This window comes from Phaenicophaeus curvirostris, chromosome 1 (genome assembly GCF_032191515.1).
Source record: "Phaenicophaeus curvirostris isolate KB17595 chromosome 1, BPBGC_Pcur_1.0, whole genome shotgun sequence".
NCBI classification, from domain to species: Eukaryota; Metazoa; Chordata; class Aves; order Cuculiformes; family Cuculidae; genus Phaenicophaeus; species Phaenicophaeus curvirostris.
The window spans coordinates 117065163-117126110 of NC_091392.1; the positions used below are offsets into that span (position 1 = coordinate 117065163).

At 39.3% G+C, this 60948-nt stretch overlaps 1 protein-coding gene across 3 annotated transcripts; it reads left to right on the forward strand.

Annotated features, from left to right (window-relative positions):
• The first annotated feature begins 9849 nt into the window (after nucleotides 1–9849).
• PKNOX1 (PBX/knotted 1 homeobox 1) lies at nucleotides 9850–60032 on the forward strand. Of its 3 annotated transcripts, XM_069872561.1 has the most exons (13): nucleotides 9913–9971; nucleotides 15428–15462; nucleotides 22343–22425; nucleotides 26871–26972; nucleotides 29612–29739; nucleotides 30973–31144; nucleotides 43184–43354; nucleotides 44810–44909; nucleotides 45911–46008; nucleotides 48403–48531; nucleotides 49541–49617; nucleotides 51205–51377; nucleotides 52335–60032. In XM_069872561.1, exons 4-13 carry the CDS (start codon nucleotides 26922–26924, stop codon nucleotides 52544–52546), a joined length of 1311 nt encoding a protein of 436 aa, XP_069728662.1. In that variant the 5' UTR covers nucleotides 9913–9971; nucleotides 15428–15462; nucleotides 22343–22425; nucleotides 26871–26921; the 3' UTR covers nucleotides 52547–60032. The 3 variants fall into 3 exon arrangements, with proteins under 3 accessions (XP_069728647.1, XP_069728662.1, XP_069728652.1); XM_069872546.1 differs by lacking the exon at nucleotides 15428–15462 and having other exon boundaries at nucleotides 9850–9971; XM_069872551.1 differs by lacking the exon at nucleotides 9913–9971 and having other exon boundaries at nucleotides 15206–15462.
• The last annotated feature ends 916 nt before the right edge of the window (nucleotides 60033–60948 follow it).

The following is a 60948-nucleotide window of genomic DNA, read 5'->3' on the forward strand; positions in this document are numbered from 1 at the left end:
TCACACAAACAGTGCAGCATGGGAGCTCAGCTACTTGCTGCCTTTGGAGACGGTACAGTCAGGAGTATGCTTACTTAGCAGTCAAAGAAATGCCATCGTCCTATGGATGCATACAGTACTCTGACAACTGTACTGAGGAAGAAAAAAAAATATCCCCTGCATGTTTTCCGATTGTTTTCCTTGGTCTGATTGAAGTACAGAAAATAAAGAAGATTGACATCCAAAATAGGCCCACATTTTATACGTGGGATGTCATACTGAGATAAACATGCTGGGTTTGATACAGCTTTTTGATTCCTGGAAAAGCAGAAACAAGACCATTTTTAGAAAAGAATTGGAAAAGGCAGCGCAGCACAAAAGCACAGTTTTGACAGGGTTCGGTGACAATGCTCGGCAGGATTGAAGGAAGCAAGCCCTAGAGATAGCTGAACTGTAAGTCTTTGAAATGGTGAGGAAACATAACAAGAGTCAACTCTCGATGAAGAGTGATTTTCATTGCTGTCTTTTCTGACACTTATGGAGTGTATGAGTTAGTTATGAAATGGACTGCAATGCTGTCCAGTTGGACTTGTGCTTTCTATGAGTTGTTGCAGAGCAATAAGCAGTATTGTCACTAGCTTTGAAAGGCCTCTGCTCATTCCACTGTGTTCTTTCTGACCCTGTTCAATGCCATATTTATGACACTAAAGCTACTAAAATATACAGATTATTAGAAAACAGATGCAATCTACATCAACTCCACTTAGTACCTTAGTACCTTGATTCTATTTAGGAAAAAGTTTTTCATGGAAAGGGTCATCGGGCACTGGAACAGGCTGCCCAGGGAGGTGGTTGAGTCACCTTCCCTGGAGGTGTTTAAGGGACGGGTGGATGAGGTGCTGAGGGGCATGGTTTAGTGATTGATAGGAATGGTTGGACTTGATGATCCTGTGGGTCTTTTCCAACCTGGTGATTCTATGATTGTATGATTCTATGAAAAAACAAACCTTCCAACTCTTACTAATGTGACTTATGCCTGACATGAGGAAAAAGGAATAAGTTGTTACAGCTCTCTTCTATGAGGCTCAAAATTCCCTGGACAAGAGAAAAATAAGCTAGCCTGCACAACTGTATTGGCTGTGAGCTGGGACCTAGGTCTCGCCTCTCCCTGGTAAGTGTGCTGCTCACTAGACCAGGGTTACTCGCTCAGTATGGACAAGTCTTAGCCAGCAGATCAGGGTCTGCTGAAGAATTTTGCTAAGGTCTCAGCAGCAGCAGGCAGCGTATGACATCAGCAGGTTGTTGGGCACAGCAAGCAATTCACCCTCGGTCAGGGGCTGCACTTCATCTCCTTCCTAAGAGCACAATGTGAAGTATAGGGCTTTCTGATGGATGCAGGATGCAACTTGGTTTGGACACAGAGCATGAGAACAATTTCTGGTCTGGTTCTGGATCAGATATGGTTAAATAATCCCACAGATCTTCATTCCATCATTGTCTGTGCTAGTCAATAATTATTGCGTGCAATGAGGAGGAATCTCAGTAATGGATGGTTGCAGCTCCTGTCCCAGGAGGCCCTATAGCAATGGTATGAAGCATATAGTCGGCAGATCTGTGGGATTCAGGCACTCCTTCTATGGGAGGAGGCTTAAGTCTCACCCTGGGAATCCACACTCTCTCTGGGAAATAAACAGGATGTTGCAAACTGAAAAGAGCTGAAAAGTCCCTGCTCTGCAGCTTCCAGGTTACATAGTCCATGGGGGAGGAGGGTCTGTAACCTCAGGCATTGCAAAGCTACGGGAGCATGCCCTGCAGGGTGTGCCAGTGTGGCACAGTGCACCTCTGCGCTGCTGATCCCCAATCCAGGTCGAATGGGCCAGTCTTTTTTGGAGGAAGGAGCAGAGACTGGCAGGGACACATGCTTGGATCCCAGAAGCAATATTGCCTTGCTTGCAAGTCTCAAGGTAATTTGCTTTGCCTCTCAGCCCACCAACTAACCTGGGCACAGCAAGAGACTGGTATTGCTTCTGCTGCTTCCAGATCCAAAGCTATTTTGCCCAGAGACACGGCAGGGATCTCTGTACCTTACTGCTCTGCAAGCTGTTGACATCTCCTTTCTTTGCTAGAATGTTTTCTCACTAAAAAATCTCAGGAAAAAATATCCAGAAGGTGTCCTGTATCTTTCTTTCTTTTGAGGAAAGGCTGACTTAGGTAGTCTTAACTCCAGGAGATACTCACTGGCTGGCAAAAGGACATTATAGAATTGCAATCTGTAAATGGGTTCAAAAAAGGGAATAGAGGAATTAATAGAGGAGAAATCTGCCAGTAGCTATTCAATATTGTGGTCTAACTGCAACTACTAATTCAGAAAAGTGCTAAATTATCAAGCCCAGGAGGTCTTAAGATACCAGAGAAAGGCTGACCCCATTGTTTTCACATTTCTTACACTCTTGCGATAATTACTTACTATTGGCTACTGTTGGACTCAAGGTAGTTTGACCCACATGGACATGTGGAAGGAAGGCTTGCCCTGCAATTAAGAATTGGGTGTCAGCTAGGTCCATCCAGCCTGTCAAGCATGAACATATTAGCCTCATACTCAAATGATAACAGCCCTTTTTGTTGAGGAAGAGCCTGGAAGCATTCATGGCGATGCTGCCCCCATTAGCCACTGGCTGATCCAGAGCCTGGTCCAGATGTGTGGCTGCTCCAAAGAGGAAGGGCTTTCAGCTAGATGTGGTGGTAGGAAAGTGTGCCACATCTGGAATGACAGCGTAGATGTGGGCCTGGAAGATATGGTGTAAATACTGCAGTGTAGACCATCAGACAAGCCTGTGGGTGGGTGTGCAGGGCACTTTCCACAAATCCCAACTTGGTGGAGACAAGAAGGGGAATTGTTTGTGGAACGCTTCTGTCTTTGGCATTTCCTATTTGCTTTTAACTCACTGCAGACATCTGTGTGGAGCTCAGCTTTTCTTTTGCTTTGTACTAGGAGCTCAGGTGCCTGGCTAGACAGTTGCATTAGGCAGCAAAGCACCTAATCCTTGCTGAAGGCTACCTAATCCTCTCAGCTTAATGGCCTTCTACTCCTTCACATACTACCTTCTTTATTTTTTTTTTTCCTATTTTTGATTCAGCAATTGAATTCTCTCCTCTCCCATTTGCCAAACAGTGCTGGAAGCAGGCTGGCTGGCCGGCCATTCTCATTCCCTGTTACCAACGCCTTTTGGTTCTTCTAGGCTCCGGAATGCAGAAACCCATAAAAGCAGCTGGAAGTAAATGAGTAATGGAGAGGAAAGACAGGTCTCTATGGACTGAAGAAAGTGCTCTATAGACCAGCATTTGCGAACTTCTCATTAATGCTTCCTAGTTGGTTTTTGTGTGTTTCACTTTGCTAAATCCAAATCCTACTCAGGCCAGTGGGAATTGTTCCACTGATTTCTATAAGAGTTGGATCTGGCCCCTGGTCTGGAAGGTAAAACTAGTCTCACTGGTTTTCTTTTATTTCAGTTGGTTTCACATTCTGCTTCTGAACTCCCAGAATAATGTGAACGCATTCATAGTTCTCCATGGTGAGATTCATAAAAAATACTCTCTTTTTATGTTTTTTTTGTAAAATAGAAGGCAAGATGTGTATTACTAATTCCACCTCTGTCCTTCTGTTTCTGCTTTTCTGCCCCTCTGGCCTGTTTTTTGCCTCCCCCACCCCCTTTCACAATGAGGTAAATGAAAATGTCTTTTTAAGAATTAACAAATACTCTCAACTTTTGGCCTCATTAGAAATAGACAGTTTGCCCTTAGAAAACAATCTCTTTACAGTATCTGAAGCGGAAAAAAAGATACGCTGGGTTGTGAAAGATGTTTGTTCCATCACCATGGAACTCTCTGTGCAGTTCTCAGGGCATTGCACATGGGGAGGTGACAAAGGATTTCTACATCACAGCTCAGTCTTCTGCTTCTAAGTGGAAGCTGTAGTTTTATGACAAGCTCTTTTTTCTAAAATAGCAGTTTGTTCAAATTGACATCTCTGATAGCGGAAAGCAAGCAATGTAGATTGTGGTACTAGGGAAGATATAGAAGAGAACATTCTCTTATACAGCTCTGGGGTTTTATCCTCCAGATCGCCTAAAATTCCTTCCAAGCAACGTGTTAAGATACTGGTAATGCAGTGACTCAACCATATAAACAGATGGAGTGAGTAGTATGCAGCCAGTGATTCAGCTAATGTACAGCTCTGGAAATTCAAAATTGATTTAACAAGAGGAAAAATATTGAATAGACATTTATAATTTTTCCTTTTCTGAAAGAGGACTTTTTTTTTCCTACTGAACAGAGAGGGTGGAAAAACACAGATGACAACAATAGCTTATCAAAAGGATAGCATCTTGATTGCCACACAGAAACTCCTTGTAGTAGTACTGCACTGCGGTGCCAGTTCTTGGTCCGAGCCCAAGTCCTGCTGTGGGACATGAGTTCTTAATGTCTCCAGCGGGAGTGTTCCCAGCTGAGTTACACAGATCTCCATGATCTAGTTCAAGCAAAGCCTGACATTTATTTAGACTGAGTTAACTCATTAATTTCACCTTTAAAAACTTAAAAGCCATATCCCTTATAAAATAAGTCAAGTATTTTTCCCAGGCTCCTCCTATACCATGCAGAGTTGTGGCTGCAGATGTGAATGTGCTGTGCATGCAAACAAGGCACACAGAGGTTGCTTTTTGGAATGCTTTCCAAACAGCCAGAGGACATCTAAGCCATTGGCATGTCTTATTACATACTTTTTTCCCTTGGAGTGATGAAAGAAGAAACTGGTTTGCTGCTGAGGCCTCCCATTGTTAAGAGATCAGGACTCTAAAACTCACCTGATTTTTATGGAAAACTGGGGAAACCCCTGCTCTATTTAGATTAGTCCAGTCTTATTACTGCAATTACAGTACTTATTCAGTAAGTTATGAGTACAGATTACTGCCACCTGCATGGAAGCCCATCCCTTCAACTCTATGTAAATGTTTCCTTTGAAAGCTTAATTATGGAAGAGTTGCAAAGTACAAAATCTAGACCCTTGAGAAGTCTCGTTCTTCTGAATAGGTTAAATGTGTATGAATGTTGGATTATGCAAACAGCTGTAATATTTAGAACTTGGAAATTAATAAAGGAAGCCAGAGTAAGCCTAATTCATCTAGCAACTGTATGTAGGACCCAGTTTTGCCCTACAATACATTTATGCAATCTTAATATCACTAAATTGCAACTAAAAGTACAATTCAGAAAATAGATCTGGAAGAGCGCTTTGCTCATTTGGTGAGAAGGGATCTTCATAGCTTAGTGTTTGCAAGTATTAGGACCAGCTGTGAGGAATGCTCTTATATATCTGGGGCTATTCCAATAACCAAGAAGGGTCCTGAATCTACAAACATATCTGTGCATGCTTTAAGTAATGACCTGTATTTAACGAGCGTATTAAAGATGTGCAATGTTTGAGACTCTGAGTATTCTGTTATTTGCAGTTGTAAGCCTACATATTATAGAACCTCATTTTTACTTCTTGTAGTTTGCAATTACAAAATATTAAAATGGCATTTCGTTTGCCCTAGCATGTAGCTTTTGCTTTACTAGGGGAAAAAAAAAAAAAAGCAGCACTCTCACCATTGGATTTAAGTAAGTACACCCATACCAATGGAAGTTCATAGCATAAAGTGACATCAGTTGTGTAATAATCATTATCAAATGTGTAGTATGGAGAATTTCCTCATGATTGCTGTCTTTCGTCTTACATATTGGACCCTTGTTGGTTTTTGGAACAGATGAGGGACAACTCAGTTTATCTGGCCAATAAGACAGACAGACAGACAAACAGAAAGAAACAAAGAAAGAAAGAGGAAGGAAGGAAGGAAGGAAGGAAGGAAGGAAGGAAGGAAGGAAGGAAGGAAGGAAGGAAGGAAGGAAGGAAGGAAGGAAGGAAGGAAGGAAGGAAGGAAGGAAGGAAGGAAGGAAGGAAGGAAGGAAGGAAGGAAGGAAGGAAGGAAGGAAGGAAGGAAGGAAGGAAGGAAGGACCTCTTTTCCCTTTTTTTTTTGTTTTGGTTTGTTGTTTTTGGTTTTTTGTTTGCCTTTGAATCACTTGTCTAAGTTACTTCTTCATTCTTTTCCCCTGCTGCTCCTCCCCACCCAGTTCCTTCCGTTTTCTAAATGTTGCAGCATTCCCTCAAAAGCTGTGTAATTTGTAATGCTTTTCTTAAATCTTCATCTCCTGGAGTCACTTCAGCTGCGATATTTTAACAAGTAAGCTTAGCTTTCAAGACTGCAAAGGCTGTAACAGAGAGAACTGAAAAAGCAGAGACCTCTCAACCATAGCTGAGAACTGTGCATTTAGTGAGTTTAGAGATGGGCACCTGGAAGGCACAAGTTAAATCAAGGGTAATTTTTGGGTTACTTTCTTATGGGAACGAGGTTTATGTAGTCATATCATGTAGGTACAGGTTTATTTAGGGGTGTATCCATGTCATTTAATAACATTTGAATGTTTTTACTTACTCCAGTACCATAGGAGATAGGATTAAAGCTGTCAGAATAATTTAATGTGTGTAACTGTCATAAAAATAAGTTGTGGAGCAAGGAAGATGTATCTTGTCTTCTCTGAATTATGGAAATTCCGTAGTGGGAGTTTTCAAGCAACAGCATCCATTGACTGAAGAGAGACCTTATGTACACCACAACTCTGGAAGAGATTTCAGTCAAAGCACAAATGTGTGGAGAATGAGGCTTTCTTAATTCAGGTGTTTGGGGAGCCCTGTGCTTTAAGAACAACGGAGCTGGACCATTTGTGGATGTTATGAGAAGTATAAGAGGCTGAGGAAAGTAAAGGTTGGAGTAACCTTGATTACAAAGGAGAACAATAGATGGGATTACTGGGGTGAGGGGAAAAATGCAGACAAGGAATTTCTATACATATTGTTTGTGAGGGGGGAGCTGGGGAAGAGCAAGTGGCAGTCAGGAAAGGAAAGAAAAGGGAAGCAGGAGAAGAAAGGAAGATTTGAGTTGGGAAAGGCACCAAGAAAGGCTTTGAAGATCACTGGGAGAAGGGTTTATACAGAAACCTAATTAGTTTGAATTTAATCTGCACTTTCTCAGAAGAAATTGGTGAGCTCCTATCCAAAGAAGTGCAGGCAAGGCAGAGAGAGAACAAGGGTTTTGCAGGGAGAATCAAATTTGAAGAAGAGGCAGGTCTGGGCATGGGAAGCAGTTAATTCGAAGCACTGTTTAGTGAATGTGTCACTAATGAATGTGTCAGGTATAATGAGAAAAGAAACCTGAGGTAGAAGAAGTCAGCCTGGGCACATTAGAGGTGTTACACAGTGCAAGAGGAGAAATAAAGAAAGAGGCTCTTGTGAGTAAGACAAACTAAGAGATGTATTTTTTAAAAAAATCTTGTTTCTATAAGGCATTTATATGAACTTTGAGACCCGATTCATACATCTGAGCACTGTGGATTAGTATAGTTCATTTTCTTTCCCACACTCTCTGCTAGGTGTACAAGTTCTTTCTGTATTCACAAGCCTGACATCCATGTGGTTCTGAGCGTACAGTGTAGAATGGTTCGAAAACGAACTCTTGTAAAGGCTCCAAGCGGTCTAGCAAAGGGATGAAATGATGGTTTTATTAGTGGACAAATGGTGGTACTGTGCACAGGGTGACTAGATTCCTGAAGAACGACAGCAACTGTGTTGGCTGGGCAAGGTCTTGACAAAGCCGTTACAGTCCGAGGACTGAAGGCAGACCTGCCTTGCAGGAACGTTTAAGTGGCTGTTCCTATTACCAGTATATTAGCCATGTCTTCTTTAAGTGACCTGCCCCAGGGAAGTGTTCTAGAAAGCAAACTAGGCAGCTTGCTAGTGTTAAACCAACAGGAAGAGTGACATGGACCCTGAAAAAATGTAGGGCATTTACAGGGTTACAGAATAATCGAGTGAATTCCCAGCTGCTATTTTGCAGAGGGTCTACAAAACCTGAAACTAAACCTTCTTTGGTGCCGAGCTGAACTTCCTAAGATGAGACTTGCTCACTATACATCAGCTTCTTACCCTCCCTCGATAACTTTTGCCCTCAAAGAGGGAGGTGTTATTAAGAGGGTTTTTCAGGCAGTGTGAGAATGAGGAGCAGGGTAGAGATGTGAGATCACCTCAGTGAGCTGATCGAAAGGTGTACACTCAAAGCCCTTTTGCACAATAGAGAATCTACAGGGGAGAAACCTTTCAAATATTCCAACAGCAAAGTGATGATCCCACAAGGCACACATCTGTCAGAAACCACATCCCCCTGATTCTCCTGCTCCTTATTTAAGAACACTTCAGGAAAACAAGGCATGTTTAATAGTGGAAAAACAGGAGGGAAGAGCTGTAATAGTACTGTTTTCTTCCAAGTGAAGAAAGGAAGTAAAGTTTCAGTAAAAGAAAGACGTGCACCCAGCTCCTTTATTTCAGACCACAGCAGGACCTCAGAGCGGTACACTGAGGTCCTGGGAACACGTTTTTGCGATGCAGGATCCCCTTCACTCAAGGACTGGAGAAAAGCCTTACGACAGGAGTGTCTGAGGGAACTGGGGTTGTTAGGCTGGAGAAAAGGAAGCTGAGGGGAGACCCTATTGCTCTCTACAACCTCTTAGGGAGGTTATTCTGTCCCTGTACTTGGCACTGGTGAGACCACACCTTGAATACTGTGTTCAGTTCTGGGCCCCTCACCACAAGAAGAATGTTGAGGCTCTGGATCATGTCCAGAGAAGAGCAATGAAACTGGTGAAGGGGCTGGAGAACAAGTCTTACGGGGAGCAGCTGAGAGAGCTGAGGTTGTTTAGCCTGGAGAAGAGGAGGCTGAGGGGAGACCTCATTGCTCTCTACAACTACCTGAAAGGAGGTTGTGGAGAGGAGGGTGCTGGCCTCTTCTCCCAAGTGACGGGGGACAGGACAAGAGGGAATGGCCTCAAGCTGTGCCAGGGGAGGTTCAGACTGGATATCATAAAGAAATTTCTCACGGAAAGGGTGATTGGGCACTGGAACAGGCTGCCCAGGGATGTGGTTGAGTCACCTTCCCTGGAGGTGTTTAAAAGATGGGTAGACGAGGTGCTCAGGGGCATGGTTTAGTGGCAGGTGGGGATGGTTGGACTTAGTGATCCAAGAGGTCTTTTCCAACCTGGTGATTCTATGATTCTAACTGCCTGAAATGAGTTTCTATAGAGGTGGATGTTGTTCTCTTCTCCCAAGTGACAGGACAAGGGGAATGGCATCAAGCTGCACCAGAGGAGGTTTAAACTGGACATCAGGAAAAGAATCGTTCCTGAAAGAGCAGTGAAGCACTGGCAGAGGCGGCCCAGGGAGGTGGTGGATTCACCCCTGGAGGAGTTTAAAAGACGTGTAGACGAAGTGCTAAATGACGTGTAGACGAAGTGCTCAGGGATGTGGTTTAGCAGTGGACAGAGACGGTTGGACTCGATGCTCCCGAGGTTCCTTTCCCACCGAGCGGTTCTGACTGTATTCTGTGCTTACGGCGGGAGCAGGCCCGGGGTCACAGCGTGGCCAAGGACCCGCCGAGCCGCCACGCACCGGGAGGAGAAATCTCCCTCCCTCCTTCTGCAGGTGGGGACCCCGCCACGTCCTCAGCGGTGGGGCGGGGAGACGGGAGCAGCCACTTGGTATCTCCCACTCCTCCCCCCTTTTTCCCGGAGATGGTTTCACCCTCGGGAGGGGCGGGGCGTTCGGGCCCCCCTATTTGCATATTCACGAGGGGAGTCGGGCGGTGCCGCCCGCAGGGGGCGTGGCCTACGCGCTGGCCCCGCCCCCGGCGGTGCCTACGGACGGGGCGTGGCCGCGCGGCGCGCTGTCGTCTCGGGCGGCGCGGGCGCCCATTGGCCCGGCGCGCGTGTGCGCGGTGACGCGCGCCGCGGCGGTGCGGGTCCCGATTGCTGCAGCCGCTTGTCAGTGTGACGAAGATTGGCACCCAAGGTAAGCGCTGTCACTCAAACCCCGCTCCCAGCCAGCCAAGCCGAGCCAGCCATCCATCACGGCGCGCCCGCCGCCGCCGCCGGGCCCGGCCGCACCAACGAGGCGGAGCGGGGGGGGTGGGGGAGAGGATGGCTCGTGGGTGAAGCGGAGGGGGGGGGAAGCCCCGCAGGCGGAACAGCGCGCGGGTTGGGGGTGGGGGGGGGGGCGGCCGCGCTCGGCCAGACTCGGGGCGGGGTGGGGGGTGGGGGGGGGAATAGGGGCGGTGGCGCGCGGAGCGGAGGAGGCGCGCGCGCGGGGAGGGGTGGGGAGTGGGGGGGGCAGAAGCGAGGAAGCTTCTGGAACAGCCGCGCTCTGCGTGTGTCTCTCTCTCTCTGTCTGTGTGTGTGTGTGTTTAACCGTTGCCGCGCGCGCGCGTGGGGGCGCGCCGGCGGGAGGGCGCGCGCCCGCGCTCGGGGAAGGAGGGAGAGAGAGAGAGAGAGAAGGGGCGGCCGGCGGTGCTCGGCGCCGCGCGGAGGGGGACGCGGCGGCGGAGGGGAGGGACGAGGAGGAGGAGAGAGACGGAGAGGGGGCGACGGGAGGGGCCGGGAAGGCGACGTGATGCTTAAAGGGCCCGCGCCGCCTTGGGCAGGCGGGAGGAGCGGGGGAAGCTGTCCGGGCCAGGCGAGGAGGGGGATGCCTGGCCTCTCCCCTCGCCGGGATACGCTGCACCTGCCTCCCCTCTGCAGCTGCCCCGGCCCGGAGGGGGTGTGTGGGGGTGTGTGTGACCACCCTCCCTCAAGGATAAGGGGACGTTTTCCCATTCCACCCCCTCCCTGGTGCTGGCGCTGCGCTTCCCTCCATCGCCGCCTCCCCTTATGTTCATAGAAAGCGGGTTTCTCTTTGCGGCTCGCACCCGGGGCCGTGTGAGCCGGGTCCTGGCGTGGAGGTGGATTCTTCCTCCTCGTTACCCCCCTTATTTATTTGTTGTTGGTGTCTCTTTGTCTCTCGGCTCGGTTGCCACTAAGAGGCTTCTTGACACCTAGAACGAGGCTTCCCGAGTGTATACGCCGCCGCAATTAGCTGAAACTTGACGTTGCCCAAAGGCCACGCTTACGAAGTGTGTAAACAATAATAAATCCAGTGCTGCTTTTACCCTGAAATGTTGCCTCAACTAACCACGTGTCCCGGGTCTCCGTGGGGTAGTCGATAGTTTCCCCTCGTTCCCACAACGCCAGCTGTACATCTTGGAGTTCATGTCAAAAATATATGTAGTTAACACTTCTGCATGATGCTTATTTGTTTAGCTTATTCCCATCTTTTTAGTATTTCTTAGATATTTTTCAGTTGACCTAAATGGGGACGTATAAGTTTAGAGTTACAGTAACAATTTTTTTATTATTTTTTTTTTTAATCTGCCACTGCAGTTGGTGACCCCTTTTGGTCAGTTATGTCTACATGATTTACTAGTAAGGTTTTGGAGAATGAGACTCCAGACTTGGGACAATACCCTCATAAATGAATTTTTATGCCATATTACTTTTTATGCCAATTACAGTTACTATTTTTTGTTGTTGTTGTTTTTTTGTTGTATTGCTGTTAGGAGCTGTCCTGACAAAATTAATTTTTGTCCTTGTCCCTGTTTGGAATATGATGTGTGCATTCCATTAAACAGGTGACTGAAATAGGGAGCATGGACGGTACATTCTGGTCTGTGGATATTGGAAAATAGTTGAGTTAGCACTGCGTGGAGGGTAGCAAGAGGGTGTAGATAATCTTCAGTGTATGCTAAATGTTTCATCTAATTGCGTTTTTTTTTTAAACTAAAGAATTCTTTCTTAGTCTTTACAAAAGCACATGCATATAGTTAGCTTATAATTTTATTCTAGAGCATGCTCTGCACAAAGTTTCACCAGTGTAGGTTGTTTCATTAGGGGAATTGCAAGAACTACAGCTTAAGAAATGTATCTGCTATTCCCTGTACTGTGAATACACTTGGGGATTGTTCCGTGTTCTCTGTCGGATATGAACTGTTTACAGTCTGCTTATGCTATGGCTTTATATCCCTTCATATGGGTCATGAAAGTGATGTAGCTTCTGCAGCAGTGTCAGCGCTAGGGTCTTGTTTAAGAATGAGTCCTAGTTAGTCCCTATTAGAACAAATTGTTGTGATTGTATGAGAAATCCTTCTGTGTATTTCCAGATCTTGTCATCACTAGAGTATCAAGCAACAGCAAATGCATTTTAAGTGCATTTTCTAAATAGCTCTGTAAAATAAAATTGTAGATTTATCCTTTTATGTGTCTGTGTGTAGCCATGTATAATCATTGCGTTAAAGTTTTCAAAAACTTGAGAGGAAAACACCCAAAATATTTCACATTTACTCAGTCTGAAGAAATGTTTTCATGCTTTTTGGTATGTCATTTTTTTAAATCTGCCCGAAATAAGTAATTCTGGTGCTTCATGGGTTTTGGTTTTTTTTTTTAATGTATGTTCTATTTTCAGTTTATTAATGAAGTGCATGGTGTGTTTTTACTGTTAACACTTTAATCGTAACTCGACAAGAAATACATAAAGTATCCACAGGAAAACTTCAGTGTAGGTTTCACTGTTTTCTTATAACATAAGCTTCAGTTAAGTGGTGAAAGGCATAACTCCGTCCACTTCATTCACGGGATAAAGATGGATAGTGTAGGGGCCATTGCACTGCACTGAGACTTGGAGGATGCTGTTCATTCTCATGATCTCCTGAGTGATTTTGAGGCATGCATTTTTTTTTTTTTTAAATCTGCGTCTGTGTATCCTCTACATAAACCAAACAATAATACCTGTCTCATTTCTGAAGTGGGTCATCTTATCCTCTAGTTAAAAGTGCTTCACTGGACTGAAATTGATCTTGTTACTGTTTCCTCTGTGCGAATAGGAAGGTAGCACATGAGAATTCTTCAAGTTTTGTGTATGTTGTTGTTACAGTTGGTTGGGGTTTATCTTCTATTTGGAAATTTCACTTTGACATGTAAAACAGTAGTCTAAATTAAGTAACTTACAGCCTTGATTTGTGCTCTTTCTTAATCTAGGTACAATTTTAAAGATTCGGATTATCTTTTGAATATAAAAATAACGTTTCTAAAACTAAGTCCTTGCAGTGTTCTATTAATGCAACTGAAAGGAATTTAGAGTGAATGAAATGTGTTTTTCCTAAATACTTGAGTCTTACAAAGTGGGTACGCCTTCTAGAGGCTGTACTTTCTTCTTCAGAGTTCTGCTTTCTGACTGTTATTTTTCTCATACTTTTCTCTGTACTGTAAATTCAGTACTGTAATAAAGTCATAATAATTCTGATTGCTACCACAGCGAGTTTAAAAGTGTTTAGAACAGTTCCATTTCCTGGAAATGAATAACTTTTCTGCTTTTATTAAACCCCTTGCTAATGAACAACGGTGGATGATCCACAGAACCACTGCTGTGATGGTGGAACTGCTTGTTCTAATGGCTCTGTTAATGTCCTGAATGAAGAGAGATGTAGTCCAAATTGTATTTCAGAGTATTATGTAGTGGTCTAGGAGCCAAATGTTACCTCTGCAAAGCTGGCACATGTGTGAAAGCTTACAACAAAGCACATTAATATTTTTATTTTGGTGTAAGTACGATTGAGTTATTTCTTGTGTGAAATTTAAAATTCCACAAACATAATTTCCCTCTTGCAGCAGCTGGTTGCTTCAGTATCACTTGTTAAAAGAGTCTGTAGGTTTACAGATGTTCAGTCTCAGAGGCAGAGGGGAATATTTTACCACAGTTCAACGCTGTACAAAATATGAAACAACTTATTGCTTTTCTAAGCAAGAGGATTCCAAGAGCAAGGAAAAAAGCTGCTGGTAGAGTTCTTTCCTTTGCTTACTTGATGCCAGATGTTACCAAAGCATTTTACCCAGACCATTGTGGCTCTCGCCAAGATAACTGAGTGCTGAAATACTTGTGTTTGTTAGCAGGTTCTTCATTTTGTTCAGTAAGATTGCTTCATGTCATAACTGTAGAACCCGTGTATCACCCAATGGAACTGGCATGGAGTAGAAAATAATGACACCAAGAATCTGGAAATACCAATCTTTGTGTATAATGTAGCACGGACATGCTTTGGTTAAATTGATAAAGGGCAGTAAGTTTGTTCCCCTGGCAGTAGCGTATTGCTGCGAGGTCGTGAATATTCCTGAAGGACAAAAATGACGTTGTACTGGAAGTGGAAATAAAACTTGAGTCTGCTTGTCATCGCATGCTTCCTTGTCGTCCTTCATATGAAAATGCTTGTTTGCTTTTAATACAGCAACTACTCCAGGCCATGTTCTTCTATATTCTTTTTACTGCCTAATGTGAGTTGCCAGTTGCTGAAGATGACTGTTACATACCAGAGGGCATTCAGAGCTCAGGGACAGATACAAGGTGATTTTGAATGGGCAACGCAATAATCATGTATTGTCCCTGAGTCTGCTGCACCTATGGGTATGTAACAGTCATCTTCAGCAACTGGCAATCAATTTAGGCAGTAAAATAGAATATAGAAGCTTACTGCTGGTATACTGAAAGAGGGATCTGTTTTTGCTTTTTTTTTTTTTTTTAAATTACCAATTTCAATTCATGTTATTTGTGAGCTTTTGGAATTGCCCATGTGTTTTCTTGAGGACAGAGGAGGCTAGGAAATGTGGCTATAATTCACATCCTGCTTAGCTTTTTTTTGAAACTACATGGCAAACAAAACAAAGGGGAAAGGATATTATAATGCTTATTACTGAAAATGAAGTCCAAGTCTTTTATATTCAGAGGAAACAGGCGATTGTGAAACAGAAATTGGAGTGTTACACATGTTTAATATGCCTAGAGAATACGAGAACGGAAATGTGTGTGCTATGTTTTATAACTGAAGAGCCTCCAGGTCAGTCGATGATCACTTGATTTATATGTGTTCTAGCCTATTTGTGTGTGTTCTAAGCCCTGATAGTAGCAGGGGTAAGGTTACCTGTTTGGTTTTTTAATTTTATTTTTAGATGTTGTTTTCAGTAGCTTGCTTCTTAGTCATACTGAAATTTGCCATGATGAGTATATTTGAGCAGGGCTAGTCCAGAAACTTTGAGCTAAAATGACTCAGCATATTGAAAATTACTTTTAAGAGAAAGTAACTATCTTAATTGGGGCGGCGGAGGGGAAGAGATGCTTGCTTGGTTTATTTAAGAGGATATCAGTGCTTCGGTTCTGGAATTTAGCATTACAGAGGATAGGGGGGAAAAGAGCGTAAAAATTCATACAGATCATATGGCTGTTCCTCTGGAAACTTCAATTCATAAGCTCTTGAAAAATTAGTTCATGCCTGTTACTTAGCAAATATTTATTAACTAAACTATCTGAATATTTCATGTAACATAAGTATCCTCCTGTCTGTTGGTCCTTGCATGTCACCTGACTGTGCAGTCTTCATCTGGACCAAGTAGTTAAGCATGATGCATCCTACAGCAGTAGGTGATGGGTAAGTTTAATCCTAAGTAGTCTTTATATGTGCGTCTCCTTCAACCCCAGTGTGCTGAGGTAGCAGTTGTACTTGTGGAGAAATGGAGCCTAGTATTTGGCAAGGGGTGGGGAACAGAGATTGAAGGTTGGTGCAAATGTAGTAGGCCCAGGAACCTGAAAAGGGTGGTATTAGCAAAGTTCAAAATGTTCAGAAGTGAGGGAACAAGAGAGGGCAAGAGGTGAGTAAGTGGACAAGCTGTACAGTGATATGGAAGGAAAAATGGGGAATAGTAGTAGGAGGCTGAAAAGCAGAACACAGACAAAGTAACAGAACATGAAGAGCAATGGCAGCAGGAACAGAAGAGGCTGTAACAGCACATTTTCCTTGCAAGAACTAGTTAAAGTAATTGCTTCTGGTTCACCATTACTAAGGAATTGTGGACAAAGTGGAGCAGGAAAATAAGAATTTTTATTTAATCACCATTTCAAAAAAAAATTAACAGTTCATTTTAGGGTCTAAACTTGGTAGGAAAACAGAGTTATTTGTGTTCAACCAAACATTAAGAGTCAAAAGAGGGAAGATTCTGGAAAAGTTACTGACTGACTGGAAACAGATTTGACAGAAAGCTGCAGGACCAGGGTTATGTGTCACTGTAGTTTACTCAGCTTATTGACAGGCTCGTTACTTATAAAATCAGAAAGGGCATACAAATGAAATAATTGACAACGGAGCATCTTAATCTTGGTGGAAGTGATTTGGTGCCAAAAATGTGTAGAGGGGATTTTTCGTATGCATTCAACATCTAAAGTCCATTTTAAATGCAGTTATTAGTTAAATAAAACTCTTCATCCTTTAGCTGTAGTTCAGTAGCATTAGGAGTTCAGTCTTTCATAGAAAGAATCATTAGGGACCTTTATGGTTTTATAATAAAAATATTGGGGAAAATGACATATGCTTATGTAAACTGCTTGCTAACATTGTAAAGTGTTCAATAGCAGTAAAGGCATATTGAGACTGGTGGTTATTCTGTGTCTTCTTCATGAAACCACAAAGTATAAACACAAAGCAAAGTTAATTTCAGTCATAGTTTATTGGGTGCTAATACAAATCATCATTAAAACAGAATTTCCTGTTGCTTTGGTTTAATTCGCCTCAAAGGATATGGTAAAATGAATGTCTCTAAAAGCAAGAGATACACTACGTGCTTGTGTGGATATTCCAGAGGCTTCAATGGCAAAGGAATGGAATTGTCTTGCACGTTTGCAAACCTGTTGTTTCTCCATGTGGGGAATGCTGGGGAATTGTAGGGAGTTCTCTGTCTCTTTATTATTTTTTTTTTAATGAAATTCTGTTTGAAGAAGTAATTAAATATCATTAAGTAGGAAAGTTGTACCAGAATCGGTTCCAGCTGTGGCACTGCTTCTGTGTCCTCTGATATTTATAGGGTTTTGGTAGTCTCTTTAGGGTAATGCTCTTACCATGGTGGCAGCAGGGCAGATGCTGCACTATCTTCTTGATTTTTTGAAGGTGTAAAATGTTACCGTGACAGCACATTTGGCAAATACTGCGGGGGGAGGAAATCCTTCTCTGTGCTGCGACAAGTAGATATGTGTGAGGATTCATTATGTGTTTGCTAGGATTCCCAAGCAGGGACTGTATAAAGTCCTTCACTTTGTAGTGTTAAGAATACGGAAGAAAAACCCTAAAGGAATCTTCATTTACTCTGTGAATATTGGGGAGTCTCTCAGGGGTCTTGCAGCAGTTAAAGAAGGGAGGAAATCTTTCTTCCAAGATTTCTGTTTAGTCCACTTAATTCCTTACTATTACTTTATGGAGCTAATAAAGCAAGGTCACATTGCAGCGTGAAATGGGTAGGAGCAACTGAGATGCTGCAAGTTTTTTGAATTAGAGGATCTTTCAATAGAAGAATGAGGTTTTTATTTCACAGAAGGTTAGAAGAGCAACCTGAGGTTTTCTTTCTGCAGCATCAAGAGCTACCTGGAGGCAGGACACGTAGCATACTGAGGTGTCATGATTTTATGATGAGATTGGATAGGATTTCTCATCTTTATCTTCATTGTTTTTAAAAAGTACTATCGTAAATTGATGATTACATAAACCATGAACATGACCCATGATTGTGCATGTTTCCCAAGAAATATGCTGGTGTAAACACACAGGATTTATACGCATTTGAGCTCAAGTTCTTCAAAAGACCCATATGCCCTTAATTCTGCTTTTGTTGTTGGATCATGAGAAATTTATATTATCTTATGCATCCTTAGTGTCCGTTTTATCACAGTTATTGCACATGTAGTTTTAGCTTGTAAATAGCACAGTTTTTTCTAGTATTTTTTTTCATAGTTGGTGCCTGCAAATAGGACAATTTCTGGAATGCCTTTAAAATACCAAAAGCAGAGTGTAGATGAAGAGTGAATAACTGAAGGAACCCAGATCTTTTCATGAGATGGTTTGTTGTTTGGCATGCTGTGTGACATTGTGTGGTGATGCTTGGAAGACGGTCTGTGATACAAATACTTAGTATGGCTTGTTAAGTTTTGAAATGGGGCAATGAGAAAAGAGGGTGTTAGCAGAATTAAAGGGACAACAAAGCAGTACATACAGTGTTTAGAGCTCTTGCTGAATAAAGTCAGTATTACACAGTGTATGTGTTCAAAATCCTACCACAGAGAAAGCTGATGACAGCTTGTAGTGTAGCCCGTATTTCTGAAGAAATTTAACTTTAATGGTGGATTTTAATTTATTTTTAATTTTCAGCTTCTTAAAGTATAATATAATACGTATCTAGTTTTTTAATGCAATCTTGTGATCATCAAGATTAATATTATGGAATCATAGAATGACCAGGTTGGAAGAGACCCAGAGGATCATCGAGTCCAACCATTCCTATCAAACACTAAACCATGCCCCTTAGCACCTTGTCCACCCGTGCCTTAAGCACCTCCAGGGAAGGTGACTCAACCACCTCCCTGGGCAGCCTGTTCCAGTGCCCAATAACCCTTTCTGTGAAGAATTTTTTCCTAATGTCCAGCCTAAACCTCCCCTGGAGGAGGTTGAGGCCATTCCCTCTTGTCCTGTCCCCCGTCACTTGGGAGAAGAGGCCAGCACCCTCCTCTCTACAACCTCCTTTCAGGTAGTTGTAGAGAGCAATGAGGTCTCCCCTCAGCCTCCTCTTCTCCAGACTAAACAACCCCAGCTCTCTCAGCCGTTCCTCATAAGGCCTGTTCTCCAGCCCCTTCACCATCTTTGTTGCTCTTCTCTGGACTCGCTCCAGAGCCTCAACATCCTTCTTGTGGTGAGGGGCCCAGAACTGAATAGAGTACTCAAGGAGTGGTCTCACCAGTGCCGAGTACAGAGGGAGAACAACCTCCCTGGACCTGCTGGTCACACCGTTTCTGATACAAGCCAAGATGCCATTGGGCTTCTTGGCCACCTGGGCACACTGCTGGCTTGTGTTCAGTCGGCTGTCAACCAACACCCCCAGGTCCCTCTCCTCCAGGCAGCTTTCTAGACAGACTTCTCCTAGTCTGTAGCACTGCACAGGGTTGTTGTGCCCCAAGTGCAGGACCCGGCATTTGGCCTTGTTAAACCTCATGCCATTGGACTCTGCCCAGCGGTCCAGCCTGTTCAGATCCCTTTGCAGAGCCTCCCTACCCTCCAGCAGATCCATGCTTCCACCCATCTTATTGTCATCCACAAACTTGCTAAGGGTGCACTCGATGCCTCCATCCAGGTCATTGATGAAGACATTGAACAGGGCTGGACCCAGCACTGAGCCCTGGGGAACCCCACTTGTCACTGGCCTCCAGCTGGATTTCACACCATTTCCCACCACTCTCTGGGCCCGGCCATCCAACCAGTTTTCCACCCAGGAGAGTGTGCGCCTGTCCAGGCCAGAGGCTGACAGTTTGTCAAGCAGAATGCTGTGAGAAACTGTGTCAAAGGCTTTGCTGAAGTCCAGGAAGACCACATCCACAGCCTTTCCCTAATCCAGCAGCCAAGTCACTTTGTCATAGAAGGCGATCAGGTTAGTATATCCATAACTTCATTGCACCGTCACCAAACAGTAAAGGGAAAAAAGCGACACAAAGTAAATCTCATTTCAGTGCAGCACAGAACTGGTTTTTTGGGTTTTGGGGGCTGTTTTCCCAGGGACATTGACAGCATTGCTGCTGTATATTAACTGTTTAGCAAAATCTGTGTAGTGCAACTCCATGAGGTTGCTGTTACATTCCTGAACAGGAACATCATCTTTCTAGAAGTATAAAATTCTAGATAATGACCTTGTGAGTATGTAAGATAGAGGAAATGAAAGCCACCTTGCTGCTGAATGAGGAATACACTCTCATTGAGCACGGTTTTAATAAACTTGTAAGCATCAACTTCATATTGATTTGTTTGTTTTAATTTTACTGTATATCTCTTTGTTGTGAGATTGATGTAAGTAAATAAAAACTGCAGCAAAGATATTGTAGACCGAATCCCTGATGGCATGTTGTCATATACTCTCTATATATTGCTTCATTATTAATATTTGAATCAATAAAAACATAGATGTCTCTTGATCTTAATGTCTGCTAGTATTTGTGTATGAGAGTGTATGCAGACGTCTGTTTCTTACTAGCTGATGTGCAAAATGAAAGAATGACTGAGAAGAGAGTTCTATGCCTGGATGAACAAGGTCATGTTTTAATTGTGGTTAAATCTTGAAGTGTGACACGCTTTTTCAGTGACAAAGCAAGTTGCTGTTGACTTTGGTTGCATAGTTCAGTATCTTCCTTGTTACGATAGCATGACTTTAAAGCTTATCTGCAAGAGGAGTAAAAGAAAAAAAAAAACACATTGGCAATAACAAGTCCAAGTTTAGGCTCCAAAGTGCCTTGGTTTTGGTCTCCGTCCTTTAACAGGTGCATCTCCTCCCTGTTCTTTCCTCTTCCAAGGTGTACAAGAGGACATAACATGCAAGCTTAGATCTGTCGTGTTTTCTTGTCCATTTTAAGGTAGACTGTAGTCTTAATTGCTGTTGAGTATCTCTTGGAAGAAGGCAATATGACTGCAGTGTTCTCCGGCTCCTTCTCAGCCAAATCTTTTCCTCTGCGGCATCTTTCAGCTGGGCCTGTATTTCTTCAGTGTCTCTCTTTCTGACCTCTATCTCATACGCTGTCTGGAAAGTTGCTGATTTTCAGAGTTGCAGCTGAATGCTTTGCTGGCAAAGGCTACTTCTTCATATGCAAGAGATTTTTGACTGACCGTATCTGGCAGCAGTGGCTCAATTGATTCTTGATTGCAGTTGTTTGGGTGAAGGGAGCAGGTTTTTCAGATTTGCGATGGTGAGGTAGTCCTTTATGTCTGAGCAGAGACAAGGGATGGATAATCCCTCTTTATCTGGTGGCGATCCACATTCAGAAGATGCTATGAATAGTGTGAGAAGTCCTCAACTTGAAAATAGCCCAGTAAGTTGAGGTGGGTGAAAGTGAGTACCAAGATTATAAATGATAAATAGTGTGTGAAGAAGGGAATAAGAGGGCCTACACTGTCTTCTCAGGACACAACTGAGAAGTTGCAAATATGAGAGAGACTCATTCTTTGGGGACACAGGTCTTTGACAGTTTAAGAGAAAGTGGTAATTACTTCTAATGTGTCATCTGCCCCTTGAGACCTGAAGACCAAGTGTATCAGTTTGGACTGAAACTCTTTCTAGCTCAGTATTTCATCTCCAACCAATGGCTGAAGCTTGTCTTGCCTTATAACTCTGCAGAGCGTCTTCCCTGCTGTTTAGAGCTATGATTCATGAACCAGAGATGGAATCTCTATTGAGTGGCCCTTAACACTTTGACTTTTTGTGAACTCATCTGAAAAACATTACTTATACACTACGCATGGATATATTTTGGTTCTCAAATCTGAATACCAGCTTCATCTCACTTTCAAAAGTGTGTGAGTTGTTCTCATTGGCAAAACTGAGAACACAGGAACTTTGTGTGAGAAATGGAGATAATCTGACCCAAGATCTCAGCCGTGTGTCTTAGCCATCATATAACTTCAGATGGCCTTTGTGCAGCATCAGTGTCTGAAACTTCCCCTAAGATAGTTTTGCAGGCTTTTTTTGAAATTCTTTTAAGCAATTTTTGTCTTCTAAGTACGTTTTCACAATCATTAGTACTTTTAAAAAATAATTTTAATATATCAAACAGGTTCTCTTAAATATAAGTAATTTTGTGTGGCAATTTTTGAAAGCTTTTTAAAACTGCTGAACAATCCTGTAGCAGAACCTGTCTTCACAGAATACTTGATCCTAACAATGGCTCACTCCTTGCTGTATTCTGTTAAGCTTTTATCATGTGGTAGATTACTTGATCATGGCCATCATTAGAATACATTCTATGGTAAAATCAAAGCATGATTTTAAAGGAGATATTTTAAAGGAATAATAATAAAAAAAGGCTTTGAGCTTTCTGGGTCTCATGCTTAATCTTTACAACATGGAGTTATTCCTATTTGCATTTCATAGTTTTATTTTTGGGCTATGTCTTGTCTAGTCTGTGCAAGCAGACACTGAGACAGAGGGAAAAATATGAAGGCTGAACAGCAAGTGAGTAAGCTGTCCAAATGTAGTCTTCTGTTAGAAGTGTCAGCGAAGATGAAGATAAAAATGGAAAATGAATGGAATAAGATGAGGAAAAGTTCAACTGATAGCATGGGATAGCATAGCAGGTGTAATTAGAGAGTATTAAAAATGAAAAACAAAACCCCTGTCAGTTTATTTAAACTTGGAGGGGGAACTACATAATAAATCAAAATATTTTCTTCAATTACATTCAGTCTCAAAGTATGTTCTGTGTTCTCTCCTTCTGAATGTTTCACTGTTGGTTTTTAGGTTTCTGTCCTTCACGTTGTACATCATTTGGATCACTCTACTGGAACAAGATAATGTTGTCTACAACCCATTGAAGGAAAGGGGTGAGCAGCTTTCTTATGGCCAGTATTTTATCTCCTTTAGAAAGCAGTGTGCCCTGTAATCAAACATCATTATGTATTTTAATGAAAAGTGAAGCCAGTCCTAGGTACTTCTCATGTGTCAAACAGACTTGCTGTTTTGATTTTTCTTTATTTTTAACTTTGTTTGTGAAGATAAGGATCTTATAGAGCAACTGCCAGGACTAAAGTTAAGTAAGAATGCACAAATAGCCATACTAAATCTGCCAGTCGTCCATTTCTCTCTGAAGGACTTCAAAGAACCTGTAAAGGGGAAAATTCGAAGGAAAAGATTACTTGTTAACAAGTCTGCTGGGTAGTTTCTTCACAACAAGTTACAGTTCTGGTTAGTTTATACCTTGAGGCATAACTGTATCTCTTACAAACATCTGTTGTGGCTTGTATATGTTAAAAATGATATTACTGAACTCCAGCAGCTTACTTACACCTTATGTTAACATTACTGGGTGGTCCCTTTGCTCTTAATTCTGAACGATTAAGTAGAGCAAGTGAGGAGTGATGTGTGTTAAGTGGTCGCGTTGTGTACATGTTTTAGCTCACTTTCAATGACTTTGCTGAGATACTCCTTAACCTGCACAAAGTATTCGCATTTCTAATTGTCCCTCTTAATTTAGCTTCCTCTCTATGTTTTACCTTCATACTTATTTTTATTAAAGGCTTGATATTTTTTTTTTCCTTTTAATTGGTTTTGCAGAACACAATGCTTTTATAAATTCCCTTTCACAGCAGAATCAATGGAGTTTCTGATTACAGTTCATACATCAGCTTCCAGTTTACATGACCTTAAACATTTCCTTGGGTTTCCCTCACGTTATTTTCAAAATAAATAGAATGAGAGTTAATTCTGTTCTACAAGAAGTAGACTGACTGACTCTCTCAGCCTCGGGTTATGTTGTTTTATTTGTAACTCTTTGAATATAACACAAACTCATATTTTTCCTTCTACTCATGATTTCTTTAACAAAGTATAATTGGCTTTTTTTAAAGCTAAGTTGCCCAGAAGTCATGTGTTCCTAGGCTCACTTCGGATACCTTAGGTAGTGGTATTTGGTATAGCTGTGCTGGTTAAAGATGGTCCCGCTGTGTGTTGATAATCACCATGCATGAGCCAGAAATTACCACACTAATAGGTCAGCCAAGAGCAAGGGTTGTATGAGTGCAAAGCAACGTGCCTCAGACAAAGTCAGCTGTTTTACATCATAGCCACCTTTAACAGTGGGTTGAACTAGCCTAGCTGACTGTGTAAAAAGGATCAGAAATCATTCATGTGTTCCGTGAGCTCAGTGGTAGAGCTGTGGAAGTAATTAGCTCTGGCAGGGTGGCAGATATAAACATCTGGGAGCGAAACCAGCTTCATTTAGTATCATTGTTTGCAGAATGAACATCTGCTTAGGCTGTGTAACTACTAGCTAGAACTGAGTGCTCTATCTTAAATTAGGTTATAAAAGCCAAATGTGTAAATACCTTTTCAGTTATTTTTCTTAAACTTTAACTTACTTTGTTTCTTGCCACTACTGGGTAATGAGGAGATGCTTCTCTTTAGTGAACCGAAGTAATTCCTCAGTTAATTGCCTCAATCTGAGTATGTGATTAGCTCAATTTGTTCTTTATTTGCAGTAGTTGTCTTCACTAAATCTCATCAGTTGCTATCTTGCCTAATAGCTTAATCTTCTTCTACTGTAATTATAAGTCAGAGGGGAAGCTCTTACGGGAAATAAAGGATATACCCATGTAGCATTCTTTCCAGCCATCCCCTGGGAGAAAATAAGGCAAAAAGTCCTTCTTGATGAAATAATCTAGGGATCTAGCTCAAAGCTGTGAACCCCTTGCTTCCTTTGTGTGGCCTGGGAGGTTTCCATATGTGGAATGTCTCTTCCTTATGGAAATCTGGAAGGAAGAGTCTGTCCAGTTTGTCTGATTCTCCAGAAATTCTTGCCATTTACTGTTGTCTTTGCAAGCTTACATGTGTTATCTTTGTTGTTTCCTTCTCCATGTTGTTCTTTGTGTCACTACTATAATCTCACATCCTTGCTAACTTTTAAGACATTCTTCCTCTTCTATGACTATTTTTTTTACCTGTTAATTCCTCGTTTCCAAGAACTTCCTCTTTCTCCCACAGCTAAACAATTTCTCTAACAATCTTTTGTGAGGAACTTCTTCAGATTCTAAACTAATCGCTAAGTAGTGCTTACTTTTCTTTGTTGATCTGTTCAACCTCCTTTTGTTTTGACTGTAGTGTGGTTTGTGCTTTGGATATCACAGTCAGAAATGAATTGTGTACATTTTGAGCAGGAAGAATGTGTCCTCTTAAAGTATTTTGAAAGATATCTCACTTTGCTATTGTGGCAAATCCTGATTTAAGTTTTAAATGATTAAAAGTATTTTAAATATTGAATGATTCATATTGAATGATTTTTTATGAATTTCATAAAAAAATTTAAATCTGAAGAAATACTTCTATCAGTGAGTGCGTTTATGTTGCTCCCTCTTTTAATTTATTTTGTTAGGGAAATCAGTAATATATTTTGAGTTTTAAAGAGGTGTTCTGTTGAGATAGATAGACAAACCATTAGACAAGCTATTAGAAAAACTCTAAACACAGTCTTTATTTTTATCCTCTGTAAATTGTATTCTTAAGGAAAACACACTTTAGCACAGGAGTTCCCAATCTGTAGCATACCTTTCAGCTACTATTCCACAAGCTACTTAAGATGATATGGGCATGTTGTCTACAAATAGAAACTTGTTCAACTTTGTAAGCATGTGACCCAATGCCAGAACCAAGATCTGTTCTGTCTGCTTGTATTTGTGGATCCCAAGATGCTTTTGAGTGTGTAAAATGGCACACACTCACAGCTCCATTTAAGCATGAGTGAGTGGAAGTCAAGAACCCCATTTGTAAAGGAAGTCATGCTTATGTCATCCTGGTGAACTCTGATAAAATTGCTGTCACGCTTGGGAATTGCACTTTGAGTAGAACTGATGCAAAGTAAGGCTTGAGAATTGTCCTGAGCGGTTAGGTTTGTCTCTGTGCCTGAAACTCAGTAAACAAAGAAAGGAATCTAGAAATTTATTCCCTGTATCCGAAATGAACCATTTTCTCAAAACTGTTATAAACTGTAGCAGAAAATATCCAGAAATGTAAAAATTGCTCTTCAAAATGGTCATACGCTGTAGAAGTATGCAGTGGTGAAGGAAAGATTTTAAAATAGTTGAAAATTTTGTAGTGAGTACAAGGTAAAGAGATTTTTTCACATTTTAAATTGATGAAAATGCTAAAATGTAGTTCTTCGATAGTGACATAAGGGGAAGAGAGCAGAAAACCTGGATTAATACCTGGATGTATTCTTTTTGAACACGAGCTCTGTCTTTTTTAATATGAATATTTTTTATAGTAGCTGAACATAAGGACTCCTACGTGTCATGGAAAATTGAGCTCTATGGTAGTATTTAGTGGTTATAGCTCAATGAATGACATGATTTCAGTTGTAATGGCTGCTAATCTGACAAGAAAATGACATGTAAATTAGTAATATGATGGATAAACTATCTGGTGGCAATGCTTTACTTTTTTTTTTTTTTAAATTACTGGATGTCTGACTTTAAAAAAAATGTTTAACTCATCTGGCACCAAACTCCATCTCATGCTTAGAGGGAAGAGCACACATAATTTTACTTTTGTTACGAATCCTAATAAAATTAAAACCTCCCAAAGTATCATACGTATATGAAAATGACACTTACGAATTTCTAGGTCACTGTAGAAACTAGATAATTGCATGGACCCAGTTGTTTAAAAGTTGTTAGATATTGTTCTGTTCTTTGCCGAGCCTTAAATGATTTGGATGGTAGATTCCTTATGTCAGAAGTGATTTTGAGCTGTGGTTTCCAAAAGTGGTTTCAGGGCTGAAATTCAGAAAATGGGTTTCTTTCTCATAAGTAAATATTCCTTAACATTTCTTACATTTGATTTGTTCATCATAGACAATTATTATTTCAGTTACAATAATGCTTAATGTGTTGTTAGCCTTTCCAAAACACAGGAATATAACTCTTTGCTTATTTCCAATACTCTGTATTTCCTTAAAAGAAATTAGTAAAGTAGTGTAAAAATAAATGCTAAAGTTTCATTGAAGTTTGTGTATGTAAAAGAACCTCAGCCCTTTAATAAGAGTCCTAGGTTAAAATATAAAATGACACAGTGAACTTTCTGCTGATGAAACTGGTTGCATTTTCCAAATTTTTTTTTTCTGACAAAGTGCACGTAACTATCAAACTTCCAGATTTTTTGGGCAGAGGTGTACATGAATCTTTATCTTTATTAATAATTTTTTCTCCATCTTTTACAACTGGATTCTACATGGTCACTTCTGTAACTTACTTTTCTCTCTTTTTTTTTTTTTTGAAAGAATACTTGTTCATACTTATGATGGTTTGACATAATTAACGTTTTATTAACCATGATGGCAACACAGACATTAAGTATAGACAACTATCAAGATGGACAACAGGTAAGTGTGTTTTTCTTTCTCTATGAACTAAATACTGTTAGCAAGAAAAAAAAGGTAGTCACTTTAATGCTTGCTTTGGCATTGTTTAAGTATCTGTTCTTGCTTTACAAAGAAGATTCTTTAAAGTGATAAACTACAATACTCAGATGCATGTTAAAGGCTTAGGTAATTTTTGCTTGACACTGCTTAACTTCTGGAAGAGTCATTAGGTAAGAGGTTTTCTTCTGAACCTACCCTAGATGGTTTGTGTATTGTAATGTTTCTACTTTTAGGAAAATCATAATATTTTGTGTATATGATATTTTGGTGTTCTTGGGTGTCTGGAGTTGTAATACATAGATTATGTTTATGCAGTCATAGACTTGTTGGTCTTGAGCAAGTAGTTGTCTTGAATTATATGCTACTTTGACTACATTTATGTTGATGGCATTATGTTGCAGGCTGAAAACTGGTAAAATATTTCATTTTAATTAGGTTATTGATTAGAGTTGCTAATTAGAAGGCTGGTCAGTAGATTTACAATTTCTCATTTCTGTTAGCAAACGGCTGGAATAATGAAACATTGTCAGGAATATTTGATGTTTCTTTTTTGTACAACAGGCTGCATATTGCAACAATTTGAATTGCTAAATTAAAATGCTGTTAACTGGAGACAAGTCATGCCCTGGCATGTGCTCTGAAGACCCATTTTTACTTTTGTCAGCCCTAAGCAATAAATTCAAGCATTTCTGTCAGCAGGTGGCAACAGTGGTGAACAGTCAGAAGAAAAACAACAACTTTTCCCATCTCTTATAAAAAAAGATGTTTATCTGAATGCATTCTGGGATTATTGATTTTTGTGTTTTTTGCTTATTTTTTTGCAATTCTAATTTCTCTGCTGTCCCCTACCTTACATCTTTTACTTTATTCCCCGCAGCAAAAACATGCCATCCTATGACACGTCAGTGAAAATGGTATATATTTTTGTAAAGAATGAGTTGGGAGAGATGATTCTCTTTCTGTTCTTCTGTGTGTTTGGGTTATTTTTATTTTTATTTTTTTTTTTTAAATTTTAAGCTCTTGGTGACCAGGATAGACAGGTGCCTGCTGCTTTCATTGTTTGGAAATGGTCCACAGAAAATTGCTGACAGTTTTAAGTGAGCTATTTCCTCCTTCTGATGAGATAACTGAACATGCTCTTTGCCTTCATAATCTGCAGATGTATGGCTCAAAATTTATAGTCACTTAAATCATCCTCTTTTATTTTTCTCCTCCTTCTTGTCATTAGCCAAGAAATGTATCCATTAGTCACATAGTTGTTTTGCAACCATTCTGGTTTTACAATGATCTATGCTTGCTGAAGAAGCTTTTTGCAAGGCAAGCTGCTCTCTTGGGTAGGATATGCTGGCATTTTCTCAGTTTCTGAGGGCCTTGGCCCTGACAGGTCATAAAGCACAAACCCTTTGGTTCTCCCAGACATGTTTGGAATAGTATAAACTTCTTTTGCTTATGTTGTGTGGAAGTAAATTAAATTCTGTCAGTCAGGTTCTCTAGTAGTTTCTGGAGGTCAGCCCCCGTCTTGTAGGGTTCCTGTGTGTGATACGATACATATGGCTCATGGGGAAAGAGGAAGGAAGATTGCATTCTTTGCAGTTCTCTTCTACAGGTGTGAATTCTGGCTGCTTGCTGTTACCTACAACAGTGTCTGTCATCTACTTAGGGTTAAAGTCGGAAAAAGAAACCTGCAGTGATTTTGCGTCATTGTACGGATGTTGTCAGTGCACAAAGGGGAGAAAACTAAGGAATTTGGGTTGCAGGGTGGAAACCATGACATTCAGAGGTTAGGTTCCTTTAAGACCATTTAGTCTGAAAGATATTTGTGTGGAGGTGATGGGAAAACCACTTTGGACACCTTCAAAGCACCTTAAAGGCATTTTCAGGCATCTAGTGCAATTTAGGAGGTGCTCAGTAGAAGCCTTGGCTCTATGTTGTGTTCTCCAGTAGTGGCAGATTGTGTACCTGTGTTAAATGGATTTGTAGAAACCATTACTGCTGTTTTCTCTGGTAGCTTGATATTCCTGAAATAGTTTATTACTATATGTAAATTTGAGTGGTAAAGGTCAGAGGACGTTATGCTTCTGGTAACTGAAAGATTGGAAGGACACAGAACATTTCAGTTCAGTAAGAAAATGTGCATTTTGATGGCGAGAAGAGCTTCAGGGTCTATTTTCTTCAGTATCTTGATATAAGTTATAGTAAGAAATAAGAAAGAAACTTAAGAATAGAAGCTTTCTTTACTGTTGTTTTCATCTTAAAGGATTTTTATGCAAACAACTTTGTAAATTTTTTGATGCAATGTATTCTAGCCTATTCCAAAAGTATCTCTTCAGGGACAACATACTTGAAAAATTTACTAGTATCTGTCATTCCCATTTTAAAGCGGAGGGCTGAAATTTGAAGTGACCTTTAAGCTACTCATCAAAAAGTGTCAAGGATTAAAAGAGGGGTTTTGTTCCTGCTACAGCTTTTTGAGTAACTGCCAAGTCATACCAACCTTCTGGCAATTTAGTAGCCTTTTACGTTGCTGTTTCCTTAGCAAACAGTAAACTTATTTTATGTCAAGCATACAGATTTACTTATAACTTACTCTTTTTCTGCAGATGCCAGTAGTAACAGAGTTAAAAACTGAACAAGATCCCAACTGCTCTGAAACTGATGCAGAAGGGGTGAGTCCTGCCCCTGTAGAATCTCAGACTCCAATGGATGCAGACAAGCAGGCCATTTACAGGTAGTAATGGACTCGTGTTCTGTCTTTTGAAGGGTAAAGAATAAAGGATTACTTTTTTTTAACTAATAAGTAACTTAAAATCAGATGATCTCTTGGCTAACTTTCTCAGTAGATTGCAGGGAAAGAATGAGATCAAATCAGCTTCACTGTCAGTCTTCAGCCAAGAAAAAAGCTTCCCTTTATTGTGGGATTCTTCAGTTTCACCATAGTTTTAAAGAAGATATAAGAGTGGCTGCCTTTAAAGGAGAAGTGAAATGTAGCAAGCTACTTGGGCTGTTGAACTATGGTCAATATTTGTTATACTGTAGTTTTTATCTTCACTGTGAGCTTTTTTTTTCTCTTGTTGTAGTGAGGTCAATCTTTACTCCCTTTTCTTTAGTGGTAATGATATTTTCCCCAGTAACTTGCTCAAACTGAATTAAGTATTGATGTTTAAACACACTGATTTGAGATTTTTTCCAGTGTTAAGTGCTGTGCTAAGCAATTTGCTCAGTTTTGGTGAGGTTAAGTGTTTGTTCAGTTTAAGCGCTTTAGAAAAATGTAATTATTACCAGTTTGCAGGTAAAAACAAAAAAAAAACCAACAAAAAAAAACTGAAGCAGAAAGACGCGTCCACTCATTTACAGATTTGTGCTAACAAAATCATCTGCTCTGAGCGTAATCTCATTTGTTTGATAGGAATGGTTGGACTCGATGATACGGTGGGTCTCTTCCAACCTGGTTATTTTATGATTCTATGATTCATAGGAGGCCTCTGAGTGCAGCCTGGATACTAATCTCAGTTCTGTAAAGTTATTTGTGATGTATAAATAAGGTCCACATTGAAGAATAAATTAATTTTTTCAGGCGTTTTGTCATAATTTTAATCTGCATTCATCCTATTTGTAAATCCTAATTTCTAATGCACTGTATTAATGTGTCTCTTGCTGCTTAATTACAGTGAATTAAGTAGCACACCATAGCTTTTAGCTTGTAATTGTTCTCTTTATTTACATATACATATTTTACTGCTTTTCTTGCCTCTAGAACATGTGATAAATCAAAGTGAAAGAAAACCAAACCAGTCTTTCATCATGTTTTCCTCTGCCTGGTGGCGCTCTGTGCAGTCTCTTCCAAGACGTGTCTTTCTGCTTCTTACATGAGTGTTACCTTATGTGAGATAGATGTCTGTCTTTTACAGTGGTGTACTTAAAAGTGAAAATACTTCTTAATATATTTTAACTTTTATTCCAGGCACCCATTATTTCCCTTGTTAGCACTATTATTTGAAAAATGTGAACAATCTACACAAGGCTCAGAAGGCACAACTTCTGCTAGTTTTGATGTAGATATTGAAAATTTTGTAAGGAAGCAGGAGAAAGAAGGAAAACCTTTTTTCTGTGAAGATCCAGAAACTGATAATTTGGTAAGCATAAGCTCCTGCTTTTATTTCTGAGACTATAATCACATTTGCTTGCTCTTCCTAATTTCTGATCTTAACAGGTGCTTACAGTTTCTTCTCATGTTTTCTTCCTACAAGACATTCTTCTTTAGGTTAACGCAGAGATTTTTTAAAAATTTCTTCTGACCCCTTTTTTCCCCTCTTATCTGTAAACTTACAGTGAGCCCTCCACAGTTGTTTCCCATTCTAAACTGGCTTAGAGCAGTGTATTAGAAATGAACAGAAATGCGTGCTTGCCATGACCAGGTTAGCTCTACAAATCAATTTTAATGTCAAGCGTTTAACGTATGTTTATCAAAAGCATTTAATTGATGTAAGTTTTTTCTAACATTTTTTTTAATCAGGGTTCATCTAGTTAATGTGGGAGAAGAGCTGCAATAAAATGAGCATAGAAACTCTTTAACATGCATAGTTCGTTTTCTTGTGTGTCACTGTCTGAAAGTCCTTCCTGCAATGAAGCTGTGATTTCCCCAGCCTCTTAATCTTCCTCATGATTCACAGCTCTAGTTAACATCTCTCTTGGCATGCTAGTTTCTAAACTGTCTACTTGCCTTTGTCTCTTTAGAGTTCTGTTGCAACTAGATTTTAATCATATTCAGGAGTGCTAGATTTATAAAGGTCAAGTGCTTTGTTTCGTTTAAAACCTGTTACCGTAAGGGAAGTGTGTAATTAAAGAAGTCTTCATCCTTGAGTCTGCCTCGTAGGAGAAGAGGCTACTTAAAATATTGCAGTTCACGAACAAAATTAAATTGATGGGAGGTTGTAAACAACAGAAACAATAGTGATTTAAAACTGATATAGGAAGAATTATGTGAGCACGTAATATCCTGTGTGGGAGGCTAAGGTAACGTACCTGGAGAAAGCTCTTAAAACTAAGACCTAAACAAGAAATAAATCTGAGATGCTTTTTCAAATTGGCAGGAGTGTTGCAGTGAACAACGTGTTAGGATGGGTTCATATTCTAGCAAAAAAAGAGTCAGTTTTGGTTGCTTTTTTTGCAAACAGTCTAGTCATTTTGCATAACTTGATTTCTTTCCAAGCACTTTATGACCAAATTAGAGTACTCATGTTCTGAGAAGACAGTATTTAAATAGTGTCTTGGAAAATAAAGCTACAAGAGTCTTTGTGTATAGTAAGGTCAGTATGAGAGTAAAGAAGGGAGAAGACAGTATGTTCTAGAACAACGCAAGGTTTTACAGCTCTAGCTAAGAGAGATTAAAAAGTCACCATCTTGGCTACTTGTTCTATCCTTTTAACTGTAGGTTACAATGCCCAGGCCTTAAATATATTAATATGTTGCATCAATGATCTTTCTCTATGTAAATATAAAGTTGCCTTAGATTAAATCTTCTTCAAGGATGGATCAAGTTAACAAAATTTAGTTTGCACTGATCCACATACAAGAGTGCTTTGAAAAAGGTTCTTTTACAGCTTTGGATGTGGGGCTGTTTGTATTACAGACGCTTTTATTTTAAGCTTGGAAACATTTTGAGGCTCAAACGAGGTTTTTGTTTTAGAAGATGACCCAAAGCAATGCCCTTCAGAATGATAGGAAAGCAGGTAAAGGAGGATGTGCAATATGACATGTAATGATGCAATACATACTCGGTATTAGTGTAAGGATTCTCAGCTTATAAATTAAGGACTGACCACTTTGACCCAAGTTACAACTAGAGCAGAATCAACCCCCCAAAATCTCAATATCTTAATCACAGCATCTTTATGGGTAAATTCTGATGCAGCTCACCTGAGAACTGTCTAGCAATACAGATGGGTACTTAAGTTTTCTAATTAGAAAGACGCATTGACATACCTACCAAAACAGTTCCATGAATAAACCCTTTAGAATGACTGTTTTCACTGTAGGAATTAAAAACAGAATAAGAAAGAAGAAAAATAATGGCAAAGGGAAATAAACTATAATTCTTTCCTGTAGTTACTGCCATAATGTGAGCAGCAGTCGTGTGGGGTGCTTTTTTTTTTTTTTTAATTTGAAATGTGATTGTTGTTGTATTACATTTATGAAATACTTGTAGCACAATGTAATAATTATCTAAATTTGTAAGCAGAAATGAGTACTTCAGAACGTTTATGATGAGATGTTCTGTCTGTGAGAAGTGTGGTTATTCCATTGGGGTTGCCAAAATCCTCAGAGACTGAGGGCCTCTGGTACCATCACTTTAGATCTTCCTTGAGTGGGAAAGCACTCAGGCAAATTCTGAGAGGAGGAGGAAACATTATTGACGGAAAAGGATTTAAATATTTTAAAGAGATATTAGTTTCTGAGGAAGACTAAATCAGACTAAAAATGGCAGTTCATCACAAATACTAATTTTGCACATGTATGAAGTGTTGTGGGACCTTTAGTTGTTGAAAGAGTTGATTGCACACAGAATTCTCCAAATAACCAGTTTCAGGATCTTGTGGTTTGATCCAGGTATCTGTAAAATTGGCTACCAAGAATGCATATAATTTTGAATTGATTTCTTTATCTTTTTCACTGTGTGATATGTTTGGGTCTTTGTTAGTAACAAAAAAGCTATCAATGATACCTCTGGAGTGCCTCTTGCACAGCAAGTATGAATTTGAAGACAGCAATAAAATCTTCTATGGCTGTTTCTTCGAAGACTTTTTTTGAATATACTTTCCTTCAATGTATGATTTAAATGAGAGTTAATTCTGTTCTGTGTGAAGCAGATCTGCTGACTTGCTAAGCCTCAGGTTATTTCTTTCATTTGTAACTCTCCAAATCCAACGCAGATATACTGTTTTGCCTTATCTCTGTAATCCCAATTTCTTTTCAGAAGCACATCTGAAATCTAATAGTTGGAATGCAGTAGTTCTGGCTCAGTGCATGAGGAAAAAGCAGTGGATGTGGTTTATCTTGACTAGTAAGGCTTTTGACATTGTCTCCTGTAATGTTCTCATAGACATATTGATAAAATATGGACTAGATAAATCAGCAGTGAGATGGACTGAAAACTAGGTGAACGACTGGGCTCGAAGGATAGCAGTCAGCAGCATGAAGTCTAGCTGAGGACAAGTCATTAGCAGCGTGCTCCAGGGATTGAACCAGCACTGTTTAACAACTTCATTAATGATGTGGATGATGGGACAGAGTGTACCCTTGACAAGTTTGAAGATTCTGCAAAACTGTGAGGAGTGACTGATGTGCCACCATTCAGAGGTGCTTTGTCGCTTTTGGAGAAACAGGCTAACAGGAATCTTATGAAGTTCAACAAAGCAAAATGCCAAGTCCTGTACCTAGAGAAGAATAATCCCATGTACCAGTACACTTGGGGATGGGGAGGGACATATGGGCTATGGATGGGACGATCAGCTAGAAGGCAGCTTTGCAGAAAAGAACCTGACAGTCCTGGTGGGCACCAAGCCAAATATGAGAACGGCAATGCATCCTTGCTGCAAAGAAACTCAACATGGACTCTGTGTTAGAAAGAGCATTGTCAGCAGGTCAAGGGACTTGGTCCTTTACCTCTACTTGGCACTAGTAAGATATCCGGAGTGCTGGGTACAGTTCTGCCCCCACCACACAGTACTAGAGACAGATATACTGGATTGAGTCCAGCAAAGGACCACAAAGATTACCAAGGACTGGCACATCTCTTGCATGACGATGAGCTCAGAGAGCTGGCACTGCAGCAGTGAAGATTTGGGGTGATATTATCAACATATCCAAATACCTAATGGGCGAATAAAGAACAAACTCTCTGTCTGTTCTCAGTAGTGCTCAGTGAAAGAGCAAGAGGAAATGGACATAAATTAAAACACAGGAAGTTCCATTTCCAGAAGAAAACACATCTTTATGGTAAGGGTGATAGAGTACTGGAGCAGGTTGCCTAAAGAGATTGTGGAGTCTCCATCCTTGGAGACAGTCAAAACCAAACTGAACATGGTCCTGAGAAACCTGCCCTAGTTGACCTTTAAACCTCAACTATTCTCCAGGTTTTCCGAGCCTTCAGAGGTTGGTTTCCAAAGATCCTGTATGCCTTGGCCTGCTTCATGTGCTTTTGATTATGTGCAGTCTCTCAGGTTTAGCTTACTTTCATTGTAGGTGGATCCGCTGTATTCAAACAGCCCTTCCTGCTGATTGATCTATTTGTGTTTTTAGTGGTAATATTCTCTCCACTCACATGGTATTTGCCTTTGTTGATGAGCTATACAAATCTGGCTGATTTTGCTTGAGATGCGTGAGGAATTACTTACGTCTTGTGTTTGATGGCTGCCGAGGTCCATACTGTCTTAACTAGAACCACATTGCAAAATCAAAAATCTTTGACATTGAACTCCTGTTCTGTAGCTGTATTGTTAGCCATGATTTTCTGTTACCAGATGCTAAATGAAATCTGAGTGCAGCTTGTCCTCTGCCAATCCTGAAGGCTGGAGATTCTGAACAGCTGATGTTCTGACAGACTGTTCATTTTGACTGGGGCAATGAGGAGAAGACTTCTGTCAAGTTGTGAAATAGGTAGTACAGTTTTCAGTCTCTTCAGCTTGAAATATTGGTGCTTGCTTAGAGAAGATTGTAGCTGGGTAGTTTTTTCAATGTGTCATATATACTGTTTTCTATAGAATAAAAATATCTTTCTAGAGGAGAGAGTTTCTAATACTGTGCGTCTTTGTTGCGTCTTCTGTTCTTGCTGTCCCTCCCTTTTTAACTTCATTGTCAAATCAACCATTAGCTTGAAAGGAGAAGCTAGACTTCCAGTTCCAACAAGCCAGAAGGGTGGAGCAGGTAGGTCAGAGAACTACTTGCTTTCCACCTGTGTTTTTATCTCACCCCAGCAAAGTGAAACAAATAAGCTGTAAATGCTTGCTTAGTAGCAATTGTTCGGCTTGGAGCTAGAGTTAAACTGAGCTGAACTGAATTCAAGTCCTATCATAAGAGAGTCAAAGGCCTGCCTACAATGAGGAAGTTGGCCGCTAATTCAGCTGTTTCAGTTTTTTTTCCTTTTACTTTTTTTGGAAGTGACGTATAGACCTCAAATACGCTGTATTTATGATGAATATTAAATTAATGGCTCCAAACCAGCCAGGATATCATGTCAGACTTTGTTATCTAAACTGCCTATTGGCTAATTGACTACGTAACAGACATTGTAAAGGGTCACAGATACTGATTGTAGGGCCTCTTGCAATCCTGGTGATGTTTCACGTTGCACACTCACTTGAAATGCCTTGAATATTCTATAGGAAAAGTTCTATTTTCATCCAAAGGGCTGCGGAACATTAATCTGAATGGAACAGGCATTATACAAGTTTGACCAGAAAAGAAGTTCTTTAAAAGAAATATAAGGTGATTTTAACTTCAGTAGCTCTTCATAAGCTACAGTCTAGATTACCTTGTTACTTTGGTATTATTCTAAATTAATTGGTGGATTCTGCATTGCTTGTATAAAGGATTTCAGCACTGGGAAATATAGGCAGCATCCACCTGAAACTTAATTTTAAGATTATCCATATATTGCTGAGCCTGACCTGTAAGCCAAGTTTCAATCCTTTTTATTATCTAGATGGAGAGATTCTGTTCTTCTTAACTAACTTCCAACAGTGTTGGTGATCTTGAAGCACATGGCAAACTGTTATGGTCAACACAGAAATATTGTATTAGACCTTTGATGCTTGCCATGTCTTTGTCAAGTCTTGACTTGTCAGACCCATTGTAAAAATAGAGTCTTTGCAGTGAAATGGATGGGAACATATTTCTGGATAAGGGCAGAATTTAAGTTTTAGTTTTAGGCTTCAGCCTATTTAGAAAAGTGAGAATTTCTCAGAATAGAGCATAAGAATTTGGAAAAGAGCTGGCAAAAATGGCATTTCCTTGGGGAAGGGTTGTTTTTTCTTGTTAAATGAAATTTTCAGATACTCTTTGGAATTACGTGGATTAAGCATATTTTTTAATTTGATTTATTGCTATATTCCTGTTATTTTCCTATGTGTGTGTTCATGTGGTAGAGTCAGCAATGGTTTGTGTTCAAAATCTGCAGCACTAAAAAAAAGAAAAATTGTGTTATGGCTTCCCTGAAGCGCAAAGTTTCAGTTGTCTGTTCCCTCGAGACTTGTATAGGATGACTCTTTCCTTTCCAAGGAAGAGCATGTTGCAGTTCAGTTCTAAGACCCATTGAAGGAAAACTGAGAAGTTTAATGCTAGCTACTGGACAGATTTTATCTTGCTCTGAGATGCAGATGTCTTGACATTCTATGTATATCTTTACTTTTAACACAGATACATCTTCCAGTCAGAAGAGGTAGTTGTCTTTGCACTGAAACTCTCTCAGAAGTTCCTGTTCATCCCTAATAAATGAACAAAGAAAATGGCTTTTCTGTGGTAGTTACATGTTTGCTTTTCAAAAACAATATATTGTCTGCAAACAGAACCTTGTAGCTTTTCCCTTGGAACTTCACTGACTTAGACTGTTTGGGGAGATAAGAGAGGAGGTACAAGTTTATGATTATTTTTATTTATTTTTTTCAGTAAATATTTAGCTCTTATACATGGCAGAGAATATCATTGGACATGCAATTACCCTCTATCTTGGAATGTCTTCTGCAGATTTCTTCTGGTTTTCAAGTTTCTGATTCTTGATCGCTTATGCCATCTGTGTCTCTGTTGATCATCTTTGACCTTGATATAACTGCTGTTTAGCTGTGAGAAGTGCTTCAAACCTCTGTTTTTGAAATTATAGTGGGGAAGGAAGGAAATGGAAGCTGAAAGTTGTGCTCTCATTTTACTTACTAGACTGGAAGTGTGTTTTCCCAGAACGCTAATTTCTTCCATACCTTTTTGGATTGTTACTTTACATCCACCTTAGTCCTTATATCACGCATCAGTCCCAGGAGAGATGTGTTTGCTGTTAAGAACCAGATCTTGGTGGTCTGTATTGCTAGCTAGAGGCTTCTTTCTGGAAATGTGCTCACGTATATCCCCATAACATCAAGTATCATCTGCTCGAGCTACTTAGCCTTATGTCTCTCTCTCATTTTCACAGATGAAACAGATCTTGGAGTGAGCCAATGAACCAACTTCTCTTTTTTCTCCACTAGTATCCTTTTGTGGTTAGGGCTTAGATGGACAGGTTCTTCATGTCTAAGAAGTTGTTTCGCATGAGTATTTGCAGATAACTTTTAGAGCTTTTGCAGATTACATTATGTCTGAAGACATTCAGTACTTCACTCTTTGTTGCTTACTGTAAACTCAGCCACTGCAGAAATATCATGTTACTTCAGGATGGTTTCTTCTTCTTGTACAGCTTCTGTTCAGAGTAAACTCTTCCCATATGTAATTGGCTTTTTTGATTTCCACACATTCATAGGACCGTAGGATGATTCAGGTCTAATTACAAGCTTAAGAAGTCTGTAATCAAACCTCCTGCACAAAACTGGGTCAGCTGTGAAGTTGGAGTAGGTTTCTTATGGCTTTATCAAGTCTAGAAGTGATACAAAGCAAGGGGTGTTAAATATACTCTCACTTTTGTATTTGAACAGGACACTGCCTTTTTTTGAAGACCCACGCAGTTTTTGTTTCGTTTGGGGTAAGGATTTTTGGTTCAGTATCCTCTTCTCAAAGCCTATCCTATTGAATTTTTAGTTGTGTCAGGGAAAGTTGTAGTGGTAGTTAAACCAGCTGATGTCTTTTGTGTATTCTAGACAGAACAAACCATGCTTTTTGCTTTTCTGAAAAGTGTTCTTACTCTCATAATGTGCAGAACCGTCTCATAAGGCTCTAGTCATACCTTTCTTAGCTGTGTCTTGTAGCTGAGGACTCAGAGGAGAGTGGTTATCAAATCAAAACAAATAAACATAAGACACCCCTTCTCCCAGAGTTTGTGTTCTTCCCCTGAAGACCTAAATTGCCCCAGAAGAATTTGCTCAGGGAGGTAGGTGAGCTATGAATGTACATATTTTCGTTGGCTTTTTTGCAAATGAGAAGACATTTGAGTGAATGTCATTATGTGGAGATTCTTTCATAGATGTTGTCCCCATGTTTATGTGCTATATGCTTATGTTATGTGCTGTGAAATCCATAAAAAATTATGAGTGTATCTTTTAGATAAACAAAGGTGAGATGGGGGTTATGGCTAAGGCAGTGCATGGTGTGCTCCGTGCCCTTTGTACCACATGCTTGAGGCACTGAAAAGATGGGATGCAGGCACAATCAAAAGCATTTTTAGGGCTAAAGATGTCTTCAGCTGTAATATGTGATATATTTATATGTGAATATGCGCCGAATAGCGGTTTTGGCAAGAACTGGAAGTTTTTCAGTAATCTTTCTTTCTGTGCTTAATAGCTTACTTTGTTTAAAACTGTTTCAACAATATACGTATATCTCATGGTTACTTCTGTCTGTGCATTTCTCTGGAATGATGCTCTGGGTTTATTTCTACAGCTGAAAAGACTGAATCAATCTGAAAAATCTGAAATCTGCAAAGACTGAATAAAAAATACGTTGTTCTGTGGCACACCCTTCTCAGTAGCACTAAATAGGAAAAACAGTGGTTGTAGATTTTTAAGGTGTGCCTTTTAAGCACATAGGAATGAAACATTACTGCTGCTGTGTTCTGTCTGGAAACATTTCTTTGTATTACCTTTGTTCAACATGGGTGAATTTATGCATTTATTTATTTGTTTCTCATTTCAAGGAATAAGTGAACTTCTGCCACCAAATTTAAGTTTGGTCCACCCATGCTGCAAGAAATCAGGAGCCCTGTGAGCACAATTAATGTAGCTGTAAATGAGTAAATAAGTCCTGGTGACAGGCATAGTGTATTTACAAAGTTTTGTTTGTGTTCCTAACCACCGAAGCACAGCTCCCTGTAAGAGTAGTGTGACTCTGTGGCTCTGCAGAAACCTGGATAGTATTACTGATTCTTGGTTTATAGTTAACTTTTACTTTAATTCAATTTTTCGCTTCAAGTATCAACCATCAATGTGAAAGTAAATCTAAGTTGAAGAAAGGAATTTATTTTTTTCCTCCGAACAAATATTGACAAATAAATAATATAAACATGAGTAATGGTTAAAGAAAAAAGCCCTCTTGACTGAGCAAAACTAATTGCTTATACAGTCAAATATTACGTGCCCAGTTGTGTATTTTTGTTCGCTGAATATTTCAGGCATTCTCTCTGCGTTGGTCTGCTACGTGTAAAGAAATTTGCAATTTAAGCTTTTCATATCTCTGAAATTCTTTGGCTATTGTAGAATTACAGAACAATCACTGATAATTCTGAAAGGAGCAGAATATATTTAAACACAGATGACCTTTGTTTTGGGTTAAACTATGCAAATTTAACTAGATTTAACTTGGTTATATTTAAAGGTACAGAAGTGCAGTTTAAATAGCAACCACTGCAGAGGGCTCTTTTAGAAGACTGCTGTTTTACATACCTTAGTACTGGGCCACTACATTCATTATTTCAAAGGCTTTTGATGTCGTGGGTCATAAGAGTTAGCAGGTTTTAGTTTGGATCAACTGCCTCAAGTCGGCAGCTCAGATTTTTCTGCCAGCTGTGCTCTTAAAAGATATCTTTCCTTTTTCTTCTTAGCCCTGAGAAGGGATAAGATTTCTTTTCTTGTTACCACTTTTTTTTTTTCTTGTTTATTTTAACACATAATTGTCTACACTGGGGGGAATGTCGTACAGCTGGAATTCCTTCTACTGAAAAAAACAGGGAAAAGATCTGTCACAATGAAAGCAAAAGCCCTCATGGTGGAGAGGGAAGCACACCCAGAAGTTTGGCTACCTTGATCTCCTTTGGGTACTTCAAAGGCAACTTCAGCTCTCTGTTCGCTGCTTTAGTTAGAAGTAGATTCCTTAATTAAGCTATCGTTTCTGGTCACTGGATTCAGTGCTCTGGCCAGGTAAATGATACTTCATATAGCACATTTTTTTCCAAATAATGCAAAAATCAAACTCTGCTCTGTGTTTCAAAATTATAATCTATCCAGCTTCATACATCTGAAGGATATTTTTCGTGGAGATCTAGCATAGCAAGTAAATTTTGGGTATGGCATGCTGTACGAAAACTAATTACCTTGCCAATGTATTATGTACATATTTGAACATCCTGGATTTCCTGTTGCTTCATGAAAATTTATCCCATCTGGATTTGGTTTTAACTTTTGATCTTCTGCCATGACCCTTACAATCACCTAAGCTATCTTTATGCAGTATGTAATGCCATTAGCTATCTAAGCTTACGAGTCTCTTTCTCGCAGTAAGCATAATTTTTCTTATCACGTACGTATTTCCTGTACTTCCATTTTTGTTTAAACATGAATTTGTTATTGGGTTTAGTGCTTTGTATTTAATGGTTCATATTTCCAAAAGACTCCTCACTCTTCTTCTCTCTCTTCTCTTGAGATTTCACCCCAGAGTTCTTAATCTCTGACTTACAATCGAAGAGGCACTTTAAAGCTCTAGGACTAAAGAACTGTTTGATTAAGCTTTGTTGAGCTATGTGACAAACTTTGGGTTCTTTATATTCTAATTTTATAGGAAAATAAGAGCTATTGTGTTCTTGTTCTTTCCTGTACCTTTTACCCTCCCTAGCAATCTGTGTGACAAATTGTGCTGGTTTTGGCTGGCATAGAGTTAATTTTCTTCACAGAAGCTGGTATGAGGCTATGTTTTGGATTTGTGCTGGAAACAGTGGTAGCGATAAAGGGATGTTTTCGTTACTGCTGAGCAGTGCTTACACAGTCAAGGCCTTTGCTGCTTCTCACACCACCCCACCAACGAGCAGGCTGGGGGTGCACAAGAAGTTGGGAGGGGACACAGCGGACCCTGACTGACCAAATGGAAATCCCATGCCATATGATATTGTGCTCAGCATATAAAGCTGGGGAAGGAGGAAGGTATGTTCAGAGCAATGGCATTTGTCTTCACAAGTAACGTGTGATGGAGCCCTGTTTCCTGAAGATGCCTGTACACCTGCCTGCCAATGAAAAGCAGTGAATGAATTCCTTATTTTTCTTTGCTTACGTGAGGGCCTTTTGCTTTGCCTATTCAACTGTCTTTATCTCAACCCATGAGTTCCCTCACTTTTACCCTGCCGATTCTCTCCCACACCCCACCCCGGGGGAAAGCGAGTGAGCAGCTGTGTGGTGCATAGTTGCAGACTGAGGTTAAACCATGACAGTCCTTTTTCTAGCCAAAAGCACTTTGTCCCACAGAGCCCCTTGTTCATTTCCCACCCCACACCCCTCCAGCAGAGCAGCAAAGGCCTTGACTCTGTGTAACTGCTGCTCAACAGTAGCTAAAGCATCCCTATGTTACCAACACTGTTTTCCAGCATGAATTCAAAACATGATCCCTACTAGCTACTGTGGAGAAAATTAACTCCATCCCAGCCAAATCCAACACACAAATTTATGCGAAGTCACAGAAGGGTCTGTTCAGTGTATCTCACATTCTTCTGTACGTTTCTAGGGTTTTTGCATCAGGGTGAAACTGATGCAATCAGTAATGTGGAACTGAACTTTGTTTCTGATATGTAACTCAAGTCGATTATTGCTTACTGAGCCTGTTCCAACCATACTTTTTAAATAATATGTGTTGATGGGATTATGTTCTTTCACTTTCTGTCTTGTGTGGTGTATGACCTAGAGTTGTGTGATGGGGATAAACATCATGTGGACATTCAGGCTCATTCTGTGTTCTGTGTATACCTAAACTATGCTTGGTCTTCCTGATGTGTCACATGTAACAGAGACAAAGACTATATTGTTGTGGTTTGTTTCTCTTGTACAGTAGTTTACTTTTGCAGTGAAAGGGTACAAATATTATATGCAAACATATTCCTTTCACGTTTCAGGACCATAATGGTCAGAGCTAGAGAGCTCCAGTCAACACTTAGGGATCAGTAACTCTACTTGAATTGGATGGTCTTTGTTACTGGAAAATAGTGTTTGTTTAAGTCTCACTTAAATATTTTTCAAATTAACAGTTATTTTGTTCCTAATTTTTTTTTACAATTCTCATCCTAGATGGTAAAAGCAATCCAAGTTCTACGTATCCATCTGCTTGAACTAGAAAAGGTTAATGAACTCTGCAAGGATTTCTGTAGTCGTTACATTGCCTGCCTGAAGACAAAAATGAACAGTGAAACTCTATTAAGTGGAGAGCCTGGAAGTCCTTATTCACCTGTGCAATCTCAGGTATGTTTCAAATGCAGTTAAGTGTATTTTTGCTTAGATTTCCTTTGCAAGTTATAACCTCACTTCTATTGCTATTAGTTTGCAAACACAGTTTCTGCAGTTTCTTTTACTTCCTCAAAACTAGTTATTAAGAGTAGAAAGACCTGTATTTTTTTTTTCACACCTGTGTGCCACTGTCTGATGGACAGAATTGCTGAAATGTGCCAGAACATAGTCACTTTTTTAATTTGTCTTTTATGATTATGGAGATACTCAGAGTAGCCTGGATTTGCTGTTTTGTTGGAAGGAAACAGAACAAACAAAGGAGAAGAAAAAAAATTCCTTGATGAGAAGATGGCCTTAGTCTAGTTTGCTTCATTACAATTTTGAGATGGCCGATACTTTTTATACATAATCTATACTCTGGAACAAATAAACGATTTCAGATGGATTTTAGGTGCAGTATTTGAGATTCATGTCGTTCCATGTCACCCAAAGTGACTGTATAGTTATGAGCAGTACCCATTCCTATACATGTGAACCTCAGTTCATATGTTGTTTGTTCCGTAAATACAATGACCAATTGTTTGGTTTGGTTTTTTATTTTAGTAAATTGACAACAGTTAATTATCAACAGTCAGTTATGGTTGATACTTCTGATGTTAGATGCTGGACAATGAGCCCTGTCACCTGAGTACCTACTAGATATCTATTCTAAATGGGATGGTCTTTCTCTGACTTACTAATACGCAATATTCTGAAAAGCCTCAATGACTTTTAAACTTCACTGTCTTGACTCCTTACTTAAGCTTTGGAAGTTTGAAAAGGAGACAAAATCTAAAAAAGTCTAAGATCAGACAAAAAGATTTTTTTTTTCATATGTCTGTTACAGTCTTCCGTAGAGACAGGAGGGACTGGATTTAGCATTTGGTAACACTGGAGATTATTCATACATCTTAAGGGATGTGTAAAAGTTTGCATTAATCAGGATTGAGTATATTGAACTATCCTGAGCAGAATAAAACATTTTTCATACTTAATACGTTATTTTGAAATTGAAGGGATTAAGGTCATAACTAAAATTCTACAGCTTTGATGCTTGTAATAAAGATATCAAGGGTCCCTTTCATTTGTCCATTTTCCCTTGTGCCTTTGGAAACTTTCGCTTAGTTTTTGTATACTTGGAGTCTTTTCTCTGCTAAAATTTCCCAAGATAGTTTTATGTATTTTCTAACAATTGCTTTCATGATGGTTTTCAAATTAATGGCTGGTGATAATGAAGAAGTTAAAGTGGGTAATGGTGAACTTGTAATGAAGTGTCTTTTCTCTGTTAAGGTTAATCCTGTGGTTAAACTCCAAGTGTATTTTTACAGCCAAAATTACACAAGCATGCTTTATCTCCTTGAAATAAAGGGGGGAAGAAAAAAACCAATTTCTTTAAAAAAATGCAAGCAATTAATTGTTTTATTTTTCTAGCAAATTCCAAGTGCCATTGCAGGCACGCTCAGTCCCCAAGGGATTATGGTGCCAGCATCAGCATTGCAACAGGGGAATGTAACTATGGCAACAGTAGCAGGTACGACACAGTAAAGAAAAATTGGCATGTTGGTTTCTTTCATAGTTGTTTCAAAAAATACACATGTACTTGCAAAAATGTGTTTTAACTCTAATACCTGAAAAGTTTTTGTAATACAGTCAACTGCCTTTCTGGCTTCTGAATGTTGTATCTTTGTGTGTACCAAGTACACATATGTGAGTGGAGGTTACGTATGTGTAATATTAAGAGATCTTTGTGTGATGCTACTTTTGCTCAAAAGAAATTTCAGAAACTGGGGTGTGTTAACTCTTTTCTTTTTTTCCCTGTGTTTGACAAAACCAAGCATTAGCTAAAATATTGCACTTGCTAGCTGTCATGCTCTCTATGAAGTCTGAAGCCACACTTACAAGTGTGTGAAATCCTTGATGTCCAAGTTTCTGCTGTTGTATGGAGATGACATCTGCACTGAAATATTTTATCTTGCTTCTAAAGAAGGTTTTAAAACAAACAAATCGGGGAAAACAAACCAACCTTGACTAGAAATGCAACAAAGCAACGTAGTCTGCTCCCACAGCACGACATGTGCCTTGTGTGGCTTTGATGCCCGGGACCCGCTATGTATTCACCAAGGTCCTGTCATCTTAGTTGACCCAAACCAGCTCTGCGTCACCTAGCTGACTGCCCTAAGAAGTTAATGCATCTAGGTGTTGTTTTGGTGTTGTGACCCTTGTTGGCTGAAGAGTTAGCTCAGTTAAAATAAAATGAACTGGTTTACAGCCTGGTAGTGGTGGGAGTTTCCTTTGAAAATAGATTTATAATGCCTAAAGTACAAGGGGACATAACCAAATTTCATACAGAATTTGTGAATGGAAAAAATTCTAGTGTAGCAAAGGGCACATCTTATGTGCTTACTAGGAAAGAAGAGTTGATATATTATTAAAACTGTATATTGTCTGCGGTGCAGTTATGTTTGTGTGTTTAAAGACTGTAATATTTGAATGGATTCATCTTACCTATAATCTTCGCTGTTTTGTTTTAAGGGGGGACAGTGTATCAGCCAGTCACTGTGGTCACCCCTCAAGGTCAAGTGGTGACACAAGCACTGTCACCGGGGACTATTCGGATCCAGAACTCTCAGGTTTGTTTAAAGGGCTTCACAGAATAGTATTTTGGTTTCCAATAAATTACTGGGTTTAGGAGTTTTGGTTTAAATTTGACATGCTGTCAAAATGAGTTCTGTGCACACATAGTAACTAATGTAAAATTAAAGCAAGCGCTGCTATAGGAGTTACAAGTTGTATAAACATGTGTCATAAGGTCCCAGACAGGTCTCCCTTGCCACAACAGGTCATCACAGCTCCTGCCTGTTTCATATTGTTTTTTACTGATAGCAGATAAGTACGGATGCATGGATCTGGGGGGAAAAAACCACAACCAACAACAGAAAGCAACCCCAACTCAACAGACAAAAAACCCACTAAACCAAACCAAAAAACCCTCTGAATTAAATGGACACTTTGTCAATGATTAAAACTTCTCTAATTGTTGAATTAGATTGAAGACTGGGTAGATTTACTGTATTGCGTTTGGATGCCACTCTGCTATTTGTCAGAAATTCGACTTTTTATCATGGTGCAACCACTAGTACTGTGAAACTGTATGTATTTCAGAATTTTATGTATCTTGAGAAGCATTATGCTATAAAGCTTTCAAAATATTCAGTTGAGACTATGGGAGATCCTCGCATTGGGCTCATTTTTACATGCCCTAAAAGATATGGGGCCAGTACTCTTTTTTTGGGGAGGCTGTTAAGAGTTGGATTTGGAGAGCTCAAAGAAACAACTAAGGAAAATGAAACATGAAACATCTTTGGTATGGAAAATTTTGCAAGCTTTATCTTAGAGCAGGAAGGAGTAAATCAAATCTTCCACGAATCTGGAGTCAGTTAAAAATGTGAATGAGGAGATATCTATCTCCACAGCATAAAATCTGTTGGTAATCACTGACTCACTATCTTCTCTTCTTTTTTCTTCTGACCTTCCAACTGAACAAGTATGCTTAGAGTACTCTCATCTTCTTTTTATTGGCAGTAGCATGTATGTATTTGCCCATATTCTTCCCTTGAATGCATGCAGTTCTGTCTTCAAGTATCTTTCAGAAAGAAATGTGTTAAATTACTCTCCTAGACTAAAGTGTTTTTGAAGAAAAATTACTTTTGTACATCTGATGAGAAAAAAATAAAATAATGAGTGGAAAATAATGTCTATAGACTATAAACAAAAAAAGGACTTGACCTTCTCTATCTGTGGCTACTCTTGATCTCAGTAGGAATGTCAAAACCCAATAACATATCCATGGGTTTGGACCTGTAGTCCTTGTCGCCTATAGGAAGTCCTTCTTCAAATGCTTTTTTTTCAGTGTTTCTATTATGTGGAGGTAAGGGGAAAAATACTGGGAGAAGGCTATTGAAAGTTCATTATAAAGCCTCCATATACAAGCAGATTATTTAAAATATAAAACGTTATTTTGGAAATAAAAGTATCCTCCATGAATATATTTGTTGTAATTTGATAGCTTTGACCTTGTTTAAAACTTATTTAATACTGGACATAGACATAATGACTGTTTTGAAGAAATTGCTCTGAATTTCCTGAAAAACCTAATTTCAGTTATAGTTGTCTGAAATGTGATCTCATATGTAATTGATATGCTGTTTCTTATCCCTGCGTAACCATTTAAGAATGTATTCCCTAATGTTCAGTTAACTGATGTGCAAATGATTTGATGTATCCATAGGAAGTGAAAAAGAAAGCAAAAGTGAGGAAGAAATATGAGCCTTTAGGAAAATAGTAAGACTGTTGTAAAGTGAGTTAAGACTTCTACCATATATATCCTCTTGCCCTTTGAGAGTTTAGATGCATTTATTTAGCAGGACCTTTAGCATCTTTGTAACTCTAGCTTAATTGTTTGTTCTATTTAAAGTCCTTTGTTTAAGTCTTCAATCAGTACTGTTTTACAGATTCTGTAGTTGTTTATGTTTGCATACAGTGAGTATATTCAGCATTGCGTTTTTCAGTTACTCTTTGCATGTGCAAATGACTACGTATGTATAGTGACAAAGCAATCAGATCCCTAGGGTAGTGTAGATTAGTACAGAGAGTCATTAACCTGACACGTACTGCATAGGTGGATTTTATGCTAAATTATAGTAAATCAGCATTTGGCTGTTGTCATAAGATCACATATACAGCCTGATAACAGCTGTAAATTCTTAAAACAGAAGATATATGAAATCTAGAAACTATAGAAATCTGATAGAACATTTTCCCTGGGTAAAGTCATTTTGGAATGCTGTTGTAGGGGAGCTGCTCTTGTAAGTCTTCACTAGCAAATATAGTAGCAGTCTGTACTGGGTGTGCTTCGAAGCCCAATTTCTTTTCATTCCTTCTACAAATGAGTTATTCATGTATTGATACAGAATGCTGCTGTTACTATGTTAACTGCCTTATTTCTTCTAAAATTACATATGCAGCTTCAGTTGCAATTAAACCAAGATCTAGGCATCTTGCATCAAGATGACGGCTCATCAAAAAATAAAAGAGGAGTTCTTCCCAAGCATGCTACAAATGTGATGAGATCTTGGCTTTTTCAGCACATAGGGGTAAGGACTGAATGTGATTAGGAGTCACAGGTTGTTATGTAACACTTGCATGTGGTATTTTATTATTTTGCTTCACAAGGAAGGTGAATGTATTCTGTTGTCATTTATGTAATCTCAGTTTGGTTTTCCCTGAAGTCATTTGGAGTAGTTCCACAGTCCAATGATAAAATCAACTGACATTATTTTAATAAGTACATTAACATCTGTACCTCATGATCTCAGCAAATATTGTTAAAAGGGATCTTTCTTCATTTCATTGTGTTGAGAATTTAATGCTCTCTACGTTCTGGTTCATGGCAAAAGGTAAAATACTTCCATCTGTGTTTTGTGAATTTTGTTTGTAGAGGAAAATTCTGAATTTTCTGGCTTTATCTCCCTTCCAACACTCCTTCTAATGTGTACTGATTGGTTACTGTCTGCTTGTACTTCCAATAGAATTGTCTTTCCTTTGCATAACTACTTATTGTGAAAGGATAAATGGGTCTCAAGTTATAACACAATGTTTAGTTGATGAATATTTTCTCTTTTACAACTATTTTACAACAGACAAATGATACAGGGTAACTTTGTGTATGTTTCTTATGTTACCTACACTCTCCATCTGTTTAGTTCAGAGTAGCTTTATTTAACTAGAAAATGCTTGATAGTACTCTCATATGACATTGCCTTTGGCCAGCATAACTAATCAGATCTTATCACATGCTGTATTGCCCAGGGGTCATGTTGTTTAATAAAGACTGTCAGCCATGAGAAGCTTTTTCTTCTGAATTACACATCAGCAATTTAATGGTATCATGTACATTTTCAAGGGTAAAATCAGTTTTGTGTAGTAAAGCACTCCGTTATATTATTTTTATCTAAAAGTTTGTGAGGTTTCTAAAGTTTGTTTTTTAACAAGTCAGATGCTCTTAATCTGGCAGCTTTAATCAGTTCTAAAAGAGGAGTTTGTTTTTGTTGAGGAGATGAAACAAGCTCGTGGGTTTTTTGTTTGCTTTTTTGTCCTGTTTAGCATCCATATCCAACAGAAGATGAGAAGAAGCAGATTGCAGCACAAACAAATCTGACGCTACTCCAGGTTAACAATTGGTAAGAGGAAAAACTCTTAATGTTTGTCATTGTCTCCATGTGGTTACAACTTAGAGAAATAGTTAAGAGTACAATTTGGACATCTGGAGTTGAACTTACTGTTCTACATATGTTACAAAATACCTATAAAATACAAGAATAAGGCACCGATACACAAGCATGTTATTTTTATAGTAAGGTATAATAATACTTATGCCATTTAGATTATACAAGGAGTCCAGAAAACTTTGCAACTTTAAGGAATTCTATTCCACTCTATTGCTGAAAGAGATGGAAGTACTCTCATGTCTCTTCTGCAAGTAAACAAATTGAACTTAAAAGACATTTAGTGACCTGATGCTCTGAAAAGTGTTCTCTGGTGATCGCGGTTGCAAACCCTTAAGAAGTTACTATCAGTTCATTCGTTCTGCTCTTGTATCAAAGGATGCTGTCTTCTGAGCAGTGATGTCCAAAGAGAGAGTGTCAGTACTTCAGCTACTCCAGTTCATGGTTCCAACATGTTTCAGCATCTCGTATCTTCACTGGAGGTTTAAGATAATACACCAGCGCTTGCAGAAGAGAGGTGCAAGGGTGCCAACGTGCATCCTAGTCTGCTTGTGGTATTGCTTCCTAAAATTATCGCAGCTAAGTCCAACAGGGATCTTCCTCAGATTTCAGAGATGGAATACATGGCTGCAGAGGGGTCCAGTGGGGAAATGCTCAAGATAGTGGCAGTACGCTGGTTCCAGAAGTGGAACAGTGTAGTTATGCCTACATGACACAGTAGTAATGGAGCACTGTGGTGCTGCAAAGCATTGCATTACACCATGTGGACCTGCCAGCTGCACCCTCCTTCCTTCCATTGCAGGTAAAGATGAGTCCTGCATGCATTTTATGAGATTTAGCAAGGGTTGCTATCCTCAGTCACAGCTTCTTGCCACAGCTAGCTACATTGAAATTGATTCAGTTAACTGCTGGTAGCTGAGGTGTGGTTAAAGTATTTTCTTGTTCACTAGCAGAAAGGCAAAGGGCAGCAATTAGCATGCTAAAGCAAACAAGTGAAAATCAGGGAATGGAAAAGAATTGCAGAAGATCTGAAAAATCTATTTCCTGTTGTCTCCTAGATCAGGAACCAGATCTTGGAAAGCCAGAGAACCTATAAAATAAGTAACGCGGGAGCTTAAGGCAGTAAATAAAACCAGACCAAACAAAGTAGGTTAGGTAGGGGCTAGATTTGAGGTGAATCCTAATGAGAGGAGTATCAGCTTTCGGAGCTGTGCTGTCAGCAAGTTTTCTGGTGCTTAGTTTTTAATAAGATCTTGAAATGTATGTCTGTCATGCTGTCTGGCGAATTTCCTCCTCTGAGCGGGGGAGGGGAATTGCTGCCAGCAGCAAAATGACAGAAGTACTTTCTTAGCTAGTTTGGCAAATCAAAGGATGCCAGTGTGCTAGGAGCAGTTTCACATGTTGAAAAGAAGGTCAAACCAAGCTGGTATGGAGAAGGTTTTTATATTTCTAACTTTTTTTCCTCCTGCTGTATACTTTGTGAATCAGAGACAATTTACAACCAACTGGTCATAAGCACTTCTTGCCTTTGATTTTGCTTAGGTTTATCAATGCTAGAAGACGAATTCTTCAGCCAATGCTGGATTCCAGTTGTTCTGAAACTCCAAAAACAAAGAAGAAAACGGCTCAGAACCGACCAGTTCAGAGGTTCTGGCCTGACTCCATTGCCTCAGGAGTTGCCCAGCAGCAATCTAATGAGCTCACAATGTCAGATGGTAAGGAGGATGTGCTAAACCAGAGACAGTAAAGTTAATTTCCCTGTTACAGAGGGATTAAGAGTTTGATGCTGTTTGGGGAGGGAAACTTCTTGATATTTCAGTGTAAATGTGTTTTTAATCTGGAAAAATAGAACAGAAAGGTGTCAATTTTTCCCTCTTTAAAAAAAAAAATCCGTATGGGGTGGGGGTGAATAGTCTTTTGAAATTGATGTTGGAAGACCGTTTCTTTTGTTTCAGTAGTTACAAGACAAGAGATCAAAGGTTAGATGTGCAGCTAAGTTCTCTCAGTATGTGTATGCATGTCAGTAGCATTCTATTTGATAAGCAGTATTGGACTACAGTTTCAGTTTCGTAACTCCCCATCCTGTTCACATTCCTTTCATTGTTGCTAGAGGGACTGAGCATCTGCAATTCTTTGTATGCCTCATGCTTCAAGTTGAACGTTGTGAAGCAGAGAAATATAATGGAGACACCAAAGGCTTTAATTGAAGTAACTTCCTTGGCATCAGATGACTCAATTTAAGAAAGATAAATAAGTGCTTTAACTCAGAATCATCCTTTCTGTCCTGCTGCCTGCTACTTTATTCCTTTCCAGTTTATACAGGTTTTACCTCAGCCTGTACTGGATCCGACAATAGTTTTATCCATTTAAGTCACCTTGAATCTCTATGAACATTCTTTTTTCTGCAATGAATTAAGCTGGAATACTTTGCAGAAATGGCCTCCTGATGACTTGATTGGAGAATTGCTGTAAAGAGTGTCCATAACACAGCTCAGCTTAATTCCTGGCCAACTTAATTTTGGCATTTCCTGATATTTAAGTGTTTGACAACCTGTGTAGCTTTTATCTTAATTCAGTTTCTTAGGTTTTCTTCCTGTTGTATGTATGAATATCTGTTACTTAAAATTAGAAACCCAGAAGGATGCTAAAGTACTATGATTGTGCTTCTCCAGGTGCTGTTGTAACAATTACAGCTCCAGTCAACATGAATGTAGACAGTCTCCAGTCTTTGTCATCCGATGGTGCTACTTTGGCTGTTCAGCAAGTTATGATGGCAGGGCAAAGTGAGGATGAGTCTGTAGACAGCGGTGAAGATGATGGAGGAGATCTCTCAACAACAAATATCAGTGGGCTGGTCTTGGATAACAGTGATTCTCTGCAGTAGGAAGCAAGAGAGTGTGACAAAATGTTTAGGAAAAAGAATGGACTGACTGACTGTTTTTATAGTTTGCACAGCAAACATTTTACACAAGTTTTGTTTCTAATATGTTTTATATGTAGATATAGAAGGGTGCACTTTTTTGTATTTCATAGTAAGCTTAAAGAGTGTTTTTGCAGGTGCAGCAACTTCTTTCAAATGTGTTTTTTTTCATTTCTTTTACTTATTTCAGAAAATTATATCTAGTAATATAAAGAACCACATAAGCACCCCTTTGTTCTATGAATTTGAAGTGCTGCAATTTCTGAAGAATTATGCAGTTTCAACTAGTGCTGTTATTTAACACATCTCTTGATGGGCAGGTGATGTAAATTTAAAGCATGTTACACTAGTGTGTGGAACTTGATCATTAAGTTAGATGCGTATATTTGAAAGATGCTTCTGCACCTTAAAAACTGCTAGTCTGAGGTGGACAGCAACACACATAAAAAGAAAATGTTGATGTGTGGTTCAGTAGCGAATGTATGGCAATTTAAATAAGTTTAGTTTCTCTCATAGTCCGTGAGCCTGTTTATCATTTGCTATAAAAACTCCTATTTTTACCTTACTGGGGTTATTGGATAAAAAAATATTTTTATAAATTCACTAGGAATTGGGATGATGACTGTATTAAGCAGGAAAAAAAAAAAAAAAGAATTTCCAGAGGGGAAAAATAAATGTTTAGTATTCCTATTTGGAAGGTCTGAAAACTGACCCAATTTAATAAACGAGCCTATGCTAGCGTTCTACGATTCTCAGCTATCCCACAGTGATATAGTATATTTGATAATAGCATAAGAAGGGCCCACTGTTTGATGGGATTTTGATATTGTCAAACATTGATTTATATTATGTGTAAACAAATATTCAGATTACGTTAACTCTCTATCTAGACTTGTATCTGAAGATATTTGCTAAATGAGTATTCAGGTAAGTAAATTCAAATACTTACAGCTTTTCCAGTTATTAGAGAAATTTAACAGTTTATACAACTGAATCTGAAAAATGAAAAGTTGCCTACTATGCAGTCATGAATTCTGCTATTGCTATTTTATTGCATTTGAAATATTTTCCCCTAATACAAAAAGAAATATAACTTCTGGATTTATATAAAATTTCTTCAAATCTGAAGGCTCCTACCAGGATATACAGCAGGCTTTATTAGAGTAGAAAAATCCTTGTGTGTCCTTTAAAAGAGCTAGTAATGAAAACACTTCTTTTTTGTGTTAACAGTTCTCTTCTGTCTTTCCCAAAACTGGGAGTCTGTGTCTGTCTATCCATGAACACTTGCTTTTGGAATTTTTTATTTCCCGCTGTTATACACGTACAAATAACAGACTCCAAGAGTCTCATGGTATGAACATTCTCTTTTCCCTCTGTCCATTTATCTCAATATTGGGTTAGATGAAAGCCAGAACTTCCTTCTGATTTAGACCAAGTCTAGTTGTGTTTCTAGCATGACAGGGAAAACATGTTAGCATTTAGAATGTTTAAACATTGTATTTGAACAAAGCCCTTTGACAGATGCAAATATTCAATTGAATACTTAACTTCTGCTTCACAAAACACTCAGGCATGTGCTTAGGTCTCGCTGATTTTAGTAGGATTAATGCATGCACTTTTTGACGTGCTTAAATGATTGGAAGCTGATCTTGTCTTCCGAGGCAAGTATAAGATGATTTGAAAAAAGACTTCAGAAGGAAATGTCAGTAGCACTGGCCTGCATGCATGGAGAATAATACTAGTTTTCAATGACTAGTAGCTATTTTGAAAAACTGGCATGGGGTTTTACTCAACACAAGTGAATTTTCTTCTATGGCTTTCTTTTATTCCTGGCTGAGGATCTTGCTGCTTTGTTCAAGTGCTGTAATGATCTACTCCAGCTGGATTCATAGTTTTTAAAGAATATACTTTATTCTAACCTCTCTTCTTCACCACTATTGTGCCATGTTTGTTAAAGAGCACAGTAAATGGGTAGTTGAGAGGTTTAATCAAGAAGGTTTGGACATGGCGTAAATATCTCAGACGCTATTGTGAAATCCAGTTTGACACAACATTTAAAAAGACAGAGATCATCTACAAATCTTGCCCCTTTGGAAACATTCAGTCTACTGCTTTGACAAAAGATACCTGGGATTACTACAAGCAAGAGACAGGTTCTTTTTTAGTTCTTTTTAGTTGTTTTTGATGTGACTCCAGAAGTGCTTCATCACCCCCACAGTTTCCATTACATAGTAGGTTATATTTGTTGGGGTTTTGGGTGAGCTTTATTCAGCTGCCCTTTTTCATATTTGATAGTGCGTTAATCCTTGTTCTTCTAGCATGTAGACAGATGAATAGTCTACTTCTCAGTGTACACAGGCCTATGGACAAAGGCATGGTTTTCCAAATCAGGCTGTGCTGGAGGGACAGGCCATTTCTCACTGTCTCATTTTCCTCCCTGACCAGTTGCTGTTTCCTTAGTTATAACAGCAGGGCTTTCCCTGGCCTGCTTTGAGGAAAAGCTCTGCCAGCAAATCTGTTGGGGTAGCAAGCAGCCAGCGGTGAAGGGAAGGGTAAACCAGAATGGGAGAAACTTCTGTGGTTTGGGGATAATGTGGCAATGGGCATTTGCCCTTGCTTCAAAACTATGAGAACTGAAATCTTAAAAAGAGAGAGGTTATTAAAGCAATTTAATATCTATACAGCTGTCTGCAAGAGACTTAAGGAATATGTTGTTTATGTGCCACTTGGAACTCAATTCAAAGCAACCAGGTGTCAGGGTTTGCAAACTAATGAAAGTTTTAATTCTTCAGAAAGAAACCATTATTTGGTTAGCTTTTTTTTATTCCTCCCACTTAACATGCAGCCAAAGTTTCATTCTTCTGAAACATTTGCAGCCTTCTCTTCAGGTAGTTGATCAATACATGGAAAGTGAAGTTGGCAGAATTTACTGTCAAATTAGAAACGTAAAAACACAGGGGCATTATTTCCTACAACTGAAAAGGCTTTTCAAATGTAATCAAAGGTTATTGCTTAACAAATGGAACTCAAACCTTGTCTTTTAATTCAGTGAGAATTCTGTAGTGGGTATGAACTGCACAGAAGTGCTTGTTTTCACGTGTTTTTAAAAAAGATGTAGTATCCTTCCTTTTTTTTTTTTTTTGCCGTGTTAAGAAAGATTGCTGATTTAAGCAAAGCATCACTATTCAGGAAAGGTAGGTGTTTACATTAGTTCAAAAGTCTTTATCAGGGGACCTAACTTTAAACCTATGTATAATTCCTCCCTGCCCTGAATTAAAGACCTATTCATATGCAATAGACCTAATTTGTTTTTAAAAATCAGTGTAATTCTGCAGTTACAATTATTGAAACTTTAAAGGTTTTTTCAGTGTAATCCAGATCATTAACCCAAAACGGGGTTCTCTGTCTAATTTTTCTGAAATTTCTGTAATAGGCAAGGCAATTTCCTGTTGTTCTTTTAACTTTAGAAATATTGTGTTTTAGTGAGTCAGTTCCAAATTGATCAGGATATGTTTTCATATTACTGTTCCAAAGAAATGATCGTGTTGGAAAGCATTTAGAATCAACAGTCCTGGCTCTGGCTCTGCAGAGTTTCTTAGGTCTGGATATTGGGTCAAAGTGAAGTCCTGCTGACCTCCATCAAAGCTCTGCATGGCTGCGTCTCAGGCTGCATTTACCTCCAAGAGAATTGTTTTCTTATACTGATCCCTGATCACTACTAGGAACCTTTTGGAGAGCCCTGCAACTTTGTCTTGCTTGCATTACCTGGGTTTCTTTCCAGTGAAAACCAGAGTGTGGACGAAGGGCTTAGAAGGGCAGAAATTTGTGTTGACTTGGTGTGCACAACATTGTTTTCATGTTCAGAGTATGGCCATAAGGCGGACCTATGCTGAGGAATTAAGAGTTCCCAGTTCCTGTGCTTAAAGAGTAGCTTCAGGTTTGTGGTTATTCTAGTGGAGCAGGGCCACAAAGACTTAATGCAGGAATAATTTGTCTGTTTGCTTCTCTAATCACATGGAAAAAGAATTGGAAGGCAGTTCAGCTTCCTGACTTTATGAACTTGACAGTCCAAAGGATGAAACAAAGTCTTTCCAAGGGATAATAGTTCCATAAAACCATTAGACTTGTAGCACTTCAAACAAACAAACAAACCCCTAAAACATCCTGGTGTTTTGAAGACTTGGAACACATGCATTTAATTGTAATTGAAGTTGATTTAAGATTTATTTTCTGAAGCTGAGTCGTCTTGGGAGAAAAAAATGAATAGGTATTTGTTCTATGCAAGATGTCAAAACTGTGTGAATTACCATTTTTTAGGTGCTGTATTGTTATTGTCTTTCTGACTTCTGTTACTTTGATTAGTCTTTTAAACCTTTCAGCCTTATATTCAGCTTAGTTTTTAGAGTTGAATAGGCAAAATGTAGTTTTCAGATCCTGTTGGAAATGTAATTAGCCTTCATTCCTTCACGAAAATCTTGCATGTTAAACAATTAAGTGAAATGTTTTGGTTTCCTAATAATATATTCAAACTCTCACCACCTCCTGAAAACGGAGCATATCTGTGAAAATGCACGTTTAAGTGTAGTGTGCAGATGATCAAATCATCAGCCTTGTGCTGAATATACTTTACTCCTCACTGTTCAGTATAACTGAATAGTAAAGCGGTTTGGTTTTGTCAAACTCAAACTCGATGTGGATTCCTTCCCTTCCACCCCCCTCCCTCTGGCCTGTGGCTTGCTAAGCGCCTTCAGATAGAATCATGGAATCACGCGGTTGGAAAAGACCTTTGATATCAAGTCCAACTGTTTCTGTCCGCTACTCAACCATATCCCTGAGCGCTTCATCTACCCTTCTTTTAAACACCTACAGGGATGGGGACCCAACCACCTCTCCAGGCAGCCTCTGCCAGTGCCCAAGAACCTTTTTGGTGAAGGCATTTCTCCTGATGTCTAATCTGAACCTCCCCTGGTGGAACTTGAGGTCATTTTCTCTTATCCTATTGCCTATCACTCAGGAGAAGAAACTAACACCCGATTTGTTACAATTTTGTTTTAGGTAGTTGTAGACAGTGATAAGGTCTTCCCTCAGCCTCCTTTCCTCCAGACTAAACAACCCCAACCCCAGTTCCCTCAGCTGGGTTTTGAGTTGTTTAAGTCCTGAAGTAACTTGATCATCCAGTGTGAAATGTAGTGGAGTTGGCACTAATGTGCTTTTTAAGTGATTGCCCAAATCATGTTATTTGTTTATTCTTGTCACGTGGAAACAGAAAATCTGTTCCTTTTCTGTCACTTTAGTTCTTTAGGACCTGCTGAGTGCTCACAGCTGGTTTTGCAAGAGAAAAGCAAGATGTGATAAAGTGAAATGCCTTACCAACCTTGTAGACTACTGTAAAGGTACTGACTTCCTGTTAACAGAGTCTAGTATTTTCAGGTCACGAAAGAAGTCACCCCTGCGTCTTTCTATGGGTTAGCAACATTTGGTCTAAACAATTGATGATCTTTAAAATATGAATCCTGGAACTTTTTTTTTAAACTTGGTTGTTAAGGGATTTTTAAGCAATTGATGTATCAAGGGATACAATTAAAAATGAGAATATGCTTCATGGATGGTTTATTTTTACACTATTACTCTCTGTGAACTGAAGAAGCACATTTTTAAAGCAAAGCATTTGCATTACTTCAGTGTTATTTGGCTGAAAGACAAATATGTTTTCAAGAAATCTTGAGTGCAGTTTGAAATTAGTTAACCAGTTCTTGAAGGGACAACCCTCAGCCTTTTTATTTGTTTGGGTTTTCTTGTTTATGCAAATGAAGAAAAAATGTTTACTAGTTCTTACCAGTACTGGGATTTTTATTACACTTTTGTAATGCAGGAGTAGCTTCAATGAAAGAAAGAATTAGCAGATAAATGGTCCATAATGTGTGTGACTTTGGGTTTTTTTGTTGTTGTTCCAAAATTGTTAATTAAAATGGCATGGACATCAATCTTTCAGTAATGGTTCCAAGCATAAATGGTAGCAACTTCTTTGAAAAGAATTCCCCTGTGCAAGTCTCATCTGTTAACTTGCTTAGCCAGTTACTGTAACATGTTTCTAAAGTTACCGTGTTCTACTAGATCAGAAATCTTTGGGAAATAAGCAGCCTTTTTATCACAAGATGGTGATTCCTCTCTATGGAGAAATTCAAACTCATTTCATCCCATGTATATGAGTCTTAACTCAGCAAAGATGAAGACAGACATGGGTACTCTGAAGTGAAGATGTGCTTCTGCTTATCCTTGAAGCATTACTATTTCTTGTTCTTGCTTCCTCAGCATCTGGCACGGTAACATCCAAGTGTGATCCCCAGTGTAGCCCTGAGCCTGGTAGAGCTGGCTGAAGGGGTGGTGCGTGACCGCTGGCTAGAGCTGGTATAGCGTCATGATGTCCTGCTCAATTTTTACAGCTTTTTACTTAATCCAGAACCACGTCACTGAGAATTTTGAATATTTTGTTTTTAAAGGGTTAATCTGTGATTAACTGAGTCGTATGTGTTCTAGGCACAGAATTATTTGATCATTTCTTTATCAGCCCTGATGATATCATAGGAAATAGTTTTAACTCCACTGCTGCCAGAGAACAATTTTTTTCCTTAATCTGAAGAGAATAAAAACCCAACCAACCAAAAAAAACCCCTGAAAAGCAGATTATTCACCTAAATTATGTCCAGTATAGACTACTCCTAGTCTGTTGGCTTCGAAGTCCCCTGAAAGATGAATCCCCTTCTTCAAGAAGGCATTATAGGGATTAGAAAAGAAATTGATGAGCCTGTCTTCTTTGTGGAGCATCCATTTACAAAACAGGAGTCCTTCAGTATGTGGTTTAGGGCTGTTTCAAAAATACCCCTCTTTGTAGAAAACCAGGGCGATATCCTCAATGTTAAAGCAAGGTAAAATTAACTCCATGTGCAGTGTAAAATGAGGATTCTGCAAAAAGTAACAGATAAGGCCAGGACACATACAAAGTACTGCATACTTCATTCAAAATCCATATAGAATCAATAGTGTGTCCTGAGTTGGAAGGGACCCATAAGGATCATTGATATTTAAATTCGTATGAGTTCAGAGTGTGCGGGGTATGCAGGATTAAGCCGATGGTGTATTGAAAGAACAAAATTACCAACCCTCATACCTTACTAAAATCTGAAAACAATGTGAGCTTTGTAGGTCAGGACTGGTTTGTCTTCCTCATGCAACAAAGATGTGATCTATAGCTTATGAAGTAATTGGGGGAAATCTATTCGTTATTTATTTTGTCTGTTGGTCTTTGGACTTTTTGTCACTACTAACACAAGCCAGAAGATGAAGCTCTTGAACCTACTCCTGACCTAGCAAACTTTTTGTTAATACTAAATACAAATTGATGCATATACTAAATGTGCATGTGATAATAAAATTTTTAGATGCATTTTAAGATCCACGCATTTTTAAACTTAGTTTTTTAATAGTTGTGAAAAATATGCAGATCATACTTAAACTAGTGACTGACTTACAGCATTTTTGCTGTTTCTTCCCCCTAGTATTTCATTATGAGCTACAAACTGCTAAGGCTCTTCTTAAACTCTTAATGTTCATCAAATTATGTTTACTACACATTTCTGCATAGCTCATTTTATAATCTTGTTTTGGTCTTTACAATTTAGACTGCTTACTTTCAGCAGAGGCTCACACACAGAAAAGACAAGGGATGTGGTTATATGTGTGATGACATAAGCAAAATCAATTACTGTGCAGGTGCTGATCTTTCAAAGATATTTAGGAGTATATATGGTTCCCTGGCTGAGATCCAAATTAAGGCTAGGAAGAAGAGAAGACAATATTTCTCTCACTGTTGTTTCACTGTGTTTTTATATTGGAACAAGCCAGTGATTTATTTTTTCCTTTCGGATACACAAAAAGACTTTGGCACAGCTGGTTCTGATTAACTTTCTTAACTCAGTGCTGTAGCTGGATTGAGAACTGAAAGCTCTTGACCATTTGAAGAAACATCACCAAATGAAGCTCGGAATTGCAGAACTCAGAGACTTTGAGGGACTGGCTTGGCATTTATGCTGGAGAAAGGAACAATCCTGACTCACTTGTAAATGCAGTGATACTTTAAGCAGCTACAGCAATAGTATTTTTCCTCTAAGATCCCCAGTTCTGCTTTCAGAAAACTGGTTTTGTATTCCCGGTCTCTTCCCCCCAGCCTCTTTCAAATCTGGCAACAATTAATCCTTGATTACATACGCTGGATTCCTTTTTCTGTGTCTCCTGAGCTTTTGAACTGTGAATAGTGTCAAATAATGACTCTGCAAATCACTCCAAGATTCAAAGCCGGCTTTGCTGGT

Bases quoted from the DNA above. Each gene is read 5' to 3' on its own strand.
- PKNOX1 (XM_069872546.1), top strand. From the start codon at position 26,922: ATGATGGCAACACAGACATTAAGTATAGACAACTATCAAGATGGACAA. The intron at 29,740-30,972 runs GTAGTAATGGAC...CTTTTATTCCAG, and splicing joins GACAAGCAGGCCATTTACAG to GCACCCATTATTTCCCTTGT. The intron at 43,355-44,809 runs GTATGTTTCAAA...TTATTTTTCTAG, and splicing joins ATTCACCTGTGCAATCTCAG to CAAATTCCAAGTGCCATTGC.